The sequence below is a fragment of the Lycium ferocissimum genome, chromosome 12, assembly GCF_029784015.1.
Source record: "Lycium ferocissimum isolate CSIRO_LF1 chromosome 12, AGI_CSIRO_Lferr_CH_V1, whole genome shotgun sequence".
Taxonomy (NCBI): domain Eukaryota; kingdom Viridiplantae; phylum Streptophyta; class Magnoliopsida; order Solanales; family Solanaceae; genus Lycium; species Lycium ferocissimum.
The window spans coordinates 50,508,065-50,572,533 of NC_081353.1; the positions used below are offsets into that span (position 1 = coordinate 50,508,065).

At 38.3% G+C, this 64,469-nt stretch overlaps 2 protein-coding genes across 2 annotated transcripts; one reads left to right on the top strand and one right to left on the bottom strand.

Moving 5' to 3' along the window:
• The first annotated feature begins 20,622 nt into the window (after positions 1–20,622).
• LOC132039423 (ATPase 10, plasma membrane-type-like) lies at positions 20,623–53,622 on the top strand. The gene is made up of 10 exons (XM_059429906.1): positions 20,623–20,893; positions 21,222–21,274; positions 27,697–27,749; positions 27,838–27,871; positions 27,975–28,056; positions 52,058–52,215; positions 52,362–52,538; positions 52,639–52,821; positions 52,921–53,084; positions 53,526–53,622. The coding sequence occupies exons 1-10, from the start codon at positions 20,623–20,625 to the stop codon at positions 53,620–53,622; spliced, it is 1,272 nt and encodes a 423-aa protein (XP_059285889.1).
• A 365-nt stretch (positions 53,623–53,987) lies between these two features.
• LOC132040856 (triacylglycerol lipase OBL1) lies at positions 53,988–57,611 on the bottom strand. The gene is made up of 5 exons (XM_059431543.1): positions 57,069–57,611; positions 55,864–56,108; positions 55,745–55,778; positions 54,989–55,635; positions 53,988–54,490 (listed from the first exon to the last, which is right to left on the bottom strand). Exons 1-5 carry the CDS (start codon positions 57,409–57,411, stop codon positions 54,209–54,211), a joined length of 1,551 nt encoding a protein of 516 aa, XP_059287526.1. The 5' UTR covers positions 57,412–57,611; the 3' UTR covers positions 53,988–54,208.
• Between the last annotated feature and the right edge of the window lie 6,858 nt (positions 57,612–64,469).

The following is a 64,469-nucleotide window of genomic DNA, read 5'->3' on the forward strand; positions in this document are numbered from 1 at the left end:
TGTAACACACGAAGAGAAAAGACATTTGTCTATGATCCATTGATCCATAATGAAAGAAAAAGAGGAAGAAAACTGACCATTTATGCTATATTCTCGTCTCATCCTTCCCAGGTAACGTGACAGAATCTGTAAATAGTTAGGACGTTCCTGCAACAAGAACAACAATACGATGCAGTAAACCTATATTCTAATTTCAAGAATAGAATTTTATTTTTTAAACGATAACATACTAAAATCGACCCCTCAATGTTGCGTAGAGGACGTATAAGCACATGCATTTAGAGAGACAGGAACTAAAAGTTATGAACAATATGATAATAATGTAAATGGGTCTATTGCAATCTGCATCAACTTGCTTGTTGAGTATCCGGGGAAATTCCATCATTATGGCTATGACTATATGAAGAGATGCCTCTTACAGTAGAAAACGCTTGAACACCTAGGCTACGGCTAGAACCTGAAAGAATCAACTTTTTACTAACGAGTTGCTTGAAGGAGGCAGGGCAAATCAACTGTCTATAAAAATTTAAGACAAAAGGTTTAATTAATCAAGAGAGAATTAACGAGTCATGTAAACCATTAATTAGAGATGAAGTACAATTTTCTCTTATTTTACTCATTTATTGTATTTTAATAAATCATCTCCACAACTTACACCTTTTTATTTTCATAACTTCAATTTTCAATTGGTTATATTCATAACTCACATTAAATTATCTTTAATTATACCTCTTCATCTTCTTTCTCCCACCCTTTTTTGCACATTTTTCCTCTCATTTTGTCTGGAAAATCAATGGACTTTACATATCTTATAGTCCAAGCATTTAAAGTGTAGTTATTTGTCTTAAAGTTCTTTTATGATTGGTATTTATTTGTCTTAAAGTTCTATTGTGATGGCATTAGTATTTCTTTATCTTAAAGTTCCGTTGAAGAATACCTTATAAAAAAAAAAAAAAAAAAAAAAAAGTTCTATTGAAGGAAAAAGTTATGTTTGTGGCACAAGGCATGGGGGAGTTGGCCAAAAGGCCATTTTAAAAAGTTATTTCACCAAAAGGCCATAAGTGTTCAGAAATTTGTGATTTGACCATCATTTATGACGTCAGCATGTCAGAGAAGTGCTGTGTCAAACCCCAGTCCCAAAGTTTTGAAAACTATACTTTAACCCACACAGCCTCAACATTTTTATTACCAGAAATAGAAACAAAAAACAAAATATTTCCCACCAAAAGCTCCCGTTTTCTGCAGTTTTCAAACCATTTTTCCGGTGCAAATTCTGACTTTTCACCGAATAATCGGTCCCCAACGATGGAAAGCTTCCATAGTTCGGCCATTGTAAGTTAAAACGGTAGAAATCGTTGAAGGAGCTTTTCGTTGTTGTAAAAGCTCGCTTTTAAGAAAATTCTGCCTCATTCCGACATTCCTTCAATTCTCCATTCAAATACCATTGTTCGCAACGGGTAAAAGCTTTATCCCTGCTCTTTTTGGTTCTGCATTTGGTACAGCTCTCCAGTCAGTAATAGACCATAGCCATCAACGAGTCATCGACCAGGTATAGACCAAAGTCGTAGTCTAGTATATATTTTATTATGGCATCGATTGCAGAATATATTATAGTAGGTGGTGATTACATGAGTGAGTGGGAAGAGATCCCAAAATGTTGGAATTGGAATTCTGCGAGCAAGGTGATAGTCCCGATTGCCGTGCGTCGCTATGGTACGTATAATAACTTGGTTACGAGCATAATGGAAAGCAGGGAGTTAAATTATGAGCTTAGTGACTTGCGCATTAGTTACATGATTAATGCTTTGCCCATTAGGGAAAAACCCATCATTTTTTCATAACGAATGATAGGCAGGTGGTATTGTACGTGCTTGATGTTGCTGCTGATATTTCTAGGCCTGTTTTAAGAATAAATATTGTTGAGAGGTCTCAAATTGGTGCTATATAAGTAGCACCACCCCCACCCACAGACCCACCACCGCCACAACTGTCAGCCGATGAAGCTTCAATACAACATGAGGGCATGGGTGATCATTTTATGGATATGGATGATCTTGTTAGTGATGATGAAGAGTGTGATGGAAATAATGACGGTGATGGCAGCCACCAAGTGGTTCACAAAGCAACCACAACTTCACTGATGGAACCGATTTTTACGTGGGCAAACATTTGAGAACAAAGGGTATTTAAAGGTTTTATTAAAGAAAGCTGCATTAAAGACCCCATTTTGTTTTAAACCAAACAAGAGTAACAACAAATACTATAAGTTGGAATGCACCTCTCCTAATTGTGCTTGGATGTTGCAGGCTAATAAGTACGACAACTTGGATAGGTTTCGCATTTACAAGTACGTTGGTGATCACACTTGAGGGGTTGAACAGGTTACGAGCACTCATAAGCATGCCTCGGCAGTTGTCCTTATATCAGTATTGATGAATGACTATATTGACAACAAAGGGCCAACGACAAAGGAAATCCAGAGGACGATTTTCAGGGAGTTCCATTGTAAACCAAGCTATTGGCAGTGTTGGAAGGCAGATGTAACGGCTAAGAACATTGTTAGGGGGCACTGGAGCACGGGTATGCTTGCTTACCGGCTTATTTTTACATGGTTGAAAATCTAAATCCAGGTTCCAGAATTTGCATTAGTCTTGATGATACGGACGAGTTCAAATATTACTTCGTAGCTTACGGAGCTTGTATTCGAGGATATAAACACATGCGAAAGGTTATTACCGTTGATGACACACATTTATACGGCAAGTATGAGGGTGTGTTGTTGTCCGCCATCACACAGGATACTGAGAACTATATCTATCCAATTGCTTTTTGCGTGGTGGCCAAGGAGTGTGATGAATCTTGAACCTACTTCTTCGAGCAGCTGAGGTATATAATCGCCGATAAACCAGACTTGCACATAATCTCTGATAGGCACAGGAGTATAGGCAACGGTGTTTCCAGAATATTTGAGCATGCTCATTATGGACTATGCATGAAGCATCTTGGTGATTACCTTTGAAATAATTTCCAATGTGGAGATTCTCTTCATGTATACTATGATGCAACAAAGGCATATGGTTACTAGGAGTTCAATGAACATTTTCAGCAATTAAGGGATAAATGCCCTGAAGCTGCTAATTATCTTGAGTTTGATATTGGATTTGACAAGTGGAGCAGGGCATATTTTCTAATAAATATGTATGATGTGCTGACCAAAAAAATTGCTATGTCGCTAAACTAAATGTTGAGGGATGAAAGTGACTACCTTGTGACTGCCTTATTCACTTCCATTTCTAGGAGGCTTGCTGAAAGTTTCAGAAAGTGACATGCAGATATCAACAGTTCAATCAATTTATTTGTGCCTTCGGCTGAAAAAATGCTAAGGGAAAAGATGAATGAGGGCGACTCCTTATTTTTCAATAATATAAACGGGGATGCCAACGAGTTCACCGTAGTCAGCAGTGGCCTAACTTCCAAAGTCAATCTCTTTGAACAAAACATGTACTTGTAAAGAGTACGACTTAGTGAAATTACCGTGCACTCACGTGATGGCAGCCTTGAGATTGAAGTACAGACCTGATTATGGTTCAAGCATCTACGAGTATTCCTTACCCATGTATAAATTTCAGTCTTACATTCTTTCATTTGGTGAAACTATTAATATTATTCCCTCCAAAGTCAGAATGGGAAGTCCCAGAGAAGTATGCAAGCATGTATATTCCTCCACTGCCTTACGACCCCAAACTTGGAAGGAAGAGAGTGAAGCGTATTCCCTGGCATCGCGGAATCTTTCAAGTCCAAGGAAAGTAGCAAAGGGAAGAGAAACAAGTGCTCGATTTACAAGGGGGTTGGTCACAAGAAAACAACGTGTCGATATTTGAGAGAGTATCCCACTTGATTTTTTTTAATTTGAATGTATTTTTGTTGTATTAATTATAAAAACTAAATGCAAGTTCAATATTAATCAAATTTGTTTTGTCTACCATAAACTATATGTGGGTTTATAAGATACCAATCCGTTGGTCTATACTATGTTCATAGTTAGGAAATTAATCTTCCTTTAGGAGATCTATACTCCCCAATTAAAACCTTTATCATGCGGAACTGAGTAGCGTAATGATTACCTTTTCAAATCTTTGTGCGTTTCACGTCTAATCACACTGATAAAATACAAATTTAAACGACACCTTCATGCCTAAAGCCACGTGTCTCTTAGCCATTGGGTGACAATTCACTTAACCGATGCAAACAGTCTTTATATCTTCTTCAGTCCTTATTTCCTCCATTTCAAATAAACTCAAGCCCATAGAAATTCAAGATCATTTATCTCCAAAATGTCAAGAATACTCCACCTTTCTAGGCCCCCATGGATACAAACTCCATCACTGGACATTCTTCTATGACGAAATGACGTCGAACGATTCTTTAGGGGGTTGGGAGAGGACAGGGAGAGATTGGCAAGGTCTCTTTGCAGGATAGAGCGATTTCTGTGTGTCCTCTTGCAGGAGAAAAATATCGACCCAGATGCCCGGTAACCCCCCTGCCCAGCTGTAAACCCCTAGTTTAGTTTAGTTTAGTTTAGTTATGTAGTTTTAGTTTTTATGTATATTTTCATTTTGTTGTAAGTTTTTTGCAAAACTTTCATTGGTGAAAGTTATAGATGGAAGCAGCTATTGGGCTTTCATGTATGAAAGCTTTTAGCTGTGCTGTTTTGGTTGGGGGTTGCAATGAAATGAAATATATGGTTGATTTTCATATTTCTTTTGTTGTGTTTTATTTATGTCCTTTTCTGATTTTTGCATTTGTTTTCTAACCGTAGAAATAAAAGTGTGCTAGGTCTATTAATAGACATGACTAATAATAAACGACTATGATCTATAACTACTCATTGACACGATATATGATGGACCTTTAAGGTTGATTATAAACCACGGGAATAAAGGTGACTATTGGAACGAGAAGCCTGCTAAATTTGCACAAATAAAACAGACCAAAAAAGATAAAACCCCAAACCCCAAATCTAGAAAAAAGAAATAAAATAAAATAAATAAGAAGACTTGATACTATTTAAATATTATAATAACACTTTAATACATCATATTAGAGTTCCCATCCATTAGACACATGATCAAAATAGTTTTAGGATACCTAATGGTCCTTAAATAACTAATATTAGTCAAAAAAGCCAAAAATAAATAAAAGACTTGATTCTATTTAAACATTATAATAACACTTTAATAAATCATATAAGAGTCCCCATCCATTAGACACATGATCAAAATAACTTTAGGATACCTAATGGTCTTTAAATCACTAATATTTTTCTAAAAAAGCCAAAAATAAATACAATAAAATAAATAAAAAGACTTGATACTATTTAAAAATTAAAATAACACTTTAATAAATCATGTGAGAGTCCCCACCAATTAGACACGTGATCCAAAGAGTTTAAGCACAAGTGGTGGTAATCATATCACTACTATCCAATTAGTCTGACAATAAGTATTGTTCTCAAAGCACAACCTTGTTCTAAGGACAACACTACTTGTGCTTAAGGTCTTTGATCATGTGTCTAATTGGTGGGGACTCTCATATGATGTATTAAAGTATTATTATAATATTTAAATAGTACCAAGTCTTTTTATTTATTTTTGGCCTTTTTAGACTAATATTAGTGATTTAAGGACCATTAGGTGTCCTAAAACTATTTTGATCACGTGTCTAATGTATGGGGACTCTAATATGATGTATTAAAGTGTTATGAGAAGATTTGTATAGAAGGCCACTTTCAAGTTTTAATTGGGAATATGGCACTCAACTTCTTTTTCAATTATTTTTCGGTATTAGGGTTTAGAAAAAAATGGGAACGGGGTACTTTTCATAATTTTAAAAAGATTGAAAGTTTTAATTTATACACTTAAGTCAAATTGGCTTCTAATAAAATATGCAAAGACTCTCTCTCTCACATCTATCCCTTTCACTTCTTTATTTCTCTTTCAAGCTTGGAACTCTTAAACTTCCACCTCTCCCCCAAGCTCCAATATGCCTTGATCGTTGTAAACAGGTAATTTCTTTAACTTTGCAACTCCATCGAAGCATTTTGAGCTCCATATTGCCCTGAAATGTTTTATTTTTTTCGATCTTGATAAAGCACTAGTGTTCATAAAGATCTGCTTTTTTCAAAACCTTTGTTGTTTTGCCTCTTTTTTTTGTCGAAATATGTGTTATTTATACATATTTTGCTTGTTTTGATCTTTGTTTTTCTGTTTTTGCTTTTTGAAATTATATATGGTTAATAGACTTTTGGTCGATTATTCTTATATCGTGGTTGATTAATGTCTCTATTGTTTGTATATAGATCGTATAAATGCCTAGGTGTAGAGGCAGAGGAGGAAAAATACTCCCCCATTCTTGTGATATGGTTGAAACTCATTCTAATGCGAATCGTAAGGATAAAAAAAAGAAGAGGTGAAGAACTTAGCCGAGATAGAAAGTAAAAAAGAAGTACAGAAGCTGAGAGTGCGTCCCACTCAGACCTCATTGATGAGTGTAGTGTTGATGGAGATTGAGCTGATAGTAGAGTTGAGAGTGTATCTGAGGATGGTTCAAAACACTCTAGTGTTCTTTGAAGATGTTGATCCTTTGTCCTTGCCATATTATGCAAAGACAATTAACGTTGAAAAGTATGGCTTGATCAATTGGCTGGATGATTATGAATCTTTTGCAGCAAAATTTTCTGTTAGAAGAAGGCTGTCGTTGTTAGTTGAATTTAACAATGTGTTGAGTGATCAAAAACTAAGGAAAATGTAGAAGCGTTCCTGTTTCGGTCACTTTAGAAAGCTGTCAAAACTCTTTATCAATTTCATCGAACGGATGATCCACTATATGCTTCTTCGTCATGTGGTCCAGAAAAAGAAGTGTGAAATGTGGTCCCTCGTGAATGACAAGCCTGTGTGTTTTGGCTTGAAGGATTTTGCGTTGATCACTGGTTTAAATTGTGGATCCTATCCCTTCCAATCTAGAGAGGACAGGGCAATTAAGAACGGGGTAGAATTCTATGCAAAGGTTACTCTAAACAAGAACATTACATCAGACAATCTATTGTCGGTGATAAGAGGGCCTAGATTAAATAAAGAAGAAAAGTTGAAATGTTGTCTTGTGTGGTTTCTCCATACAATTTTGATGGCCAAAGATGTGTCCAGGGGTACGGATGCTGATTGGTTTAAAATAGTTGACGATTTGGAATTCTTCCAGAGCTATCCTTGGGGAAAGGAATCATTTGAACTCACCTTGGAATACTTGATGGACAAGGTAGACATTCCCAGGCACCACCAAACCCACCTTGATAAGAAAACGCCATCATATACTCTCTATGACTTCCACTGGGCATTCATGGTACATGTTATAAACCACTAGTGTAGTATAATATAGACTGTGTGTTATTTATTTTTACATTCAGCGATTATTTGTGTCATCATAGGTCTAGACTTATGAAGCTTTCCCCATACTTGGACTGCATGCTGGCAAATAAGATAAGGTTCCTCTGCTTATTCCTAGGATTCTTAGGTGGCACACCACAAAAATGTAGCGATTTATTGAAGGTGATCCATTTAGTATTGGAAGGGGGAATTTCACAGGTATAAATTTGGAGTCTATTATCAATATTTTTGCAAAAATGTAAACTAAATGCTAATGTTTTGCGTATTTGTAGGTTGTGCACCCTTATATCATCCCCATAATGCGTGAGATGGAGCAGGACTACATGAAAGACTTCTTGGCATTTGATGATGAGGTTGATGATCCCATCATAGATAAATTGAAGATTGAATTGGAAGGCGTGATCGTATTGATTACATCAAAAAATGGCTCGAAGGCTCCTAGTAAGTTGAGAAAGGAGCCTAAGGAGAATTCCAATGAGGATACTCATCATGCCTCGAAGCGTCGTATTAGGTTTGAAAAAGAGTCCAAGGAGCTCTCATATGATGGAAAATATATTCAATCACAAGATTTTGATGGTAATGTTGGCATTGGGACTTCTAAAGGTGGTGTCGCACCAAGTGGGGGCCCATCAGCAGAGGCGGAGCCAGGATTCGAAGCTTGTGGGTTCGGGATTCTAATTCTTTAAAGTTACTGGGTTCTTAATTAATAATTTGTATATATTTGACAAAAAACTTAATACAAATATATGGTTCGGACAAAGTTCCGGGTTCGACAAAACCTACACCGGGCGGGCTCGGCTCCGCCCCATCGTTGCCGATAGAGCATGTAGAGGGTAGCTGACTACGTGTGGATAAGATGGAGGAGTCTCTGAATGTTCTTCTCGTTTATGTGGAGACAAAAATTTAGAAGGAGCGAGAAGGTGAAGAAGAAGAAGAATTACGAGACTGTCAAAGAGTAAGGTGAACATTTTGATTTTGATTTTTGTTGTAATTATGTTGTATATGATTTGCATTATTTTTAATTATGTCCAAAAAATACAGCACAAAAACCTGTGGTACCATCTGCTATCAACAAGTTGAATGTATGTGTTGAGCCAACTGCTGAGATCCCTAGACCGCCTTTGCTCATGAGAAGGTTGAGGTCCCGACCTGCTTTTGAAGTTGAGAAACTCAAGAAGGTTGAGGTCGAGAAGGTTGAGCTTCTTATACCAGCTGCTTAAGCTAAGAAGGCAGCAGATGTTTTGTGTCAACTGCCCAGATTAATGATAAGAATGCTAGTGCTAATCTTGGGAAGGTTAAGGTCCCTAGATCAGCTTTTGAAGTTGAGAAACTTAAGAAGGTTGAGCTCCCTATGCCAGCTGCTCAAGCTGAGAAGGCATCAGATGTTCCTACTCAGGTTAATGAGAAGAATGCTAGTGAGACGAGTCAAGCTGATATTTAGTTTTACTCTGAAAATGTTGTGTCGGGCATCCTCGCCCAGATTAATGGTTCTTCAGACAACCAATTTGGTTATTTGAGTTGTAACAAACAATTAAGTTTTTGTTGAATGTGTGTGGTGGATGATGACAAACAATCAGTACTAATGTCTGACAGGTTTAGCAAACAATTAATTTTGACCGTTTTGGATTAATTTATGATCATTGAACCGTTGTATAATTGTGTTGTTGACTTTTGAATTTGGATGTGCATAAATATTTTGGATGTTTTCAAGAAGCGACCACTACTTGTAAAAACAGTCATATTTGAAGACATCCAAGTTCACAATGAAACAACACACTTAGATACATAACAGTCAAATTAATTGTTTGTTAAAACAATCATATTTGAAAACATCCAAAATATTTATGCACATCCAAATTCAAAAGTCAACAACACAATTATACAAAGGTTCAATGATCTAATCTTTGCATAAATTAATCCAAAAAAATCAAAACTAATTATTTGTTAAAACTGTCAGACATTACTACTGATTGTTTGTCATCATCCACCACGCACATTTAGCAAAAACTTAATTGTTTGTTACAACCCAAATAACCAAATTAGTAGTCTAAAGAACCATTAATCTGGGCGAAGACGCTTAACACAACTTTTTCAAAGTCAAACTCAACATCAGCTTGACTCGTATCACTAGCATTATTCTTATTAACCTGAGCAGGGACATCTGATGCCTTCTCGACTTGAGCAGCTGGCATAGGGAGCTCAACCTTCTCGACCTCAACCTTCTCAACTTCAGAAGCTAGTCTAGGGACCTCAACCTTCTCAAGATCGGCACTAGCATTCTTCTCATTAACCTGGGCAATTGATACAGAAACATCTGCCACCTTCTCAGCTTGAGCAACTGGCATAGAGAGCTCAACCTTCTTGACCTCAACCTTCTCAAGTTTCTCAACTTCAAAAGCAGGTCTAGGGACCTCACCCTTCTCATGAGCAGCTGGTCTAGGGATCTCAGCAGTTGGCTCAGCACCTAATTCAACTTGTTAATAACAGATAGTTCCACAAGTGCTTGTGCTGTATTTTTTAGATGTAATTAAAAAGAATGCAAATTGTATACAAAATAATTATGACAAAAAAAATTCAAAATATTCACCTTTCTCTTTGACAGTCTCCTGATTCTTCTTCTTCACCTTTTTCGCTCCTTCTAAATTTTTCTGCCTCCACATAAATGAAAAGAACATTCAGAAACTCCTCCATCTTATCCACACGCTGATGCATCTTATCTATAAGCTTCTGCAGTTCCACATGCTCTATCAGCACTGATGGGCTCCCACTTGGAAGATCTGCAGCCCGGATGGCTACTTTTTTCATTACTTGTCTTATTTCTATCCTTGAGACAGTATTTATCTAGCTTACTATGTATTCAGACTTCATCTATGTAGTAGCTCTTGTACGACTTAAACCAGATTCATTTGGGCATGTATTATTCCGCACTTATTATTACTTTTATTCGGACTTATTTATATTATGATTGGGAGTTGATTTCATTTATTTTTTTGGCTGTTGGTTACGAGACGGGTTCGCCTATCGAGGTGGGAAAATAGTAGGTGCCTGCACGTTTCCCGAGTTGGGGCGTGACAAGTTGGTATCAGAGCCCTAGGTTACCAGTCTATAAGTACAACAAGTTTAGTCGAGCCTTGCGGATCGGTATGAAGAGCTCCGTACATATCTGCGAGAGGCTATAAGACTTTAGGAGATTTCCTTTCTTTCATTCCTTCATGCTACTTTATTCTAATTGGTATTTGAAATTTGAAAAATGGTATCTGATTCAAATTTTGTTCTCTCACGGATGGTGAGGACTCGAGCTACGATAGCGAGGGATGAGGGGCCAGTGCCTGCTCCTGGAGCAGGCACTAGAGGGTGAGGAGCAGTGAGAGGCCGCAGTCGAGCCAGGGGCTGTGGAGCCACACCAGCTAGGGGTGGAGCCCCTGTAGCCGGACAGAGGCGAGCACGCTCAGCCTCTCCAGAGCAGCAGCCGGAGGCAGCACCGGCAGTCAGGGGTGGTACAGGACCAACTCAAACTCACCCCGATAATATGTCTAATCTCATGTTTCTGGATATCATATCTTGGGTACTTCATCTGAAAGGCCAGCATGCTATAAGTGGTGCCACTACTCTAGGTAGCGGTTCTCAAACTCGAGTAGAGGTACGGACTCCCGAGCAAGGACAAACCATGGGTATGCATCTTGCTACAGCTATGGCCCCGCGTATTAGTGCTATTCTGATTCCTGGGAGTGCTCCTAAGCCCGTTGCTGTACAGACTATAACTGTTGGTGATCAGGATCTAGTTGGGAGGTTTCTGAAGATGAAGCCGCCCAAGTTTTTTGGCTTACATACCGAGGATGCTTATGAGTTCCTTGTGGAGATGCATGAGCGTCTCTACAAGATGGGTATAGTTGAGACTCATCGCGTGGACTACGTATCATTCCAGTTTCACAGCAAAGCGAAGACTTAATGGAGAGCATTTATTGATAGCAGTTCAGTGGGTGCACCCTCTCTTTCTTAGACTCAGTACCATCAAGCCTTCTTGGAGAAATACATGCCACGTACTTTGAGGGATACGCGCAGAGATTAGTTTCTTCATTTGCGAAAGCGTGGGTTGTCTGTTTCTGAGTACGAGGCCAGATTTCTGCTCTCGGCCCGATATGGTTTGTCTGGCCATTGTGGCTGTTGACACCTAAGTTTTGACCTCCCCTAATATATTTTAATCACTCAGAGTCCCCGAGTAATAAATGAATGAGCTGAGCATTTCTAAGGCTTTAAATGATTTTTTTATAAATCATCCAGGCTAATATTTCTTCCCTTAAATTAATAAAAGAGATTCTCATGCATCATAAATTTATTTAGAAATTAATGAGTATCTTTATAAATATTTTTATGAGATTTTATTAGAAAAACAAGAAAAAGGAAAAAAAAAAAAAAAAAAAAAAGAAGGATTTTCATTTAGTTAGTTATTTTTAAAAAAAATATTAAATTTTTGCAAATACTTCATTTTTAATCTTTGAAAAGTCTGAGTAATTTGAATAATTAACCATTTTAACCCTTTAAATTTCTAATTTGCAGGATTAATCAAAAATAGGTATAATTACCCATAAATGTTTCAATTAGGTCAATTAATTAATTATGTGGTGATTACTGAAATTGATCTTTTACAAATTTTTTTTTATTTTTTATTAAATTAGCCAAATCATGATTTACAGAAATTAGAGTTATTTTGCAAAATAGGTTTATTAATGTTTTATTTCCAATAAACCAGTTTAATTTATTTATTTATTATTGGAAATTATATAGTTTAATGTTTTAATTATACTGGTTAATCCGTTAAAGGCCATTTTAGGCCCATAAATAATTTTGATCGACTTTCACAGCTTAGTTTTTATATAATTAATACTTTTTCAGTTTTTATGTTTTCTCTAAATTACTTGTTTTGTATATGCCCACGTATACATCAAGTATACATACACATATACACGAGGTATATGCATATATACACTTGATGCATACAAGAGGGCCATTTAAATTAAGACACGAATTTGGACTGAGTCCAGCCCAAACCAGGCTGCGACCAGGCCCAAAATCCTTAATTCAAAAAAATATCAGCCGCCCCCCACCCCCCACTCCTCATTTTCTCATTTCCCTTTTCTTTATACCCTACCCTGCCCCTCTCTCTCTCTCTCTCTCTCTCTCTCTTACCATTTTTGCAAACCCTAGCCTCCGCCCCTTGAACCCTCACCTCTCTCATGCCAAAACTGGCGCGTGCACATGACTGGGCTGACATGCGCAGTGAGTGCATGCCTATAATGGTGAAAGTTCAATGTTTACTCGATTTTCATGCTCTGCTTTACCCGAATATGGTAAAATCCTCCCTTTATTATATTGTTTTCCAATTTCTTGTCAAGATCGTCCTTATTTGTTGCTTTTACGATTATTTTTATTAGTATTTTGCTATTGGTCCATTTTCATTAGGCCAGATCGACCCAAGAGGGCCAGATCTGGCCGTATATTCACTTGTGTTGATCTTGTTACACCCCGTAGTTTTTGTACGTTGAGATTCGTTAGGTGTTAGCTATTCAATTGCAGACATCAGAGTTATTGTCGAGAAGATGCAAGATCATAGGTGCTCATTTTATAATTATAAGAGTTCGAGTTCACGTAACATGTTATAGAAGGATTGGAAAACAAGTGAACTATGGAGATTAAGCTTCCGAGGCTTTGAAGGAAACTTGGGCAAGGTTTGGTACGAAAATTTTGGTCTAATTGGGATAAAGAATACCTTTTAGTATATTAAGAGTTTTGAAGTGAAACAAAAGTTTAAAGTGAAGCTCATGAAGTCTAGTTTTCAACGCAACAAACCGCTCCTCAGTAGGACATCGGGGTAAGAAGATATGGACGTTACAAGTCGGGCCGGAGACGGGGGAAAATGGTGCAACGCGAACGCTCCAGGGAGTGGCGCGAACGCGCAGAAGGCCAAGGGCCAACACAGCGCGAACGCGCCACCACGAGGCGCGAACGCGCTGAGCAATTTTGAGGCCCGGGTTAAGGATGAAGGTTATATTATAAGAGTGTAATAATAATATACATATGACATTTAGAGACCATATGGTGTAAGTCAGTTAGTACGTTGCTTGAGGAAAGCCCTCGTTACTGTAAGCTAAGTGGGGCCCACATGCCAGGGTTTTTGTAAAGGACATATGAAGAGATATATGAGTAGTACATAGAAAGTTGAGCAAGTCCTAAGAAGGACCCTTAAGCCAAATAGGGGCATAAGCCCTTCGAAAGGGCGATTTAAGGAAATATTTTCGGATGATCTGACTTGGAGAGGCCAAAACGACATTATAAGTTTGGAATTTGGAAAAACACCAAGAATTAAAGTTGTAGATAATTGAAATATATTTTCAACTATAGGTCGTGGTCCCTCACACGATATCGGGATCAAGAGTTATGACCTTTTTATTGAACGAACACGCAGGCTGAAAAATTAAGCCAGCGCGATCGCGCTGAAGGAATTTTAAGTCGGTCCAGGCAGAACCTAGACCGCTATTTCAAGGGGCTTACCCCTTATTTTCCTCAACAACCACCTCAAATATTCTCCAAAAATCTGGAGAATTCTCCCCAAACCCCCAAGCCAAATTTTAAGCCTAAACCAGCTATAATTTTCGAATTTCGGTCAAGACAACGTATAGTTGTGATTACAAAATCATATAGCGGCGTGGTTGGTTCAATTCAAGGTGGGAAAAAGTGAAGAGACAGCAATATTATTGGGAGAGAGGTAAGAATCTCTTATTATTAATATTAGTTTTGGTTTATTTAGGGAGATAGAACTGTCAAAATAGCTGTATAGTGGTTTGGTTGGTGGAATTATGGGATAAACCCCATATGAGATGTTTATGGAGTATTTTGGTATTGAGAATATTATGATTGATGTTGGTATTATTGTTTTTGTTGTTGGTTGTTGAATTATGAATTCGGGTTAGGCATATAAACAGGGGAGATGCTGCCCGAATTTCGGCAGATTTTAAGGAGGTTTAATTTGAAGGTTTAGGATAAGTACATAACATTGATCCTAAACATAGTATGAATGGTCTTATAGGTAGATTGCGAGACCGGAAATAGGCGGAAAAGCCGCAACGTGAAATTTCAGGTATGTTAAGGCTCGTCCCTTTCTTTCAGAGGCATGATTCCTATGTTATGACTTCATAAATGTTACCATATCTTCCTTGTTTTCAAAAGTTAGATGTTTATGACTCCAAGGCATAATTCCTTTGCTAATAATTCATAAATGTTTTCCAAATGTCTGTATTTTCTAAATCAGAGATTTATGGCTCCGTAAGCTCTTATGATAACAACGATGAACCTGTTTTCACAATGATAATGATGATGTCAAAGATGAGAATATTTTCCTAGGATGATTATGATAATGATTATTCTGTGTTCAAAGGTTCCGAGTTTACGATTTCAATGACGATATAAGTTTGTTGAGCTATTTCTTGATTTCTCAATTTTATTCATGGATGAAGACTATTTTTAAAGATTCCAAAGTATATGAATTGACGCCTTATGAGATTTATGATCTTATTCTATGTTTTCTCTTGATGTTATTCTTCATTGATAGTCTCACCTTATAATAATTGTTCCTTCAAGGTGAGACAAAGCGATGATGATTATTCCATAATATGATCGGAGGTTACCGATCTTACGTCACTCCGATAGAGACATAGCTTTCTTTGGGCTCTCATGCATGCTGCTTATATGAATATGATATATGTATATGTATATGAGGAATATGGGAAAAAAGGGCGAGGTGCTATAGACGCATGGCCACCTGAAGGGCGTTATGAGATTTGGAAAAAAGGGGAAGCTTAGTCCCCGGTACATTGGGCCCTATGAAATTGTGCGTAAGGTAGGCAAAGTGGCTTACGAATTAGATCTACCTCCTGAATTAGAGTCAGTTCACCCAGTTTTCCATGTCTCGATGCTTCGTAAATGTGTTGGAGATCCTACGAGGATCATTCCAGTAAATGATGTTCAAGTGACAGAAAAACTGATTTATGAAGAGTTACCCATTGCCATATTAGATAGGCAAGTACGGAGGCTTAGAAACAAAGAAGTGGACTCAATTAAAGTTTTGTGGAGAAATAATAACTGAGAAGAGATGACATGGGAAGCGGAAGAAATCATGAAATCCAAATACCCGCACTTATTTCAACCCCCGGAAGAGGGCCAAGATGAGACATCAAGATCATAAGGTATGTATGTTTTCCTTTTTATGCATTGGGTCGTGTGTGGCCAAATTCTATTGGTATTATGTTGTGGCCCTGTGAAGCATTGTTATTATGGGCTGTTGTGACAGGATGGCAGTGCCATATTATAAGGGAAACTCTGGCGAAATTTTTATAGAATCCCCGAGAACTTAACATTCGAGGACGAATGTTCTTAAGGGGGGAAAATGTTACACCTCGAAATTTTTTTCGTTGGTGCACACTGAATAGGCTAACGAAGAGCACGAAGTATATGGTATTTCGATAAGTAAGGAATGACATTTGATGACCCTAATTAAGATTTCAAAGGTATTCGAAGTAAGGGGAGAAAGTTTGCCAAGAGAAGACAAGGCATACGATAAGTATCGGAAGAGATTTACGAGTAATGAGTTAATGATGGCTTAATAATGATTTGCAGAAGAGTTATAACGTCCCTTAGATTGTTAATGAGGTGATAAACAAGTGTTAAGAAGGTTCCATAAGGATTGGAGATCAAACGAAGTGACGAGAATAAGATCAGTGAACTGATGGGTTATACGATTGATTATATGGTCCGCATAATGTTATACGGTCCGTATAATGGACATGAGAACCATCACGGTGAAGGTCCCTCACTGATGGGATTATACGGTCACTTATACGGACCGTATAATGTGCCTTATAATGGTCACAAAGATGAGGGATTGAAGGGTCGATTTCACGGTCACTTATACGGACCGTATAAGTGTCCGTATAATTTTCCAATGGGTCAGATTTTTGAGTTATTAAAAAGGGGACCAAGTTCATTATTTCATTTCCATTTTTCACTCCTTCTCTCTAGAACTCTCTAGAACACTTTTCCCATAAAAATTCTAGAGATATTAGTGATCAACTACATTAAATTAAGTGAATCAAGTGTAAGAAACCCATTAAAGTTCATCCAAGACAAGAAATCCAAGTGAAGGTGAAACTAGGGTTTTGCTCAAGTGAAGTGTTTGCACCCAAGGTTCATTCCTACACCATCTAAGGGAAGTTTTATGGTACTTCAATGTTGTTTAAGATATTTGAAAGTTGAAACACTTGGATTATATAAGGAAATAGGAAATGGGTCGTGAATGTGGGAATAGTGTCACTTTTGAGTAAATTTTTGGATTGAGTTATGATTCTTGATACATTATGATTATAACTATGTTATAAATGATATTGAGAGTATGGAATAGACATTGTATGTGAATGAACGTAATCGTGTGTTATGACCATGAATATGGATGATTGGAAGTGAATTGAGAAGTAAGGATAATGTAGGTGAATAAAGGCTATTGTTATGATGTTGTGAATGTTAGTATTGATGTTTGGGAGTTGATATCTGATATGGAGGAAGTCGTATCAATAAAGGAGATGCTGTCCAATTTTCTCTAGCTTTAGTCAAGTATGCTAAGCTATCGATTTTCTAATGTTAGTATGTACTTTAATGAAGGTAGAAACGTGAGCATTGAAGAAGAACGTGCATGTGATAGAATAGTTGAACGGAAAGGTATGTAAAGCTAACCCTTCTTTCATAAAGCATGGTTCTTTGGCCAAATATCTATTCTTCTATGAGCCTATGATGTGCTCCAAATGATCCTATCTCTAAAAGGCTATTAAGCTTATGATCCTCGATATGTTACGATTGTACTAAATTACTTATACGACGAGTAATCCTCTAGGGGTAGATGAAATGAAAGACGATAGTAATGATGCTAAAAATGCTTATGAGCTTATATGTATATGTGCCTATATATGGCTATTATGAAACCCCGAGCTTATATAGCCGGGTAGAATATAGTAAATATGTATATATATAATGCGCGCACACCACTGCAGTTGGGTACGGATAACCCTGAGCCTTGGTAGGGCCAGGTATGTGAAACACCGAACCTTCATGGTCGGGTATGCTATGTAAAGGCTATGTATATGCAATGTATATGATATGTAAATGATATGTATATGATATGAATATGAGTATGAATGGAAATATGAATACGAATACGAAAATGGATACGAAAGGTAAATGAGTATGGGTACGGATATGGATGTATGTACACGGATACGCAATAGAAATGGAATGTCCCTATAAAGAGCAAGTAAGTGTTATGACGATGATACTATTATCTCCCATCCTATGCTATTTCATATGTTGTCTATTATGCTTTCATATTGATGTTGATCATGCTTTACATACTTAGTACATTCTTCGTACTGATGTCCTTTTGTTTGTGGACGCTGCGTCATGCCGCAGTGGCCGGGGAGACGACTTGATCCATAGCTATATTTCTCGGGGACTACATAGCGGAGCTCCATTTCATTCGGAGCTACAGCTTTGGTATAGATTCTTTTGTGTACATATTTATGGGCATGGCGGGGTCCTGTCCCGCCTATATGATATGATGTACTCTCCTTAGAGGCTCATAGACATGTGTGTATGGTTAGATGTGTTTGGCCTTGTTGGCCTATATTTTGGGATAATATTTTGTTAGCCTCGTCAGCTTATGTACATTTATATGGGCATAGTTGGTAATGATGATACAAATGAATTGTCGCCCAATAGGATTAGTATGATGATGAGTGAAAAAGTATGACTTAACTATGTGGCTTACCTAGATGCAATGTGAAAGTATGTTAAGAGGTGCCCGGGTGGCTTAGCACCGGGTGCCCGTGTGGGTTAGCACCGGGTGCCGGTTGCAGCCCTCCGGTTGGGTCGTGACATGTATGTTAGGTAAAGAGGGGTGTAGTTTGAACCCTTCCCGGATGACCAGACATGTAGGAGGTTCATGAAATCTCTTGGAACTTGTGCGGCATTCGGATCAAAGGGGGCTGACGACTTAACCTTCCACCACCTAATTTGGGATGTTTGAGTTTGAGGACATCGAACATATATGCTTCACATGGTCCTTTGGGTAAATATGATATATTGTGTATACATATGTTGTATATTCATATATAGAGTAGGACTTATAAAGTAGTGACATACTGTGCATATATGTGTACATATTATATGTGTGATAGGGATAGAAAAATATAAACTAACCGGCGTCTTTTGTCTCCCCCCCCCCCCCTTCCACTGCATGGCCACTCGGCTGAGGTCCAGCCACCTTGTTGGGCTAAAAGCCCAATAAGGAATACATCCTTCAAACGTCTTTGAGTCCAAAAAAGAAGAAAGTGAAGCTAGTATATTGAAGGCCCAATCATGGGTAAAAAAGATACGAAGGCCCAGCCATGAGTGAAAATGGTTGGGGTTTGGTACACCCCATTTTATTCATTTCCATCGTATGGCTGCTATATTTTCTTCTTGTATTCTGTTGCTTGTAAATTCACAAAATTATTGGAACCCTTTATTATGAATTAGACATATTAGTAAAACGATACATATGCCCGTTTAGTTTTGACTCTAGCACCTGATTTTCTTTAAATTTTGGAAACACGTACTGATTTTAAAAAATATTTCAAAAATAGGAGATAGTCACTACAATTTGAACAAGTAATAAACTGGAGAAGATTTCAAACATGCGAAAAAATGGTAAATAATTTGTGTAGCAATTTAGAGAAAAAATAGACTAGGTAAAAGGCCTTACTTCTCAAAAACGATTTAAAAGCATACTTTTCTGGTTCTGGACTTGGGTAAACAATTTTGATATTTTGGGTTGTAGCCCACTTGACTTTTTCTCAGGAAAAATGCATATTCATTGAACTGTTTTTAGGATAAAACCTACTCAGCTTAGTATTTTGAAACAAAGTAATAACGAGAGGGTCTTTTCTTAGGCCAAGGGAAAAACCCGCCTGATTCTTATACAAATTTATGGTCAAATAAACTTGGCCCAAAAACTATGTGTCAAAACAGTTCGGAATAGGGATTGATTTGGCTAAATCAGTCCATATATTGTGATTTCTTTAGAAAACCTAAACAAAGTCATCTTGGTCTTAAAACCCATTGGGCCCTCCTTTATCAAACCAGACAATATTTTCTGGGCAAAGGCCCACAAATTTAATAAACAGACCAGGTATTTTTGTTATAAAAAATGGTTTTACTTAAAAGGAAGTTTGTGTCCCTTAAAATAAAATTAGGACTAGTTGTAGAATAGATATAAATGCAAGTATGTTTAAAAGATGAGTATTCATGGGATTCTTTGATCACGGGTATAATCCATCTTTTTTCCTAAAAAACCAGTCACGTGAAACATGCAAAAAGTTCTGAAAGGTCCAAACAATTTGAAATTACGCTTAACTTATAAAACTTAGGTAAGGATATTCTGGAAGCATACTAGATAGATTAACCCGGCCCACGTGTGAGTAAAGCATAGACAAAATTTGGTTACTCAAATCCAGTAAATAATTGAACTTTCTATTTTTCTTTACTATAAGCAAAACTACTATCTTTATATATAAAAGGAATTAATTATACCTGGATATCATAAATTCAAACCTAAATACCCTGTATATAAAGGGGATATATTAAACTCTTTTTTTTTTTAAATGATACGCAATATGACAAATTTTTTGCGGGAAATAAACACTAAATAAAAAGTTCATGAAAATACTCACACATTGGAACTCGAAAGTCAACTGTATAGTACGGATCCTTAATACTAGGGTGCCTAACACCTTCCCTAGGGGATCACCAGAATCCTTACCTAGAACTTTGGATTAAGAAGGATTTTTTCACGGCGTATGAATAAACCCTTCAAAATCGGTTTTCCTAATTTCCTAAAAATTAGGCGGCGACTCTTTTAAAACAAAGTCCGAAAGAGCACCAACGAGTTCGAAGTAGCTTTTCCGATCGCTAACCTCGCCCGCAAAAATGCGAACCGTAACAGTGACTTTTCAGACTAGGGCATGTCCCCTTTGCTAAGATGAAAGGAATACCTCTTCCAGTGAAATTTTCTCCTAAACAACCTTTTGTTTGTACTATATGCCTAATGGCAAGTCAAACCAGACTACCCTTTCCTGATAAAACAACCAACACATCAGCTATCTTTGAACTTGTTCATGTTGGTCTGTGGGGTCCATATCATGTGACAACATATGATAATTACAAATACTTCATTACCCTGGTGGATGACTTCAGTAGAGCCATCTGGACTCATCTACTTAGTTGCAAAAGTAATGCCTTACAAGTTTTAAAAGCATTTGTTCTTATGGTCAAAAACCAATTTAATACATCTGTCAAAATGATCAGAACTGACAATGGTCTAGAGTTTACCAGTCAAGAAACAACCTCCTTCTTTCAATCCAAAGGAATTTTACACCAGAAAGCCTGCCCATACATGCTACAATAAAATGGTGTGGTGGAGAGAAAACACAAATATCTCCTTGAAACTGCAAAAGCCTTACTCTATCAGTCCAAACTCCCAATAAAATACTGGGGAGAATGTGTGCTTACAACAACCTATATCATTAACAGATTGCCCTTGACTCTTCTTCACAACAAGAGCCCCTTTGAGGTGCAACATAAGCAGACACCCAAGTATGCAAACATGAAAAGCTTTGGGTGTCTGTGCTTTCCCACTACATCTAGATAAAACAAAACCAAATTTGACCTTAGAACCACCCCACATGTCTTTATTGGTTATCCTTTTGGAGTAAAGGGGTATAAAGTTCTAAGTCTGACCACAAGGAAACTGCGTATTTCTAGAGATGCAATATTTCATGAAAATGTTTTTCCTTTTTGTATTTCTACAGTTCACCTGAGTTTCCTTCATTTCCTGACGTTGTGCCATTTGCTGATGATTCTATCACTCATGTACTTCAGTTGTCCGGTCCTATACAGAAAAATCATAGTAATGTTAATAACATAAGTCCTCTTTTGCCATCTCACATTTTAGAATCACCTCAGCAGTCTTTTTCATCCATATTTTCACCCTCACTATCAAATACTACATCACCATTAACATCACTACATGTGCAAGACCAAAGCCCTATTCAACTGCCTATAGTAGCCAGGACACCATCTAGGACATCTAAGGTACCATCTTATTTATAATATTATGAACACACATTACCCATCTTAAAGCCTGACACAACATCTTTAACTGCTTTCTTCTCTTTACACAACCATATAACTTCTAATACTCTAGTTTCTGATAATCAGCATCATGTAAGAAACATTTGTCATGATTGTGAACCATCATCTTATGAGGAAGCAACTCTAGATCCTGCTTGGCAGGCTGCTATGACACAAGAGTTTGAGGCTCTCCATGCCAACGACACTTGAAGTTTAGTTCCTTTACCAGTTGGAAAGAAACCAATTGGATGTAAGTGGGTTTATAAAATCAAACACAAGACAGATGGTTCTATTAAGAGATTCAAAGCTATATTAGTAGTCAAAGGGTATACTCAGTACCCCGGGATTGACTATACTGAAACATTCTCACCTGTTGTCAAAGTGACAACTGTGAGAACACTCATTGCAGCACCAGTTAAACAACATTGAGATATTTTCCAGCTTGATATGAATAATGCATTCTTGCATGGTGACTTGCATGAGGAAGTTTATATAAATATCCCTTAGGTTTTAGATACTGGTGCTAAGGGTCTTGTGTGTAAACTGAATAAGTCTCTTTATGGCTTGAAACAAACTAGTAGACAGTGGTATGAGAATCTCACTGAAACATTGAACTCAAGAGGTTACACACACTCCATGTATGACTATTTGCTTTTCTATAATAAAACTGGTACTTCATTTATTTTTGTAGCCATATACGTGGATGATGTTTTACTTAGTAGAACTGACAAGACTGAGATCACTACTTTGAAACACTTCCTTCGTGATACATTCAAAATTAAAGATCTGGGAAGGTTTCATTACTTCTTCGGCATAGAGGTGTTATATAAGGAAGATGGCGTGGTTATTTCCCAAAGAAAGTTTCTCTTTGACTTGCTCAAAGAATTTGACTGTCATCAATACATCAGTCTTAGTTCACCCCTAGATCCTAATATGAAGTTAAAGGGTAAATAAGGTAACCTTTTAACAGATCCAACTCAATACAGAAAACTGGTGGGGACCAACACAAGAATTGATATTTAATTTTCCCACCAACACAAGACTTGATATTGCTTTTGGGGTACATCATCTCAGTCAATTCATGCAAGAGAGCAATGTATGTCTAGCAAATCGAATTTCACCCCGATAGACCTCAAGAAAGTCAGGACAATGCGAAAAAGGTCGTAAAAAACCTTAAAGCGGAGAGGAAGAAGATACATAGGTGCGAATGACATGACCGCGATAAAGGAGAATGGAAGAGAAACAAGAGTTGGGCATTTGTGTACTCGAGGGGCTAAGGCTATAAAGATAAGGATAGTTTAGCACTAATAAGAAAAGTAAAGGAACCCCAAAGTCGATAGTAGACTAAGAAAGACGTAACTATGAACGAGGAGCTGTGCACATGTTGAAGGAATGGTGGTGAGATGATAAGTTAGCCCTCCTATAGAAGGAATGACGTGAGAAAGTATCCTAGTGAAGTAAATCACCATATAGAAAGGGGCAACAATGACACAAACACTTGTAAACAAGGCGCGAGTTGGAATAAGTCAGAGGATTACATAGTCTTAAATAAGGGGAAGCACACAAACCCGAATAGCTGAGGTAAGCTGCGTACCAGATCTAGAGGACATTGCAATGGTAATTGATACCTTTAGTTCTGTGCCAAACAAGAGATACTACGCAGATGATGCATAACGTGTGGAAACATAAAATGAGAATGTACAATGAGGGAGACGTTATCCGTAATTGAGTAAGGGAATAAAGTTTTGAGGTTAGTGCAACACAACAAAGGGATGCAGTGATAGGAGACCATAGGTCCAGACTCGAAGGGACGAACACTGAAGATGGTTATAAAGGAAAAACATATGAAGAAAACCTATAAAAAAGAGACGTCCTATAAGACCCAAAGTCGATGACAGCACATTACAGCTAGGAACCTAGATGCAGACGAAGGGGCGAGAAGATGAAGTAATACTGAGGGGCAAGGAGAAGCAGCTACAAAAGTAGTACACAACTCAGTTGCCTCTAAGGCTCATGACATGTTCGTAGCATTGGTGGCCTGGGAATCTTCTCAACTAATAACTGAGTAGAGGTATTAGCCACTAACATCATGCTTCGACCCTGATTTCTATGAATGATATTTTCTTTTCCACAACCCCAAGAACAGAATGAGAAGAAAAAGGAAATTTTTGGGAATAAAATACTCACAGAGCCTGGTGGGAAAAGCTAACTATGATTAAAGGCGATCCAATGGAAAAAAAGAAGAAGGATAACATTCAGAGTATGAGCACTTAAAGGTCCGTTCTTGTTAGTCCGAGGAAGTGGAACAATAGCCAATGTATGGACAAAAGCGCGTTGAGCGATTAAGGGCTAAACCACGAGGATGAGGCAGATAACTAAGAATACAGGGATTGATATCTACGGATAGCCAATACATAACCAATTGTATGCATGAATTGTTGAATTATATTGTGATAAGTTAGTTTCTATTAATGATACACCCATACACCCCCCCTTACATTAGAGGACGAATGTCCTTAAGGGAGGAAGGATATTGTACCTCGCACCAGATATTACATTTCACACCATTCGCTCGACTAATCCGTTTCAAGTCAGTTGGAGTAAGTTTGAGGAAAAGATCTTCGCTGGACGTTATAAGTAAAGCTGATCCAGGAGCGACTCAAGACAGTTCAAAGTAGTCAGAAATCCTATTAAGACGCACGACGGCGAGACCTAGAATTTTGATTTGGCAATGGGGTAGTCTTGGAAATATAATCTATGGTGGGTGTTATGAGATTTGGTAAGAAGGAAACTCAGTCCGACATTCATTGACCCTTGTAAGATCCTTCAAAAATCAGTCAAATAGCTTACAAACTGGGACTTTTGTCAGGATTAAAAGCATTTCATCTTGTCTTTCATGCGTCTATGTTAAGGAAATGCATTGGAGATCTTCCAAGGATTGTGCCATTAAATGATATGCAAGTCACGGATAGCCTAACTTACGAAGCCAATTTCCATCCTTGATAGGCAAGTCCGCAGGCTCAGAACTAAAGATGTGGCTTCCATAAAGGTGCGATGGAAAAAAGAAGGGTAGGGAAGAGATGAACTGGGAAGCCGAAGAGGAAATGAAGTCCAAACACCCTCATTTGTTCACTGCTAAATTTATCTATTTGCCGAATGTCCCTCAATTTCCTTTAATAAACTCAACTTATATGTATATGCCAAGACCAAATGTACTCTTATTATATCAATGAGACATCGATATGATTAGATGGGAGTTGTATTTTTCCCTCGAGGTAAGACATGAAAAAGATACGTATGTGTTTAAATATGATCCTTGAGTGTAAATATGCCAATGATTTACGAGCGTAAAAGAGGTGAAATAGGAATTGCTGAAGTGGAAAAAGTATCAATTATAAGGATAATGATGCCTAAAGTCAAAAAGGGATATGATTGGTTAGAAAAGGTAAGAGAGCGATGTATGTCGCTCAATGAGCTAGATATTTATGAGGGCCTCCTTATTGTATAGAGTCTATTGGCAAGGGTGTTATACAGAGATATGAAATTCATGTATCCGCATTTGTTATCGCTCCCTAGAGGAGGTTCAGGCTAAGACATCATAACCTTCAGGTACGTATATGTTATCAGTTATTGTCATTAGTTATGTGAGGCCATTGTTATTACTGATTGTTGTAGCCCTGTGTGGCATTGTGTTGTTGGTTTGCTACGTGATAAGTTGGTAGTATTACAATTACAGAGGAAGTTCTACCAAAATTTTCATAAGATCTCTGAGAGTTTAACATTTGAGGATGAATGTTTTTAAGGGGGGAAGGATGTTACACCTCAAAAAATTTCGTGTTGTTTGTGTTGTAAGTAAAGTAACGTAATCCGGAGAGGTCATGGAACCCTTACAAAGTTAGGAAGACTTTTAACAGGTGCTAAGTAAGTGTCTAAAGGTTCTGGGATCAAGCGAATCGAAGGAATTAAGTTTGTCAAAACTTTGGAAAAACTTGGCAGAATTCCAGATAGGATTTTTTATCCAACTTAAGAGAGGCATATCTCCTAGAATGTGAGGATTTATGGAACTGATAACCTATGTAAGTTGAAGTTCAGAGAGTTTTCTTTCCAATGCAACTGACAGTTCATAAATCTGAGAAGTACGGAGCCATGTATGACCCTACAAATGTATGGTGCCATGTGTAATTTTGAGGCGGTGGAACTTTTTCTATTTTTATTTAAGTCTGTCGAAATCACCCTTGGGAAGCTTGTAAATACACCATAATTCACTTCTTCCTCCTCGTATTGGGTTGGATAATTGGTGCAAATGGGTACAAGTTGAATTAGGGGCTGATTAAGTGGAATTGAGGTAACATTCCCTTTCTTTCATGGTGTATTGAGATTAATTCCTGTCAAAATGGCGGGATTAGCTTGTATTAGGCGGAATTGGAAGAGAAGGATTGTATATACTAGTGTGGGTGTTACGTTAGAGTTGAATTGAAGTTGTATCAAGTTGAACTAGCTTGGTTGTTGTTGTTGGTGGATGTTGTATAAACTGGGGAATGTAAAAGAAATAGGGAAAATGCTGCCCGAATCGTTACAACGAATCGTCATTCGATATACGTAATGTATACATGATATACAAATGTATTCCTAACCTAACGAAAGTGTCTCCGTTATTATAGGCCGAGACGTTGATCAAACTACAGGCTAAGGATCTCTATAAAGCTACTACACAATATACAAGGTATGTAAGGTGTTCGTTTCCTTCTTTCTTTGGCACGAATCCAACTTGAACATGAATGCGTTCCACAAAAATTCATTCCATTCCTCTGCTTGGTACTTCAATTATAATGCCTTAGTTATTTGATCGACTCTTTCTATGATGTTTAACTTCATTAAATGGTTTCTTGATGTTGATATGAGTTTCCATAACGTTATTCTGAGGTTATAGACCTTACATCACTCGGAAAGGGCCATATGTCATTTCTATTAGTTCCTCATACATTGAATATATATGTATTCATTATTTTACTACACTGTGTGGCGCTATAGTCGGTTGGGCAAGCACGTAGATGTGCACGCCATTGCAGTGGGCATGTTATGATATTACCCCGGACACGAGATGCCCCGGACGCGGGATGATGACGCGGGATGATGCTACTATATGTATATACTTGCATATGATTTTTAAACTCATGCATTGCATATTGCACGTCCTCAGATAGCTCAGGTTACTTCTATTCTTTTATATTTATGTCTTATTTGCGTTATTGTTTCCTGCCTTACATACTCAGTACTTTTATCCGTACTGACGTCCCATCATACTGGACACTGCACTTCGTGCTGCAGGTCCTGACAAACAGAACGAAGGACCCTTTTCAGTAGGACTATGAGCTTCAGCGGGTCGTCAGCAAGTGCCATTGTACCGGGCTTGCTCTTTTGGTATATACTATGTTTACATGTTATGTATATGTATCTTTTGGGTACGACGGGGTCCTGTCCCGTCCCGTCCAATATGTCATGTATATGTAGAGGCTCATAGACATTATGATGTATGTAGATGTCAAGTACGGCCTCGTCGGCCTTCGTTTGATTATGATGCTCTTGTGGCAGCCTCGTCGGCTAGAGAATATATATATATATATATGTATGTATGATCATGCATATGTCTTCCGTTGTATAAATGTATGATCATGCCTTCGTTTGATTATGATGCTCTTGTGGCAGCCTCATCGGCTAGAGAATAAATAAATACACACACACACACACACACACACACACACACATATATATATAAATGTATGATCATAAATATGTCTTCCGTTGTATAAATGAATCACGCATATGTCTTCCGTTGTATTGGGCCTTTTCTGCGTGCAGGTGTCTTTCTATGTTACTGTGAGATCACATTTCAAGCCAAGATAGTTGTACTGAGATTATGTCAGTATACGCCGGGTGGTACTCGGTCGATAGGGCTAGGTTCCCATCATGCCCCTCGTCGGGGTGTGACAGTGCTGTTTTGACTAGTAGGGCTATATTTCAAAGAATGAAAAATACAGTTAAGTCAAATCTAGAATCTGAGTGTTTTCTCTATATGATTTGTTATCTTTATTAGTACTTCATTTAATGGGTTGCTACTCCTAACATGCAGTTTTGTCTTTGTTTCCATAACCATACGAATAGTGGTAAAGCATCGAGTTCCTGTTAACTACTTCATTTTGAGCTGTTTCGTAAGTTAGTCTAACTTTATGATCAGACGCGATAAACTTATGTATCTGTCTTGTGCAGCTTGGTTTCATGCTTCTGGCACTGATATGGGAATACGACTTTCCTCCATTCATGGTACTGATAATTGCAATTCTAAATGATGGTAAGGTCTTATCCATGACTGTTATACCCCATTTTAAACGGGTTAAATTAGAGTACAACATATTGGAGATTCCTATTTGCTTATTTTTAAGGAGTCGCCACCTAATTAATTTTAAGGTGAATTAGGGCACCTAATTATTAACTAAGGTAAAGCTATCTAAACCTCCGTTAATGATCTGCTTAAGTTTAATTCTAGGTAAGGGTTCTAATTATCCTAAAGGGAAGGGATTAGGCATCCTCTAGGATCCGCTAACTACGGTTTACCGGCCAAACTTAGGTTAATTCATTAAGGCTAAAGATGCAAATGTAGCATTTAAATGTTAAGGAAATGGTTTGTAAATGTTACTAAGGTTTTACTTAAAAAATAAAAAATAGAAAAATAAAATATATATATATATATATATAATAATGCTATTTAAAAATAATACTTATAAATGTTGCTAAAGCTTTAAATGGAAATGCAATAAGGCTATTTAAAATAAGATTTGTAGAAGGTATAATGATTCGCACAAAAGAAACTTTAAATACTATTTTAAGATAAGACTTATAAATGTTGCTAAGGCATTAGATGAGGATATAATAATGCGATTTAAAAAAATGAGACTTGCGAAAACTATAATAGCTTGCATATAAGTAATAGCTTTTAGTAAATTTGAACCTTGAATAAAATTATATCATGTGAATATGACGGTGCAAACAAAATCTAGCTTTATTTTATAAGTAATAGTTTCTCCTTTTATTATTCTTTTATTACTCATGCTTGATTAGGAAATGCGTGATTAAATCGAATTTGCAACATTTAAATATATATTTTGCATGTCCACGGTATTTCAAATCTCTAAGATGATGAAGAAACAAAAAGTAATCCTCTGATTCAAAACACATGTTCTCGTTATTGAAAATCAATGATTCTAGTAAAGATAAATATTATAAATAACTTAAATAAGTTCAAAATAAACACTACAGATAACGTGAATAATTTAGGATAAATATTATAGATAATGTGAATGATTTTAACGAAAAAATGAAGCCCATGAAATTAACTGTTAGTCTCCTCTTTAAATTATCTACCCATCACTACAAACTAAATCCCACTAATTCGCTAAGAATTCATCTAAATTAAGAAAACAAAAACAAGATAAAGGGTTAGTGGCATAATACAAATTAAATGCACAAAATAAAAAATAAAAAGAGGCAAGTAATCAATGGGCCAGCCCGTTTGGGACTGCTGGATCTGTTTACTGTTGGGCTTCGGCCCAATAATATGAAATTAAATGAATCGGTCCATTTTGACCGATCACTGCGGATCTGCTGCTGCTGAGTTAACACGAGAGAGATTGCGTTGTGCTTTTAGCCCAACACCGAATGCGGGAGAAGACGAGTCTCTCGGACTCGCACGCGGTGGTCGTGCATAAAAAATGAAAAAAGGAAAAGGATTAGTATGAACCTAGATAATTAATAATGCAAGATTCATAACTCAAAGGAAGAAATCTCAAATACTATCACATAGCAATAAGAAAATTAATTTTAATCTGGCTAAGGCAAACAAACACGAAAAAATGTACATGTTTACTTACACGAAAATGCATATGATCTAGACTAAACATTTCACAGCACTCGGCCACTTGAAAAAGATTGAATCAGGCATTTTGTATACGCAACACGTGCATGGCTAAAAATGCCGCCGATTCGTGATACATACCAATTCCCAAATATGATGGGTAAACGATATATAAAATACCTACTGAATACGGGAGGAGTAGTTATAATATTCTGACCCAGTTTAGTCCACATTCTTCATATTAACAAGGCAAACACTAATGATTACATCCAAATATTACCCCTGCCAACGGCTCACAATTCACTCTAAGCAACAGATTTTCAGACGAAAGATGGAACTTATACTACTTCCCCATTTAACAGCCAAGTTCGAAACCACTTAGAATTTATTGTAAAGTGGGCCCTCCACTGCCTATTAACAGGGCAAGTATATATTTATGACCACAACACATATTTGACATAAATTTGTAATGCCATAGGCTTAAAGGAACATGTTTGATCATGCAAACCAAATCAACAACAAAATCATACTTATCTAAGACTGTTTGGGCTATAAATGGCACATAAGACATGATCATTTAAATGTACACACTTAACTTATTTGATCCAAATCATAATATTATACCTATCAAACAATAGACTACTAGACTAATGTATGTTCTGCCCACATTGTTCGAAACCAATCAACATCTAATCTATATTATAGAATGGACAACCTTGTAATGACAGCCATATTAATCAACATAGAATGCTTACTCATCATAGATACCGACCTAAATGACACTGGAAGGCAGTTGATCTAACATCTTTGAACTAACAACCAATTCAATTTTAACATAAATAACTGCTGGAAATGAGCTTGTGATTAGACTACATGAGTTGTTTAAGAGTATGAACTAAGCTTAACAATGCAGTAATACTTAAACGTGGATTAAATCAAACCAAGTATAACGAAGTTGGGCTAACGACATGATAAATACTAGATTACTAACTAAGCAATACAATATGGCTGAACCTGAAACAATGATGAAAACTAATACACCTAAACATGCTTGAAACTACCAATGAATATAACTAATCAGGATGCCAATTTACACACATAAGCATATATTCGACCAGCGATTGAAAGCTACCATAATAACATCCTAGAACACGGCTAAGCGGGGAAACAATTATAAATTCAAGACAACTAAAAGAGAAGATTCACGGACAGGGGCATGCAAACCACCACATTAGCACATTCTATATCAACTAACAAATACAAATCTGAATAGGTATACTAAACTGCCGCTACTGATAACAAAATTGGCTGATGACGCAAAACTTAAGCCGAACCCAACAGAGACAATAGATAATAAAATAAACGATGCGAAATAATTTAAAGGAAGAAGGATTACCTTCTTCGGGTGCAGCGAAGTGGGATTCGAATCTCCGATATACCTCGAAAAAAACCACCAACTTCGAACTTGCGTATGCTCGGATAACTAGTATTTTAAAAAAGGGGGATTTGAGCGATTAAACACTTGTTTTTGCGAGGTATTCAAAGTGACCCCAACTCTTTGTTTAAGGAATTTTGTGCGTCTAAAAAGACTCTATTTCCAGAGAAGGGTTTTTAGGCGATTCGAAAAACTTTTTCCTCAGGGTAATTTTGTGCGGCTGAAACCCCTCTTTCACAATGACCAAAAGTATGTATTTATTAGTATTTAGATGAGAAATAAAATGATAGCCGTGTGCGATAATATATTTGAAAGAGAGATAAAATTTATTATTTAATAGCCGTGCGATAATATATTTGAAATTCAACAGTAAGTAGATGTTATTATTAAATTACGTGAAGATAAATGCGATGCGTGTGCATAAGCTGGTAAAATACCGAAATGATAAAAATTGTGAATAATCATAATAATAATAATAGATAATAATCGTAATAGAATAATGAAACGCCGGTATTTATAAGAGGTTAATAATTATAGTAAAATATATATATATATATATATATATTTTTTTTTTTTTTTTTTAAATTTGCTAAAAATAGGTATTTCGGAGGAGAGGCGGGACAAAATTGGGTGTCAACAGCTTGTCCCTCTTTGCCCAGGTAATGATGAAAGAATTTTCGGGGCAAAGACGTTGACTTAGTAGCCTATTTTGTCCCGGCTAAAGGACTTTGGAGGACTAAGGGTAAAGAAAATTTTAAGAAATTACGGGTGAAGAAAATCTTGCGAGGATTACGGGTATAGAAAATTTAAGACGATTACGAAGATTATGGCCGAACTCCGGTCTCCGAGTTGCCTACATATCTCGGGTTGCACGAGAATCAGGCCGCGTGTAGTTCTGGGATAACTACGACACCTACGAAAGACGAATCCTGATTGGTGCGAATCTTCGCAAAATATTGTCCCAGTGTCGAGTTATGGAGACACTGGGTATTATGGTAGAGACTTGAAAATTCTTAAAATTAGAAATCTTTGGAAAGCAGGCGGAATAGTTGGAGACGAGTATTCGAGGTAGATCTTCGACCCTTGTCGGGAAGTCTGACTTCCTTCCCAACATACTGCGCCGAAGAAATAGTTCCACGTTGCGCTAGAGCTCCTGCGAAACTTAAGCTAGATAAAAGATAGTTAGTAAAATAAATATCGAAAATAAAGCGATGTAAAATAAATCCGCGAAAAAGCTGCAAAGATTAAATGATAGCCTTGCTGATGCCGATGCAAATGAGGTTCTAGGCCGATGATTCATGGGAATGATGCCTTTCAGCGATGACTAATGAGGCCTTAAACCGGATGGGCTATTTAAGCCGAATGACGAAATGAGGCTTTCTAAGCCGGCATGATGCGTTTGCACGGCATTTGAAAATAATAAAGCAATGTATATACGGTGTGTTTGCGAGCATTCGCAAGACATAATTATGCAATGCAGGTGCGGTGCGTTTGCGAGCATTCGCAAGGCAATGATGCAATGCGGGTGCGGTGCGTTTGCGAGCATTCGCAAAGCAATGATGCAATGCAAGTGCAGTGCGGTGCGTGTGCGAGCATTCGCAAAGCAATGATGCAATGCAGGTGCGGTGCGTTTGCGAGCATTGCGGTGCGTTTGCGAGCATTCGCAAAGCAATGATGCAATGCGGGTGCGGTGCGTTTGCGAGCATTCGCAAAGCAATGATGCAATGCGGGTGCGGTGCGTTTGCGAGCATTCGCAAAGCAATGATGCAATGCAGGTGCGGTGCGTTTGCGAGCATTCGCAAAGCAATGATGCAATGCGGGTGCGGTGCGTTTGCGAGCATTCGCAAAGCAATGATGCGGTGCGTTTGCGAGCATTCGCAAAGCAATGATGCAATGCGGGTGCGGTGCGTTTGCGAGCATTCGCAAAGCAATGATGCAATGCGGGTGCGGTGCGTTTGCGAGCATTGCAAAGCAATGATGCAATGCAATGGGGGTGCGGTGCGTTTGCGAGCATTCGCAAAGCAATGATGCAATGCGGTGCGGTGCGTTTGCGAGCATTCGCAAAAGCAATGATGCAATGCGGGTCTAAGTGCGTTTGCGAGCATTCGCAAAGCAATGATGCAATGCGGTGCGGTGCTTTTGCGAGCATTCGCAAAGCAATGATGCAATGCGGGTGCGGTGCGTTTGCGAGCATTCGCAAAGCAATGATGCAATGCGGGTGCGGTGCGTTTGCGAGCATTCGCAAAGCAATGATGCAATGCGGGTGCGGTGCGTTTGCGAGCATTCGCAAAGCAATGATGCAATGCGGGTGCGGTGCGTTTGCGAGCATTTGCAAAGTAATGATGTCATAAAAAGCTCAAACCGTTCGACGCGGACCCTTGCAAGATTGTAAACATTACGCGCTCCAGCTTCCGCAATCTGGAAATCTGCGTCCAAAGAAAATTTGTAAGTTTGGGGGAGGGTTGATTCGCGTTGACTTTGAAGATCTGGCTCCTGGCGCTTCATGCTTCCAACTTTGTCTGGACTTGTAACCTCCGCCTATTTCTAAATCTTGGCCAACTAATAAAATTAACTAATTAAGAAAAATCATATTGCTTTAAAAGAAATATGCATAAAGTATGTATATTAGTGATAAATGATTTCTGCTGAATACTGGAAACTGTGACACATTGTGCAACGAAACGACCGCCCTTTTTTCCAAAGTCCTTCCTTTGCCCGATAGCCCGGTTGACTATATACTCTTCATATCCTCCGATGCCGTCTTGCGATGATGCCCCTCTAAAATTTGTCCCAGCTTCTGGCATAAGGGGACGCTTCTTTGCGATGACGCCCTTAAAAAATTGTCCCAGTTTATGGGATGGGAGGATGCTGAGTTTTTTAAATGATGAGACCGAGCCTTATACGGGCTGCCTACGTATCCCACTAAGGGAATCAGGTCAAGCGTAGTTCAAAAAAAAAAAAAAAAAAAAAAAAAAAAAAAAAATTACAAACAAAACCAATTTAAGATTTTCTAATAATGTGACCGAGGCCCATGCAGACCGCCTACGTATCCCACCGCGGGAATCAGGTCAGGCGTAGTTCATATTACAAGCAAATGACAATTTTTATCTTAAAGAGAGCGAACCCGATATGGGTTTCCTACATATCCCGCCGAGGGAATGTAGCTTCATTACATAGAAAGGCATTACAAAACATTACATGCAAAATAAATGAAAAATTCCTAGACGTAGTATCTTTTGACAGCGTCTGCGTTGATAGCTTTCGGCCAAACTTCGCCATCCATCTCTGCTAAAATTAACGCTCCTCCAGTCAGTACCCGATGAACCATGTAAGGTCCTTGCCAGTTGGGTGCAAATTTTCCCTTAGCTTCATCTTGGCAGGGGAATATGCGTTTCAATACTAATTGCCCCGGTTTGAACTGCCTTGGTCTTACTTTCTTGTTGAAAGCTTTGGCCATTCGGTTCTGGTAAAGTTGCCCATGGCAAACTGCATTCATTCTCTTTTCATCAATGAGCATCAATTGCTCATACCGATTCTGTATCCATTTAGCATCACTTAACTCGGCTTCTTGGATAATTCTCAAAGATGGTATCTCCACCTCAGCAGGCAACACTGCTTCTGTGCCATAAACCAAAAGATAAGGCGTTGCCCCAGTCGAAGTCCTCACAGTGGTGCGATAACCGAGGAGGGCCAACGGTAATTTTTCTTGCCAATGCCTGTAATTATCGATCATCTTCCGCAATATTCTCTTAATGTTCTTGTTTGCTGCTTCGACCGCTCCATTCATCTGAGGCCGATAAGGAGTGGAATTGCGGTGAGCAATTTTGAATGTTTCGCAAATCTCCTTCATCAGATCACTATTGAGATTCGCTCCGTTATCTGTTATAATCGACTCTGGAATTCCGAATCGACAAATAATGTTCTTTGCGAACAAAATCTGCCACCACTTTCTTTGTTACTGATTTGTGCGAAGATGCTTCCACCCACTTTGTAAAATAGTCGATGGCTACCAAAATGAACCTATGCCCATTTGACGCTGCTGGCTCGATAGGACCAATGACATCCATGCCCCAAGCTACAAAAGGCCAGGGAGAACTGGTCACATTTAACTCATTTGGCGGGACTCGAATCAAATCGCCATGAATCTGACATCGATGACATTTCTGCACAAAACGAATGCAATCTGATTCCATGGTCATCCAGAAATAACCTGCTCGTAGAATCTTCTTAGCCAAAGTAAAACCATTCATGTGAGGCCCACATGTACCGCCATGCACTTCTTCAAGCAATTTGGCTGCTTCTTTGGCATTGACACACCTTAGTAGTCCTAGGTCTGGAGTCCTCCTATACAGGATTTCTCCACTTAGGAAAAAATGATTTGCTAATCTTCGAAGCGTTTTCTTCTGAACGTTTGTTATGCCTTTTGGATAATCTCCTGCCTTGAGATATTTCTTGATGTCATAATACCAGGGTTCCCCATCAGGCTCTTCATCTACATGGAAACAATAAGCATGCTGATCGTGCAAGTTTACTTTGACAGGATCTATGTAATTCTTGTCCGGATGCTGAATCATGGAGGACAAGGTCGCCAAAGCATCGGCGAACTCGTTCTGAGCCCTCGGGATATGTTTGAATTCCACCTTGATGAATTTCTTACACAGATCTTGCACGCAATGCAGGTACGGAAGTATCTTCACATTTTTAGCAGTCCATTCGCCTTGCACTTGATGAATCAACAAGTCAGAATCGCCTATGACCAATAATTCTTGTATGTTCATATCCACAGCCATTCTGAGTCCGAGAATACAAGCTTCATATTCTGCCATATTGTTAGTGCACGGAAATCTGAGCTTAGCTGAAACCGGATAATGCTGGCCTGACTCTGAAATTAAAACTGCTCCAATACCAACTCCTTTAGAGTTTGCAGCCCCATCAAAAAACATTCTCCATCCTGGATATTCTTCTGCGATGTCCTCTCCGACAAATAATATTTCTTCATCAGGGAAATATGTTTTAAGGGGTACATACTCTTCATCTACGGGATTTTCAGCAAGGTGATCGGCTATCGCCTGCCCCTTGACAGCCTTTTGGGTAACATACACAATATCGAACTCACTTAGCAAGATTTGCCATTTGGCCAACTTCCCAGTAGGCATGGGCTTCTGAAAGATGTACTTGAGTGGATCCATCCTTGAAATGAGATAAGTAGTATATGCGGACAGGTAATGTCTTAACTTCTGTGCAACCCAAGTTAGAGAACAACAGGTGCGTTCCAACAAAGTATACCGAGCCTCATAGGGTGTGAACTTCTTGCTCAAATAATATATTGCCTGCTCCTTCTTTCCTGTTTCGTCATGTTGCCCCAACACACATCCAAATGCATTTGCTGATACAGATAAGTATAGCAACAAAGGTCTTCCAGCTTCTGGAGGCACCAAAACAGGCGGTTTAGACAAATACTCTTTGATTCTGTCGAAGGCCTTTTGACAATCTTCTGTCCATTTGGTGGCAGCGTCCTTCCTCAATAACTTGATTATTGGCTCACAAATCACCGTCGATTGTGCTATGAATCGACTAATGTAATTGAGGCGACCGAGGAAACTCATCACATCTTTTCGACTCTTTGGGGCGGGCAATTCTTGAATAGCCTTTATCTTCGAAGGATCCAATTCTATGCCTCTTCTGCTCACAATAAAACCCAATAGCTTCCCAGCAGGAACACCAAATGCACACTTTGCAGGATTTAGCTTTAGATTGTATCGCCTCAGCCTATCGAAGAACTTCTTCAAATCCGTCAAGTGATCTGAACCCTTTCGTGACTTGATGATGATATCATCCACATAAACTTCAATCTCCCTGTGGATCATGTCATGAAAGATGGTAGTCATGGCTCTCATATAAGTAGCACCTGCGTTCTTTAGTCCGAAAGGCATCACTCGATAATAATATACACCCCAAGGTGTGATGAATGCTGTTTTCTCGGCATCTTCTTCGTCCATCAAAATCTGGTGATATCCTGCATAGCAATCGACAAATGACTGCAACTCATGCTTTGCACAGTTATCAATGAGTATGTGAATATTTGGAAGGGGAAAGTCATCCTTCGGACTGGCCCTGTTGAGATCCCGATAGTCCACACACACTCTGACTTTGCCATCTTTCTTAGGCACAGGCACGATATTGGCTAGCCAAGTAGGATACCTCGCAGCTCGAATAACCTTTGCATCAAATTGCTTGGAGACTTCTTCCTTGACTTTTAAACTCAAATCCGGTTTAATATTTCTCTTCTTTTGTTTCACCGGAGGACAAGATGGATCAATAGGCAACTTATGCGAAACAATGTCTGTACTTAAGCCCGGCATATCGTCGTAAGACCATGCGAATATGTCTATATATTGCCTCAAAAGGTTGATTAATTCTTCCCTTTGTGCCGGAGTTAAATGGACGCTAATTCTTGTTTCTTTTACGTTTTCTGCATCTCCCAAATTTATGGTTTCTGTTTCATCCAAATTTGGTTTTGGCTTATTTTCAAAGTGTTCAAAATCCTTAGTCAATTCTTCAGGTTGTATGTCTTCTTCATACTCTTCAGAGTCCGATTCATCATTTTGCATGGGCTCGCTTGTTTCATTATGTGTCACATTCGCAGTACCAGCAGATTTACTAGTTTGATTGCTGAAAAATAAAAATAAAAATTAATTAAATGAAAGATAAATTAAAATAGTAAATTATAGTTCAGATTTGGCATTTAAGCTTTTAAAAGGTGGAGGCAAAACATAACAAAAGTATAAACGCGATTCAGGCCTCAAATTTGAATCGTGTTATTTCATCAAATACTAATACAAATTGTCTACCAAGACTCCCGGAGAACCGGGGGCGGGGTACAAGTCCAATTATTCAAAGCATCTCCGGGCTCAGCATCCCAGATGGTAGGAGTTTCTGGGCAATCATCCAGAATCACGTTGCATTCAGCTTCTTCCTCGGCAATGAATAAGTTCTTGAGAGCTTCCACGAGGTCATCTTTAGCAGCTCCGTCTGATGCTTGGGTGGCGGATGCTTTGCAAAATGACTGATTCAGGAGGGGAACAGGCTTGGGCAAGGGACTGTCACTTCTTCTTTTGAAACTAGCCAATGCAATCTCTTCAGGCGTGGGCTCGTATCCGAGACCGAAAGTGTCCTTCTGTCCGGGTAATTGAATTGGTTCCACGATGCCGTCCAAGTTTAAACCAAGGCCCCGACCAGGTTGGAAGCCATTCTTCAGCATTTCCCATGCCACCATCATAAGCACCTGTGGCAATTTTACCTTTCCTGCTCGAGCAGCACACATAGTTTCCTTGATATGGAAGACAGACCCATCCAATCTTTCTACGCTTTCGATAACAGGAACTGGGCTTTCAGGATAGATTGAATTGCTGCCCTCTCCATGGATCACTACTTCTTGCTGGTTCCAGACAAATTTCAAGCTCTGATGCAGGGTAGAGGGAACTGCACCAGCCATGTGGATCCATGGCCTTCCTATCAGCAGGTTATAGCTAGCGGATATATCCATTACTTGGAATTCCACTGCGAACTCCACAGGCCCGATCTCCAAAGTTAAGTCAATCTCTCCCACAACACCTCTTTGGGATCCGTCAAAACCTTTGACTCTCACCTGGCTGTCGCGGAGTTTCCCGACGCCAATCCCTAAGGCTTGTAGAGTAGTGACAGGACATATATTCACCGCTGAACCTCCATCAATCAACACCTTGGAAATGAATTTGTCCCTGCATCTAATGGTGATGTTTAATGCTTTGTTGTGTCCTAAACCTTCAGGTGGCAATTCGTCATTATGAAAAGAAACTCTGTGGGCTTCAAGGATTTCTCCAACCATGGCTGACAGTTTCTCTTTGGAAGTCTCGGGCGAGACATAGGCTTCATTCAAAGCACCTTTGCTAGAGCGCTCCTGTGAGCTTCAGAACTCATCAATAATGCCAATAAAGAAATTTGGGCGGGCGTTTTCTTCAATTGTTCCACAACAGAATATTCTTTAGTTGGCATCTTTCTCCAGAATTCGTCAATCTCTGCCTCAGTCACAACCTTCTTTTGACTATTTTCTTTGCTTTGTACTCCTCGCGCTATCTCCTCAGGGGCATAACATCGCCCAGATCTAGTCATTCCGGCCGCAACAGTTTCTACCACCAATTTTCCCTTTGCTTTGCTCCTTTCATCAGAATGATAACTCCAGGGCACTATTTTGGCATTGCCAGAAGGTGCTTGAGCAACTAAGGCCGTAATTCTAGGCTTTGGAGCGAGTACTTCTACCTCAAATGGGGCTCTTCTCTGGACTGTGATTACCGGAGCAACGTGGGCCGATGATTCGACCTTCTCCTCTTTCTTAACCGGTACGATAGTCCCTTCCAAATTGCAATCCTCATCAATGGCTATCATGTTTACATTTGCATCACCATGATTGGGCAACGGATTGTTGTTTATGTTTGGGGGAGCTCCTTTGAGCTGGATGACCCCTTCTTTGATTAATGCTTCAATCTTATCCTTGAGAGAGAGACAATTTTCTGTATCATGTCCAGTGACTCCTGAATGATACGCGCAGCGTTTGTTCCCGTCATACCATCCAGGTAGGGGATTAGGAATTCTTCCTTGGATTGGTTGTAGTATCCCTGCGGTTCTCAGTCTCTCATACAATTGAGATAATGGCTCGGCCAATGGTGTGTAAGTTTTGGTGGGCTTTCTTTCGAAGTTTGGACGAGGTCTGGGTGTATCTTGCGGGCGGTTTGGTGATTGATACTGGGGTTGAGGTGAGTAAGTCGGCTGGTATTGTGACGGGCTTTGATGGGCTGGTGCTCGAGGTGAGTGATATGTTGGTTGGGTATGGTAAACAGGATGGGGAGTAGGTGGAGATTGGTAATAAGGCTGAGGGGTTTGAGTGTATTGGCTGTAGTGTGTGGGCTGGGGCGAAGGGTATTGGTAAGCAAGCATTTGGTTTGGTCTCCGCTCCTGGATGGTCATGACTGCGGACACTCCGTCCCTTTTCTTTTTCTGGATCCGATTGAATTGCTCTACTCGTTGCTTGCAAGGTCGCCGCATTTGTCACTCTTCCTGTTTTAATGCCCTCTTCTATGAAATCCCCCATTCTGATGACTTCCGAAAACTTTTGTCCGATGACGCTTAACAGTCTTTCGTAGTAAGTGGCATCCTTTAAAGACTGTACGAAAAGCATTGTCATTTCGCTCTCTGCCATTGGGGGCTGGACCTTCGCAGCCTCCGCTCTCCAGCGCATAGCATACTCTCGAAAAGTCTCTGTCGACTTCTTTTCTAGCTTCATCAAGTAGAATCGGTCCGGACGGTCTCGGTGTTGAACCTAAACCTGTCCATGAATTCTTGGGCCATTTCTCCCCAACTGTGCCACTTCTGCGGGTCTTGACACGTGTACCAATCTAGCGCTTCTCCTGTCAGGCTCCTTATGAATAGTTTCATCCGAATAGCCTGATCTTTTCCCACTCCGACAAGCTTATCGCAATAAGATCTCAAGTGAGCCCTAGGATTTCCCTTCCCGTCAAACATGTCAAACTTCGGGACTTTATATCCAGCAGGTAACTCGATGTCAGGATGAATGCAAAGATCCTCGTATTCCAGTCCCTCGCATCCTTTGTTGGTCTGGATGTTCCTAACTGCTTCCCTTAGACTGCGAAGCTCTTTTGCTACATTCTCGTCTGCTCTCGCTCTGGCTTCCTTTTCCATTTCTTCATAAGGGTCAACCTCTGGATGTTGTACGGCCTGCAGCTGGGTGGTAAAAGGTTGAGCTTCTGCTACATATACTGGTGGCACATATGGCGTGTTATGGCTAGCAGTGTGCGCCAATGGTATATGTTGGGTCGCTTGGTAGTTTTGGGTAACTGTGGGTTGAGGAATGTAGGGAGTGGTGAAGGGTGGTGGGTTGGTTTGCTGGAAGTTAATTGGCTGGGGGTTAGCTTGTTGCGGGTCATTGTGCGGCGGGATAGTTTGTTGTAGGCTGGTTTGTTGCGGGATGGCCTGTTGTGAGTTGATCGGTGGTGGGGTGGCTTGCTGTGGATTGGATTGTTGTGAGGTGGTTTGTTGCGAGTTAGTTTGTTGGGGGACAGAGGGTGAATTGGTAGTATTTAGATTGACTGTGTGAGACGGAGGGTTCGAAGGGAAGGTTTGAGGAGCAGGCGAATCGACGGGGAGAAAAGGATGGTGGGATAGTTGTGTTGGCTCTTTGTTCGGGGTGAGGGGTGTTCAGGGTAATAGATAGGTTGGTGAGATTTCGCAGTCGCTCAATTTCATGCATATTGGCCATTTGTTGTAATAACTGGGCGATGAGTTCGTCATTTCCTCCTCCTGAAGCCTCAGGTTCGTCTCTTGGAAGAGTGACAAGTCCCAAACCAGTCTGCTCGGATGCCCCTGAATCATTCATGTTGTTAGACACTCGTGCTTTTGATCTCGTGAAGTATGGATGATCTGCCAGCTCGCAGTCAACACGAATCAACCTTTGGGGGGAATAATCAAAATAAAAGAAACCTGCTAAATGAAGAAAACTGCATTAGTATAGTGCAAATAATTGCTGCTTTAAATAAAACAATGTGAATATTGAGCAAACAATGATGTAGGAAAACATATATTGCATGGCAAACAGCACATATTGCATAGAAAACAAAGCACATATTGTGTGGCAACGAATTAGATAGCAAAAGGGAGATAAAGCAAACACAACACGACCTATTATGCACGGACCTCTTTTGTGCCAGAGGTGGGCCTAACGCCAAATATTCGAGATTGTGATAGAGTGATCCAAGCCATTAAATCGAGACACTTGAGTTTAAGGAAATAAAAGGCCAAGTTTCATTGCGATATCAAAAGCGGATATATTAAAAAAAAATCAGTAATTTAAAAATACATCCGAAAGTGGAATAATGTAAAACAATCCTAAGACTTGGCCTAGATCTTTGCACTCGATCACGCTGGCGGTGGAAATGAAGATGACGCCCCATCATTGCTAGGACCCGCTCCCGAATTCCCCAAATATTGCATTATATTTGCCATTTGAGCCCACATCTCGGGAGTGACAACCATCGTCCCCAATCGAGCATGCCTTATCCAAATCCTCTTCCCGATATCCTCGAGGCCTGGCTCACCCTCTGGGCTAGGCTCTATGTTTCCATTGTCTTCTTGAAGCCATGCATGATATTCTGGGGTACCTCCTGCCGGTCCAGCCCCAATACTTATTGGATTAATATTAATCCATTCTTCGAGAATCTGACCAGCCCTAGGAACTCTGAAGTCTGGCCCAAAAAGAATTTCGGAACCACTCATATCAGCCTGAAGGGGGATCACTTGATCTATGCCGAACTGCCGGAGTACACGTGCTGGAGAGTATGGCTGGAGGCCTTTCAACCCAATAAGCTCAATATAGTACAGTCTTCTACCTCTTATGTAAGCCGCGGTACGTGATAGCAAAGGGTATTTCCATTGGATCTGATCGCCAGTTCGGGAAGCCAAAAACTCATACCAATCACTAGTGCCAACTGGATATACAAACGGTTTTGTTCTTTCATAAAAACTGATGATCTTGTTCGAATCACTGAAGCATATGTCTGCCATGTTTGGACGTTGGTAAAAATGTTCCATCGCCCATATCTGTAGGAGAAGATTGCAGCCTTCAAAGAAATTTGTTTCACCTCTTTTGCACTTACCCAGGGCTCGAAATATCTCCGCCAAAATCATAGGAACCAAGGTGAGTTGTGCCCCATCAACTCCTTCAAAAAGCGCTCGAGCCACGGCACATATGCAAGTGCTGATTCTCCCGTACGCACGTGGGAACACTAAAGTCCCAAGCAGGGCAACAGCGAATACAATGGGGCGTCTAACTTGCCAGTGGGCGGGAGTGCATATGAATTCCTTCTTGAACAGCGCGTATCCCTCCGGACGCCCATACCTCTCGTACAAATAATCCAAAGAAACCCAGTTATTTTCGAAGCATCGAAGTTCCTTGGTATTTTTCAAACCCAAATAGCGGAGAAATTTCTTTCCCGATTGACTGTGCGGGAGGATCTGGCCTCTGTCTTGGTATTTTAAATCAGTGAAATAACTGATTTCTTCCAATGTGGGTGTGAGCTCAAAGTCCTTAAATCTAAAAACCACTCGACTGGGATCCCAAAATTGAAGCAAGGCTCTAATTATATGCTCATCCGGAGTGATCTGAAGCAAAGAAGGTAGAAACTTTAACATCCGAGTGACGGCCAGTCTGCTACCCAAATCTAAATCTTCCCACCATACTCTCAGTTTGCTCGGAACGCCATTGACCATCTCAGTTTCGGGAATCTGCGGGACGAAATCCATCCTACAAAAGGAACAACAAAATGATTTTCCAAACTCGACGTGTTGCGATTAGGCTTGGATCCTTCTATCACTATCACGTTACACATAACATGCTTGTCGGTCGTTGGGTTATGAAACCCGTCGACAATTTGGTAGGTTTCCTAATTGTGGAACCGATACCTAGGATCGACCCACCTAAGGCTTATGCATGCATGACTTAAATGGAATGGGTGGCATAGCTCTATCCTGAGTTTTCTAAGATTTGGCTTTACTAGACGCAAGGTTCCCGAGTGGACTACTCGAGTGAGAAGGCTACGCGGTCACCAGAATTTGGACACCCCGCGCATGCGCCAACTCTCCTAAAATTTGGATTTTTGAAAAAATTTTGCGGGTGCGCAAAACACACCTCGCGTGTACGTGTGCTAGTGTGAGTTTTCCAGAAGTGGAGGAAATATGAGCGGAATGCCAGTTTAGGGAAAGCAATGACAAATAATTACAACAAATAATTACAAATAATTACAACAAATAATTACAAATAAATACAGAAATTGCCACATAAAAGCACACAAAAAGAATAACCAAATTTAATTAACCTAAGTTGTTATGGTTTAGAACCTAATCCCCAGCGGAGTCGCCAAGCTGTTATACCCCATTTTAACCGGGTTAAGGTAGAGTACAACATATTGGTGATTCCTAATGTTTGCTTATTTTTTTAAGGAGTCGCCACCTAATTAATTTTAAGGTGAATTAGGGCACCTAATTATTAACTAAGGTAAAACTAACTAAACCTCCGTTAATAGTGCTTAAGTTTATGATTCTAGGTAAGGGTTCTATATTATCCTAAAGGGAAGGGGTTAGGCATCCTTTAGAATCCGTTAACTTACGGTTATCCGGCCAAACTTAGGTTAATTAATTAAGTTGCATATAAGTAATAGCTTTTAGTAAATTTGAACCTTGAATAAAATTATATCATGTGAATATTAAAAATGATTGCAAAAAAATCTAGATTTACAGGAAATAACAAAATTATAAGTAATAGTTTTCCTTTTATTATTCTTTTATTAACTCAAACTTGATTAGGAAATATGATTAAATCGAATTTCAAAACAACATTTAAATATATATTTTGCATGTACGGTATTTCAAATCTCTAAGATGATGAAGAAACAAAAAGTAATCCTTTAAAAAACACATGTTCTCGTTATTGAAAATCAATGATTCTAGTAAAGATAAATATTATAAATAACTTAAATAAGTTCAAAATAAACACTACAGATAACGTGAATAATTTAGGATAAATATTATAGATAATGTGAATGATTTTAATATAAAAAAAATGAAACTCGGGGACAATTGATTTTATTTCTTTTTAAATTATCTACCCATCACTACAAACTAAATCCCACTAATTGCTAAAATTCATCTAAATTAAGAAAACAAAAACAAGATAAAGGGTTAGTGGCGTGATACAAATTAAAGGCACAAAATAAAAAATAAAAAGAGGCAAGTAAAAAATGGGAACCCATTTTTAAGTATCTAATCAACGAAAAGTTAAGCATTGAAATATAAATTATAAAACAAATGAATCGGTCCATTTTATAAATTGCGTATATTCAAATATATTAACACGAGAGAGATTGCGTTGGGCTTTTAGCCCAACACCGAATGCAATGGGAGAACGAGTCTCTCGGACTCGCTAAACGCGGTGGTCGTGCATAAAAAATTTAGTATGAACCTAGATAATTAATAATGCAAGATTCATAACTCAAAGGAAGAAATCTCAAATACTATCACATTTGAAAGAAAATTAATTTTATTACGGCATAAAAGGCAAACAAAATGAAAAATGAAGGACACGAAAAAAATATAGACTAAACATTTCACACATCGGCCCGGAAATAAAGATTGAATCGAGGCATTTTGTAAACATTTCGACGTGCATGGCTAAAAATGCCGCCGATTCGTGACAAAACTTAGTTACAAATATGAAGGTAAACGATATATAAAATTTAGAATCCTATTTATCTAAAACTAAACAAAGCAGGATAGGACATTCTTCATATTAACAAGGCAAACAAATGATTACATCCAAAGACTTGGTCTAAACATATTAAATCAAACAACAAATTTTCGGACGAAGATGGAACTTAAACTACTTACTTAGATGAAACAAATAAAGTGTCACGGGGCAAGTATATATTTATGACATACAAAATTATTTGACATAAATTTGTAATGATAACGAAGGAACATGTTTGATCATGCAAAACCAATATCAATGCATAAATGAATTCGAGACTTGTACATGCTATAAATCAAATAAAGGGCAAAGGATAGGAATGATCATTATATATTACCAACACACTTAACTTATTTAAATGATCATAATGATTCCTTTTCAAATGACTATTTTAATATTCGTATCCCATCTCGTTAAATTTGCTAATCCTATTTAAATGGACAACCAAACCTTCATATTAAAACATAACAATGCTTTATCATACACGACAAAAATGACTTTACGAAGGCGAAATTTAACGAGATCTAACATTTAGTAACATTTATTCAATTGTTTTAAAAATCTACGGAAAACACTTGTGATTAGACTACATGAGTTGTTTAAGAGTATGAACAGCTCATAACAAGGAATACTTAGGACTATGATTTTAGAATCAAACTCAAATCAAATGATGTATAACGACATGATAAATACTAGATTACTAACTAAGTACAACTTGGACGAACAAAACAATGATGAAAACAATACACTACACAACATGCTTGAAACTAACGTAATGAATATAACTAATCGGATGCCAATTTACACACTAAGCATATATTCGACGACGATTGAAAGCTACCATAATAACATCGTTCACATGTTTAAACGGGCATGAAATAATTATAAATTCAAGACATCTAAAGAGAAGATTCGCGGACTTAACCACACAAACACATTCTACGAGACTAACAAATACAAACTAATAGGTAAACTAACTAAACGACATGCTTGAATCAATTTACGCAAAAAAACCGACAAAACAAAGATAATAAAATAAAATGCGAAATAATTTAAATAAAGGGAATGGAGGATTACACCCGGGTGCAGCGAAGTGGGGCGAAGTCTCGATATCCTCGAAAAAAACCACCAAATTCGAACTTGCGTGCTCGGATAACTAGTATTTTAAAAACAAAGGATTTGAGCGATTAAAACTTGATTTAATGTTTGACTCGAAGTTTTGTTTATGAATTTTGTAAACTAAAAAGACTCTTTTCTTAAGGAAGGGTTTTTAGGCGATTCGAAAAACTTTTTCCTCAAAAAGTAATGCCTTTCAATGAAAAAACTATTCTTTCACAATGACCAATAGGATGTATTTTAGGGATTCTCTCGGGCTTTTGGGTTGAAATTTGGGCGGGTTTTCTTGGTCAAAACCCGCTTTTTTTTTCAAATCAACATTGGCTTTCTCATTATGGAAAAACCCAAAAGAGAAGAACCCATTAAACATTGGTACTTGCAAAACGAAAACAAATGGCTGATAAAGAGAAAAAATTTGAACTCACAACTCGACAAAACCATTAAAAAGTTTCGGATCGGAGGGGAGGATGAGAAAAAAACAAAGGATATGAAAAGCCTCGACTCGACGATTGAAAACAACGATGGACGAGGTCATTAAGTTCTTTTCCTCAAATGGCCACGCATAACCTGTAGAATCGAAAGACGCTCGCGATTTGCTATTTTAACGTTGAAGAGAGAGAGGGAGGAGGGAAAGGGACAGGACGAACCGAATCTTTTACTCTAAAAAAGGAACGGTCAAATTTCGTCCATGGCAAAGTGTTAAGGGATGGTGGACTTAGTCGGAATGGAAGGAAAGGAGAGAGAGAGAAGAGAGAGAGGATGGGGCGGGAGAGAGAGAGAGAGGAAGGAGAGAGGGGGGGGGGTGGTGCGGCGCTAGGGAGAAAAAAAAAATGAAAACCTAAGGGTTTTCATCCATTTTTAAAAATGACGAAATGGGGGTCGGGTCGATTTTCTTTTACTAAATGTTGGGTTGGTCATATTGAAAATGTTTTAAGTTATGGTGGGATGAAAATAATGGGTTGCTGATTTGGGCTTTGATTATTTTAAAATATTGGGTGATGAAAGAAATTTGTTTGGCTTCTAAATTTAAATAAGAGACCCATTTTTAAATTAATTATATGCTAACATGTGCTAAAATATTATCTTATATAAAAGTATGTATTTATTAGTACTCAGATAAAATAAAATAAAAAATGATGTCGTAATAGCCGTGCAAATATATTTAAAATCCAATGGTAAATAAACACTAATTTGTAATTTTGCAAAAAATAAATGCGAAGCATGTGCATAGGATGGTAAAAATGCTGAAACGATTATAACGTGAATTATAATAATACTGGTAATAATAATAATAATAAATATAATAATAATAATAATAGTAGCAATAAGGATAAAAATAATGACCGCTAGTGACTGCAATGGAATAGTGAAACGTGGGTAGAAAATTCAATAGTTATAGTAAAAATATGAAGAATCATTTCTTAAATTGCCAAAAATACTATAAATGTAAATAAATATTTATGGAAGGCGGGACAAAATTGGGTGTCAACAACTTGACAATATTTATCTTAGAAGGCGTAGCAAGGTCCTGCTGCAAAGTTCATATTTTCCTGTTTTACCAACTGTTCACTTTCTGCATTTTCTCTCTCCTCTCTTTTTACAACGGTAATTAGCTCCCCTCCCCTCCCCTCCCCTCCCCACCCAACCCCCACGCACCCACCCCACCCCCGGCCGGACCACCCCCCCCCCGACCGACGGCCACCGTGTGCGGTTCCGGCCGGCCAGATCTCTCTCTCTCTCCTCTGTTCTCTCTCTCTCTCTCTCTCTCCTTCTTCCTTTCCTTTTTTCTCTTTTTCTCTTTTACACTGTGACCGGAAACCCTCCACCAGTAGGTTTTAGGCGGTTTACACAGTAATCGAGCTTCCCCGTGATCCGGCCCGGTGAACGATGATTCGGCAGGGTGAAGCCGTATTTGGTGAACGGTATTTTTCGGCGGAGAACGTATTTCGACGGCAAATCGCAGATTCTCGGTGGTGAGCAGGTTTTACTTACTTGGAGTTGGTACCTCCAATAGCCCATTTCGTCGTTAGACTTATAAATTTTATGCTCCGCCTAATTGAATACCTATTCCTCGCTATAGACTATTACTAACTTGTGCTCTATTATTGATCCTTCGTGTGTCCTAGATTATCCTTTCACTACGTATACTTGCTTTGTCTTTGGTGAGGATGGTAGACTAGGTCATGTTCTCGGTTGGGATCGGGGACTAGGGTTGGGGGCTAAGGGGGTTGAGGAGCCTCTAGATTGAGAGTAGGGTCTTGGAATATTGGGACTTTATCGGGAAAGTCCATAGAGTTAGTTAAGATTCTTAAAAAGAGGAGGATTAATATAGCTTGTGTCCAAGAGACTAAATGGGTAGGACTAGCGAAAGGGATGTGGACGGGTACAAGCTTTGGTTCTCGGGCAAATCAAGGTATAGGAATGGGGTAGGGATCTTAGTAGATAGTGAGCTTAGAGATCAGGTGGTAGAAGTTAGGAGGATTAACGACAGGATGATGGCGATTAAGTTAGTCGTTGGAGGGTTCACCTTGAACATTATTAGTGCCTACACGCCACAAGTGGGTTTAGACGAGGAGGTAAAAAGGCGCTTTTGGGAGGACTTGGACGAAGTGGTGGCAAGTATGCCGCCTGCGAGAAGCTATTCATAAGGAGGAGATTTCAATGGGCACATTGGTGCGTTTCGAGGGGTTATGACGAGGTGCATGGAAGATTTGGCTTCGGGGACGGGAATGGTGGAGAGTCTCACTCTGGATTTCGCAAAAGCTTTTTGTTTGGTGGTAGCCAACTCGAGTTCCTTGAAGAAGGAGGAGCACTTGGTAACCTTTCGTAGCTCAGTGGCTGCGACGCAAATAGACTTCTTGCTCCTTAGAAAAGATGATAAAGGCCTCTGTAAGGACTGCAAGGTCATACCGAGTGAGAATCTTACGACCCAACATAAACTATTGGTGATGAATTTGGAGATAAGAAAGAAGAAGAAGAAGAAGAAGAAGGTTGTGGATGACCGAGCGAGGATTAGGTGGGGGAGTTTGACTCCGTCTAGTGCCCTAGAGATGGGAGAGAAGTTGATGGCTATGGGAGCGTGGGATAGTAAGGGGGATGCGAGCAGTATGTGGGATAGGACGGCCAGCTGCATTCGGGAAGCAGCTAGAGAGGTATTGGGGGTCTCACGAGGCCGCCGTGGTGGGCACGCGGGGATTGGTGGTGGAATGGAGAAGTCGAGGAAGGTAGAAGCAAAGAAGCGACATATATGAAGGCTGGTAGATAGCAAGGATGATGAGAGAAGCGGACGAACGGGGAAAAGTATAAGATGGCGAGAAAGGAGGCGAAGTTAGCGTGTGGACTAAAACAACGACCTTTGAACGCCTTTATGCGAACTAGAGGGACGAGAGGTGGGGATAAGAAGTTATTTAAGCTCGCCAAGGCGGAGAGAGAGAGAGAAGGCACGCGACTTGGATCATGTGAAGTGCATCAAGGACGAGGATGGCCAAGTGTTGGTACGAGCCCGCATTAGACAGAGATGGCAGTCATACTTTCATGAACTCTTGAACAAAGGAGCGGACAGAGACATTGTGTTGGGAGACTTGGAGCACTCTGATAGGCGTCGCGACTTTGGTTATTGTAGGAGTATAAAGGTTGAGGAGGTTAAGGGAGCATTTCGTAGGATGCGGGGGAAAACGGCCGAACTTTGACGAGATTCTGGAGAATTTTGGAAGAATGTGGCGAGGTAGGCTTGGAGTAGCTGGAAATTTGGATTGTTTAATGTCATTTTCAAAACGAGCGAAGATGGAATAATGGAGATGGAGTACAATGATTCCAGGTGTACAAGAACAAGGAGACATTCAAAGCCGCAAACAACTATAGAGGTATCAAGTTGCTAAGTCACACTATGAAAGTGTGGAAAAGGTGGTGGAAATGAGGGTGAGAGAGAGGTGTGTCTATTTCGAGGAGAACCGATTTGGATTCATCGGGGCGCTCGACTACGAAGCCATCCATATTGCAAGGAGATTGGTGGGCAAGTATAGGGGAGCGGAAGAGGGACTTGCACATGGTATTCATTGACCTAGAAAAGGCCTACGACAAGGTGCCAAGAGAGGTCCTATGGAGATGCTTGGAGGCTAAAGGTGTACCTATGGTGTACATTAGAGCGATAAAGGACATGTATGATGGAGCTAAGACCAGGGTAAGGACGGTAGGAGGAGACTCGGAGCACTTCCCTGTTCTGATGGGGTTGCATCAGGGATCAGCTCTTAGCCCGTTTCTATTCGCCTTGGTGATGGATGAATTGACGCGACAAATACAAGGTGAGGTGCCTTGGTGTATGTTGTTCGCAGATGACATAGTCCTGATTGACGAGACTCGCAACGGAGTTAACGATAGTTTGGAGGTGGAGACAAACGTTGGAGTCTAAAGGATTTAAATTGAGTAGGACCAAGACAGAATACGTGGAGTGCAAGTTCAGTGGCCTACCGCGTGAGGTTGATGAGGAAGTGAGGCTTGGTACCCAGGCCATTCAAAAGGAAGTTTCAAGTATCTTGGGTCTATTATACGGGAGATGGGGATATCGACGACGATGTTTCACATCGTATTGGTGCGGGGAGTGGATGAAATGGAGACTCGCCTCAGTCTTTGTGTGATAAGAAAGTGCCTCCAAAACTTAAAGGCAAGTTCTACAAAGTGGTGGTTAGACCGAGGCTTTATTGTACGGAGCGAGTGTTGGCCGATCAAGAAATGTCACATTCGAGAAGATGAAAGTCGCGGAAATGCGAATGTTGCGGTGGATGTGTGGACACACTAGGAGGGATAGAATTAGGAATGAAGATATCCGAGACAAGGTGGGAGTGGCATCGGTGGAGGACAAGATGCGGGAAGCGAGGCTGAGATGGTTTGGGCATGTGAAGATGAGAGACACAGATGCTCGTGCGGAGGTGTGAGAGGTTGGCTATGAATGGTTTCAGGAGAGGTAAAGGGAGGCCGAAGAAGAATTGGGGAGAGGTGATTAGGCGGGGATATGGCACGGTTTCACTCACCGAGGACATGACCTTAGATAGGAGGTTGTGGAGGACTCGGATTAGGATAGAAGGCTAGGTGGCGTACCCTTTCACCATAGTAGTTGCAGTTTTGCTCACTTGTCTATTGCCTTTTGGTTTATGCATTTGTTTGCTGATTATATTTGTTGGGACGTTGAACTTTGATTATTTTATTTATTTATTTTTTATTTTTTTTGAAACTGGTAACTTTTCTTTGATTATTTTATTTATCTTTAGTATTCAATGCTTCTTACTTTCTGGATGGTTCTACCATGACTTTCTCGCTTTTGGTATTCGTGTTATCATATTGCTTTCGATATGCTTGGTACCTATCCGACCTTTTGTCTTGTTTTCCTCTTGTCTTCCTCTCTTCTCCTCTCTTGAGCCGAGGGTCTCTCGGAAGTACCGCCCTACCTTTCGAGGTGGGGGTTAGGTCTCGCGTACATTCCCTCTCCCCCTGCAGGACCACATGGTGGGACTTTACTGGGCTTGTTGTTGTTGTTGTATTGATAGGTACTATCATGACTATTTCCAAAGATCGCGTTAAACCATCTCCAACACCTGACAGTTGGAAGCTTAACGAGATATTTACTGCTGGCATTGTGATTGGCACTTATCTTGCCTTAGTTACTGTCTTGTTTTACTGGCTCGTAGACAGCACCGTATTCTTTCAGTTACCATTATTCTTAGTTTTGTCGCTTAGTAAACTTCAATTGCTTCATGTTTAAAACATAAGAGAACCACAAAGACGGAAAATCACATTCAAACTGAAAGTCCTAACTTTAGTTTCTCATCGTCTTTCACTATTGATTACCTGTCGACTCACTTCCATGTAAAATCTCTAAGTGGAAGCACTGAAGAAATCTCAGCAGCCATATATCTGCTAGTCAGTATTATCAGCCAGGCGCTAATATTTGTGACCCACACTCAGAGTTGGTCATTTATAGAGAGACCAGGAGCTCTTTTGATGTTTGGATTTGTGTTGGCCCAACTGGTAAGGCATACCAAATTCATAAATCTCAACTCCATTCATTATTTATGAGTTTCAACATGTTCTTTTACTTTTTTTCTCTTTTTCCGTCGTTATTGTACAGGTTGCTACCTTGATATCTGTTTGTGCACATATTGAATTCGCGTCAATTAGTGGCATAGGTTGGGGATGGGCGGGTGTCATATGGTTATATAGTCTTATTTCCTATATTCCCTTAGATATAATCAAATTAGTTGTTCATTATGTTCTGACTGGAGAAGCCTGGAACCTACTTTTCGATAAGAAGGTCAGCATATTTTTTCTTGCATTTCATGGTCATTTCACTCAAAGACTAAGATCATTTCTTAGTTGCCAGAATTCACTTCTCTTTTTATGGTTTGGATAGAATGCTTTTACATGTAAAAAGGACTATGGAAAGGAAGACAGAGAGGCTAAGTGGGTACTTTCTCAGAGAACTCTACAAGATTTAGTATCAATAGAGTTTGAACCTAAAAGCAGAAGATCTTCTATTATTGCTGAACAAGCTATGCGTCGAGCAAAATTAATCAGGTCTCCTATATACATTTACTCGCACCTAGTGTTTATACCAAACTAATAAATGCAAGACGTGGCACTTATCACTCAACCATTGTCAAATACTATATATTGTTACTTGGGATAATTTCCTTTTTTGGGCCGGCCTAAAAATATTTTGTGTATTAAGTATAACTATGCATATTATATACATAAATACACACATCATATACATAATCAGTGTATATGTTTTACATATTTTGGCTAGCCCCAGTAATTAATTTCGGCCGACGGGCCAAAAATGAAAAAATTCCTTGTTACTTTAGTTGTTAACGGCTAAGTTATATTGCTTGGTTTGGTATGAACACCAATTGCAGGTAAGTATTTACCTTACCTCTGCTTGGGACATTTTTCTTTCAAACTGACAGTTCAATGCACTGCTTGACTTATTTCTACATGTATATAAATCTTTTGTAGGCTTAGTGAGTTGCATACTTTGAGTGGTCATGTAGAATCAGTATCAAAACTGAAGGATCTGGACATTAACAAAATTCAAACGGCTCATATAGTTTGAATGACCAACAAATCCGTTCTCCTCCGATGATAACAAATTAACTTGTCCCTTGATGCTGTCTTGAGAGTAAATTTTATTTCATGCGTTCCCCGACACATGCCAAGAGAAAGAATGCCCTTTCTTTCTTGCTTATTTCTTTTTTCTTCTGCTCAAATAGATAAAGAACATCATTAACTGTAACTTTTCCTTCAATATTAATTAGAAAACTATAATTGACTAATCATGTAGACAAAGAACATCATTAACTGTCAAATATCGAAAAGGGAATGCTGATATATGGATGTAAACCATTTAAAATATTGAATTTGTTTCCGGATAAAGATTTGTAGAATAGAAGATCAGTACAATTCATTTTCATTATCAAACAAATCTAACGAGCAATCTCTGAAATTAGATTTATTAATAGGCACACAAGACAAATCCAGTCTACAACACCTAAATTTGATGTGTAAACAGATAACTTTATTCAAGACACAAAAAGCTCTAACAAAATTCTTTTTTTGAGAAGTAAATGCTAAAAAGAGACCTTCAAAAATCAACAACAGTTGATACAAATGCTGCATAACCCTCATAACAGATCACTTGATCAATGCATGCCAATCAAACCTTTCCAAAAAGATGACATCTGAATACTTCTCTCCCTTCCAAGTCTTACAGAGTTGACATAATCAACTGGACTGTGAGCAGAAATGCCTGGAAAAACGAGCCCTACCATCCGAAGAAGTACTGATTCCCAACTCTCCTTATACTCAGTTCCGTATATGTAACCCATAGTGAAACTTCTAATAAACTCCCAACCAGCATTCAGATATACTGGTAACACGAATCGCAGCCCAAAAAAGTTCCTGTTTGGTTCTTCGTCTACTTTCTATGAGACAAGAAGGAAATACAATCACATCAATATTCAGAAAAGAACAATAAAAGGATACCTGCAAACAGAGGGGGAATTAGGAGTTTTAGTTTATAGGTTCTGCATCATAGTTTAAAATGCTAAGGGATAATCACATTTTTGGACCGCTCAAAAAATAATAACCATAAAATGTATAGGTTTTGTATATCAAGTATAAATATACATATAATATACATATTGAATACATAGAATATATGTATACTATACATATAATATACATAATCAGTATATAGGTTTTGTATATTTTGGCTAGCACCCATAATTATTTTGGCCGACAGGCCACAAATGCAAAAAGCTCTTTTGTTTATTGGGTTCTCAATAGATTATCTGTACATATTAAATAAAACATTTAACACAAATACAAAGTTTGAGCCGATGTTATTAGATTCTGGTGAACCCGTAACTACAACACTGGCTCCGCCTCTGATTGCAAAACAAAAGCGCATTGATGTTTACCTGCTCAATGTATAAGCTGTTGTAGTACAAGCAAATACCGAAATGCTTATAGAGGAAAGTTTTATCATCATAAGGTAACCTCGGGACAAGATCATTGCTATAAACAACTCTGAAGTACTTAGGCACCGGATGTTCCAAATGTGCTTCCATGAACTTCCCTAACTGCCTATTCCCGATCCTAGGTTGTCCATACGTGTATACACCTGATAATTTTTTCATGACATCCGTTTCCTCTTGCATCACTAGCATCGTTGGAAATAGTATAGCCAATGCTCCTCCTAAGCTATGTCCTGTAACGACAAATTTTGCATTCTCATGCTCCTTTAGTAAACTTTTGAGTTTGTTTCTAACAGTATGGTAAGCAGTCCTCTCTGCTGGCTGTTCCGAATTGATATATTTTGTGTTTTTAACGAAGAGTTGTTCATGAAACGTCGACGTATTTTCTCTGTTTCCTAAACCTAAGGCCTCCAAAAATCCCATGTGTACTTTTCCCAATTTCGGAATCTCATACCAAGAGTAGTCAAAATCAGTGATCCAATCATCAGCATCAAATGGCTCAGTACCCCTGAAGCTGATCAAAATCAAGTTCGCATCTTTTGGCTTATCGCATAATATAAAAAGTTGGGTCGAACTCTCCTTCTCGTAATCTGCCCCAATAAACACATATTTAAGAAAGAAAATATTCATACAATCAGAAAAGGCAAAGAGCAAGGTGATAACTCTTTTGAAAATCAAGGATATAAGTTGACTTCTCACCATTCCAGCAGTTGTAAAAATCCACGAAATGCATCTGTTTTGGGAAAGAATTCGTGAAAACATAAATGTCACTAACAAATGATAAGAAAACACTTATAAAGAAGCAGAAGTATATATACCTTCCAGTGATGATTTACAACGTCCTTAACAACGTTTTCATTCTCATAGGCCAACTTTGAAGACATCATGCATAGGTCCATAAGAGCTCTATGTCCCATTCCCAGTTGCATATTTTTATCCCCGAAATCAGGTCGAGAGATTTCCTTGGTTAATATTTCATTCTTGTATAAGTTTATTCTCCCATCAACATGGCCAATAGAACTTATGAAAGTTTCAGAGCCTCTCTGTGGTATCACCACCTTTCCTGTTTCCTTGCAACATTTTGCTCAGAATAAGATTGTTACAGATGAGACTAAATGGAGATTCCGATAACACTGGACACCACTATTTTCATAGCAGTCATCAATCAACATGCATATCATCATAGAGTTTGTTATAGTTTTTCAGTGCTGCTGTCACCTTTTCCAGAACTACAACTTTCAGCTATACTTTTATGAGATTATTTTCAGACATACTAATTCACACTCCCTCCGTATTTACTTGTCACGTTTCGCTTCTCGAGAATCAATTTGACTAATCTTCAAAGCTAAATTGAATTAGATTAATTTAATATTTTAAAACTAAAATTTAGATATTCGAAAACTATACGAAAAATACTATAAGTTGCAATTCTTCTCATATTAATATAATGAAAAAATACATCTTAAAATATTGATCAAAGTCCATGTAGTTTGACTCTCAAGAAGTGAAACGTGACAAGTAAAAGTGAACGGAAGAAGTATATGCAGGTAAATTTTGGATGTAGGGGTGTGAACTGGATTTCAATTTAATGAATTCAACCTTTACATTTTACTATTGAACCCACTGTACTTCTAAAATTATAGGTTCAATTTTTTTTTTTGTTCCTTCCTGAAATCTTAACAATTTTTTCACATATATTATATACATACTCTATGTGCTGTGAATTCAACCTTTACATTTTTACTATTGAACCCACTGTACTTCTAAAATTATAGGTTCAAAATTTGATCTTTTTTTCTTTTTGAAATCCTAATAATTTTTTGCAGGTAAAATTTGCATGTAGGGGTGTGACCTGGATTTAAAGACACTTAAAATTGGACGTCAGGGGAGTATTTTGTAACCATAAAAATATTTCAAACGCAACTAAAATCATAAATTTTAAAAGTTTTTTTTTAAAAAAAATCATACTCAATCAAACACCTTCACGTAAAATGAAAAGGAGGAGAAAGTTAGGTATTATTACCGTGCAACATATTGTAGAGTAAACCAAGAAAGCTGCCATTGAGAGAAAAGAGGTTGAGAAAAAACTCGAGAAAGTAGCCACTCCATTCCATTGGTTTCTCAAACACCTTTAATATTTTCCTCACTAATATGGACACAAATATGACCCATCGATGATCACCCACTTCGTCTTCACCATCATCGCCATCGCGCTGTAACTCAGCTTCTTCCTCAAAGAGAACCTCAGAATATTCGAGAAACTTAGCGCTGCTTTGTTTATCTCTGCGTACGAGGAAGCGTACGAGGTCCCATATTCCGCCATTTTCAGGCTTCACAATCAAGAACCGGACATTACTAGTGGCCATGTGTGGACAACACAAGTAGTTCAGTCGAGTTAAGTTTTTGACTGTTTGGAAGAAATTAATATTCTTGTAAGTGTAGAAGTTGATGATCAATGCATTTGTTAGGATAAGAAATGGTGAATTTATAGCACTAATAATTCGGGAAATGGATAGGTCAGCAGTCACGTGTATTAAAAGTATTGTATTACGTATTATTACATGGTGATGACAGATGATTGATTAAGTGAAATGGGAAATTGGAAGTACCGGATTGATATAGTGTCCTCCTTGGACCTTCCCGGGTAGACCTGGGTGTCGCCATCGAGCCGAGAGAGTCGAGTCCAATAGAGCTTACTACTCCCTCCGTTTCAATTTATGTGAACCCATTTGATTGGGCAGATTTTAATTTAAGAAAATATAGAAAACTTTTAAACTTGTGGTATTAAATGAGTCACATATATTTTATGTAGCTATAAATCATTGCATAAAGGTAAAGTGTTTCTAAATATAGAAAGAAGTTATTTTTTTTAGGCACGGACTAATTAGGAAATAGGTTCACATAAATTGAAATGGATGGAGTATTATATATCGAATTGAGTTGAGCTCGAGCCGAGCTCAACAAAGCTTCTCATGGTACTGAAAACTAGCAGAGTTTGAGCCGAGTCTAGTCGAACTTTGTTAAAATATATATAATCGAACTCGAGCCGAGCATGAGACGACTCTTTTATTTAGTTATATGCATAGTGCTACGCCATTAGAAAAAGTTTCATAATAAATTGGTTGATTAAGTAAAATATAAGCATTATTAATTTAAATCAATAAATGCATTCAAGAGTGACTAAATTACATGCATTATTAGTTTAAATTATAACTGAAATTCAAATGAGGTTGACTAAATTATAATAATAAATACGGAGTAATTATTAAATTGACATGTTATTAATTTAATTAAGCTTAGCGAATGACTTTTAATTTTGAAATAATCATTATGCGACTAAAACAAGCCAATTGAGCTGAGCCGGCTAAACCCGAGCTCTAACCAACTTATGCCGAGTCAAGCAATATTTTGATTGAATCGAGCCAAGTCTAACTGTGATTTGATTTTAACTGAGCCGAATCGAACCGAGCCTCTTGCCCAGGCATAGAAATATTTGATACTTTCTCCGTTTCTTTTTATACAATTCAAAATACTTGTCATTTTAAAAAATTAAGAAATAATTAATTAATTTTTTTATCTTCATTTTCTACTCGCTACCAGAAATTTGCTTTTTTCCAACTACCTTCCAAATGTTTGGTAGTCAGAAAAATGCGATTTTCTGGTAGTGACTCTAATAAATGTGGAGAAGAATTAAGGGCATGCAAAAGTCAAACATGGCAAATAAAAGAGACTAGAAGAAGTCACATTTTAAGATCGAATAAACAAGTGTCACGCGAAATCTAATAAAATATTTTTGGAACGATAATAAATACTATAATAAAAGAAAAATATATCGAAAGAGACATTTCCGACAAAAAGTTAGATGAAAAACCCTTATTGACGAGTCAAATCTTGATAGAACGTCCGTTAAAAGTTAATGATAATCTGATAGTGCATCAGCTACTTCTATATATTGCTAATTAACCACCGTCATCATGCACAACCAGCATCCACTATCACTGAACTCATCCATCACAATTACTAGTCTTTGTCACCAACAACGTCAATTAATCACTACTGACATCCACAATCACCATACTCTACTTCGCACAACCACCGCAATCAGTCACACCATCCTAAATTGACACTCACATCCTCCACGATCAGTCAAAACCATCCCAAATCGACACCCACAACCACCACCCTTATCCATCACAATCACCAGGCTATCTCCTATCAACAACCATAACCACTATTGCTATCTATGACCATCTCCAATCGACAACCACAACCACCATTGTTATGTGAACATCACCAACTGTCATATTATTTTTTTAAAAATCTTTTGCTAATAAAGTAAATAGATTAATTTAATATTTTATTAAATTTATATTTATTAATTTTTAAATAAAGATGACTTTTATATATTTATATATATATATACTGAGAAAATAAACAGTCTAAATAATTTAATATGCAAATATTAATACAATATTTTAATATATATATATATATATCTTCAAATTCAGACAAAACAAATTAGGTTTAAGTACGTTTGTCGGAGTCAAAATATTTGCCAGTAAAATATTTTCTAATACAGAGAGCAATCAGACAATCCTAGGTAGGACGGAAACAGTGCTGACAGCTGTGCACCATATGTCTATTGAGAAGGAATATTTTGGGATTTGCGCTGACGGTTCCAACCCATGAAAGAATGTTGGGCTTACGTGGATATTGGCCATTACGTGAAAATAATATTATTGTTTTGATACGTTGGGAAGTGAATTAGATGACCGGTTTTTTTAGATAAAAGAATGAGTGGAAGGAAAGAAAGTAATTCTGTTAAAATTATTTGGGATATTTAGGCCTAGCCCATACGTTCCGTTAAGCCATCTTTTCTGTTATTTAGTGTCTTTCTTTCCTTCTTTTCTTAGCTTGTTTTGGCTGGACAATGTGAGCTAGATCCTAAGGCAGGAGCGATTTCAACAGAATCAACGCTTCTGTTTCTACGAATGAGCTTATTGTTGGGGTCGAAACAATCGGGGCATCATACGAAGGCTAATAATTGCAAATCTTGAACGACGATAAATAAAACGACATAGAAAACTATATTAAAAAGGCATAATATCTTAATATGGTTCGGTCAATTGGACTACATATGAGAAAACTGATATAAAAGAAAGCATAAAACTATTAGAAATAATCTCCCCTAAACAAGATTCTTTAACCCTAAGGGACTACATTATGGACGCTATTATGTTTTAGTTGTGGGAATGATGTCTTCAATTCATAAACGTCAAAAACTTTTCCTCCAAGACAAGGAATAGCCAAATATGGAAGATAATTATATTTCCCTTTTAGGAAAAGTAAAAGCAATTATGGTAATACGTACTTTGACTTTCCTTCAACATAAAAGTAAGAAAAAAAAACTCAAATATGGTAAGAAAATAAGAGAAAAACCCTAATAAATCTCCCCTTGACCTGAATTTCTGGCAAAATAATCTTCATCCTCCTTCTTCACATAATTTTCATCACTGCTGCTTATCATGGTTAAACATAAGATTAAAAAAATTAGTTAAAATTTGATTTAAAAAATATTTTGCTTTATTTTTAAAGATGCAACAATTGGAATGTTGAAACCATGACTGAAAATTCATCTCCACATGTAGTAGTCCGGAGTTTCTTCTTCTTATTTGATAAAGAATCTTCAATATCGTTAATAGGCTATAGCTTGATATGAATCTGCGTTGAACCTATCTTCAACCTCGTTGAATCATTGGTGAACCATTGGCTCTGATACCAATTGTTGGGATCGAAATAATCATGGCGGCATGCGGAAGCTAATAATTACAAACCTTAAACGACGATAAATAAGACGACAAAAAAACTATATTAAAAAGGCATAATATCTTAATATGGTTTGGCCAATTATCCTACATATGAGAAAACTAATATAAAAGAAAGCATAAACCTATGAGAGAATAATCCCCCCAACCCCCAACCCTAACCAAGACTCTTTAACCTTAAGGGACTACATTGCAGATGTTGTTATGTTTTAGTTGTGGGAAGGATGTCTTCAATTTATAGATGTCCAATACTTTTCCTCCAAGACAAGGAATAGTCAAATATGGAAAAGAATTATATTTTCCTTTCAGGAAAAGTAAAAGCAATTATGGTAATATTTTGACTTTCCTTCAATAGAAAAGTAAAACTCAAATATGGTAAGAAAATCAGGGTAAAAACCCTAACACTTGTTTGGTAGATGTTTAGGAGCTAAGTTATTCATGTATTAAATTTTGTATAAGTAAGATCCCTCCATCCAATTTAAGTGTTTAAGTTTGACTAGACACGGAGTTTAAGAAATGAAGAGAGACTTTTGAATCTTGTATGTCCTAAATTAAAGATGTGTGTAATGTACTAAAAATGTCCTTCGATTCTGGTGGTTTTACACTTATCATGTAGAATGTTTGAATTATCAACTTACTAAAATTAAAGAGGCATTCTTTTTGGAACAGGCCAAAAAGGAAAGTAAGAAACTTAAAATGGGACGGAGGAACTATCATGTTTGGTAGTATGATTTTTTGTGATGTATAAAATTTAACACACCTAATACGGTGTTTGGTTTACAATTTAGAAACCTGCACAACTAATACATGTATAAATTATGAGGCAATCTATGTATTATTTTATATAGTATAGAAGATAGAATAACTAATCCATAACTAACTAAACTATGCATAAAATAATACATATATTTATTTTTCTTAGATAACTAATCCCTATATTACTAATACCTGCACAAATCTAACTAAGTACTAAACGGCCGAAGTCGTTAGAAATTGTTGATTAGAGTTATCCATGTGGTAGTAATGAAGGGTTTAATTATTTCTGTATTACTATTTGTGTATTAGTTATTCCATATTTTACTCTTTATAAAATAATATATAAATTGACTCATAATTTATGCTTGTTTTATTTATGAGGGGATTAGTTATGCGATTGTACTCGTCTTCGTTTACCTAAAAGGCCATTCTCCTGTTGCTCTTAGTCATATTCTCCCTTATCCTTTTTTCAGCACAAGGCATGAAGGTTGAAGCGCGGGTGTTTGCGTTTATTGTTGTCATACACTTTTCATCAAATTTGGCAGAAAATCTGCTATTAATGGAGTTGAAAAGGGCACTCAAGGGAAATTCTCTCTCTTCGAAAAATATTGAGTTGAATGACTTGGCAATGTTTGATGTTAACACGTTGAATTTGTTTCCAGGGAAATATGCCCGACTCCATTTATAATACCCGACTTTATTATGAAGACAATTAGCTACATTCGGGGCTATAAATTAAATTAGTTGATCAAACTGATTATTAAACTCTTCGACACTATATGCAGTTGCTGCATTATAAGAGTATTTAAAGAAGGATCCATTGCTGAACTTTCACGCAATCGTTCATCAAAATGGCTTGTGGAACATCTATGGTGAGCCTCACTGTAAACTTGTTGTCTTTTGCCTTTGCAATGCTTTGGTGCTGGTCAGATATTATGCAAAAATTCATGATGTTAGAAACTATTTCACGCAATTGTTGAAAAAAGTAATTTTAAGAGGCAACGAACTCCATATTTACTACCCAATAGGCCAATGAGCAAACATGGCTCTCCACGTCCTGTACTACATCAATCAATAGAACACCACCTACTTACCTGACAAGAATGTGCTTTGATCTTTCTCATGTGCTGACATCCCCTTATGCAAGTGTCAAAAGCTGTAAAGAAATATAAAAACCTCCCCTCCGCATAGTCCTGCTTCCAGGATTTGTGATTTCAAGCACATACGATACGCAGCCAAATACCAATGATCTGCTGAACCCCTTATCAATTCCTTAGCGCGTAGTCTTCCAAACCAGCGCTTCTAGTAGCTACCATGACAACTCAAATCTTCTTGTATAACTTTCTTGTTTCTTTGGGCGAGGCCTTTTGCCTTTAATAAATTTATTCATCATGCGCCTAACTATTACTTTAGCTAAAGTTTGGCTATGATGCTAGCAATATGTTGTACGCCACACGTGTGCACGTTATTGTACAGGTAAACCTATCACAGTTCTCGTACGACACATTGCGCAGTCTCCACTTATAACTCTTATCTACACATACAGTGATGTATTACTTAGGCAAAAATTAAATTTATTCTTCACTGAAGCAAGCTAAAATGAATTAACTAGCATCTTCTTGTTTAGGAAACTATCCCCAATCTTAAAGATAGCTATGGTTGGACACCTAGAACCACCAGCACAATTCTTTCAGGACAGTTATTGTTCATTGGGTATTCCCAAGCTCATCACGTCTGTAAGAATGCTCATCAATTATTGGTGTGGCTGCCCTAATGAATTTGGACTTCCAAGAGATCTCTCACACACTTAACAAGACTACAACCATCTGTTGGGCTTTAAAGACATAGTATAGGCTTTAAAGATGAGTGAAGTGTGATTGGGAAATAGTGAAAAAATAAAATGGAGGGAAATGAAATTCAAATAAATTTCATTTTGCAAAGGCACTTTGTCCCTCATTAGTGGGGGAAAACACTTCTTGTGTGCTTATATATAGAATCATCTCTTCTAGCTCTCAAAGAGTTGAGAAGAGGGACTCCCCTAGTGTCATCGTCGTCGCTCGGCCGCTATGCTTCGGCTTCGTTTTGGTCAAATGATCTGAACGATTGATAATCTTTTTGGACCAAATTTATTTTCTAAATGCCATTATTTATTTTCTCAAATTATGATCCGAACAGACATTGCCTTTGATGAATAGGAATGTCTTCCCAAATCTGTGGCTATAAATTCCGAGGATCTGCCTCAGTTTTCTACACTGAAAAAATTTCAAACCTATGGCTATAAATCTAATCCTCTCTGATCTTCTGCATTCTGCATATTTTCAAACCAAAAAACTTAAGTGTCCAATGTGATTTGCTGCCGCCATTTGAGTTCACCGAAGTTTTGTAATTTGCATTGCCGCTATTGCAGAATAGTTTTCCGTTCATTCCAGGGAGAAATTAATCGATTAACCTTGGCAACTATGAGGGGATTAGATTTCTTAAGGACACACAAGAAAGTTGTGGGCTCAAAAAAATTTTATTTCATCTAATTTTTATCGTTAACATATTTCTGGTTTTACAAAATAAAAACTGGTTTTAAGAAATGATAACAAACAACCTAAGGAAACTCTAAGAATTAAACAAAAATAAAGGAAAACAAAAGATAGATGAAGAATTGGGGATTAAGGAGAATAGAGGATAGATACTTGACCCAATTAGTAATGAATCTATAGGCAAATCTAAGTATATGAAACTTAGACCCTCCTATTGTGAATTCAACCAAAAGAACCAAAGCAATTTGAATCAATTAGAAGACTCAATTGGAAACCACAAATGAGCAATCTAGATGAATTCAATGGATAAGC

Bases quoted from the DNA above. Each gene is read 5' to 3' on its own strand.
- LOC132039423 (XM_059429906.1), top strand. From the start codon at position 20,623: ATGGCAAGTCAAACCAGACTACCCTTTCCTGATAAAACAACCAACACA. The intron at 27,750-27,837 runs GTCAAATCTAGA...CCTAACATGCAG, and splicing joins AGAATGAAAAATACAGTTAA to TTTTGTCTTTGTTTCCATAA. The intron at 28,057-52,057 runs GTAAGGTCTTAT...TTGTATTGATAG, and splicing joins AATTGCAATTCTAAATGATG to GTACTATCATGACTATTTCC.
- LOC132040856 (XM_059431543.1), bottom strand. From the start codon at position 57,411: ATGGCCACTAGTAATGTCCGGTTCTTGATTGTGAAGCCTGAAAATGGC. The intron at 56,109-57,068 runs GTAATAATACCT...GCAAGGAAACAG, and splicing joins ACTCTACAATATGTTGCACG to GAAAGGTGGTGATACCACAG. The intron at 55,779-55,863 runs GTATATATACTT...TTCCCAAAACAG, and splicing joins TTGTAAATCATCACTGGAAG to ATGCATTTCGTGGATTTTTA.